Raw genomic sequence first — 72,089 nt, forward strand, 5'->3', positions numbered from 1 at the left:
CTCTCCCCTACTCGACTTGAACAGGCGATCCAAGAGCATATTACATGAGCGTGTCTTTGGAAATACCCTAAACGTGTTCATCTTGTAAAAGCACTCGCTTGCTGCTTCAAGCATCCCCAATTCCGTCAAAACACTGAAAAGGGAATCGAAAACCCCGGCACCTGAACGGCACACAGCCCGAGTGGCCCTCAGTACGTCCAACACATCGCCGGAGTCGGGCAGGGCCTGGCTCATCGCAACAAGAGCTTTGAGGTACTCTTGAGCCTGATGGTACATCCCACCCGCGAAAAGGATGTGAACAATGATGCAGTAACTCTCACTCGTGAGCTGCACCTCCTTCTGCCCTTTAGCCCAGGTGAAAAACTTCAATGCCAAATGCGGCTCCCCTCTCAATTCTACGAGAACCCTATGAACCCTAACCCGAGCTACGCCCGACCCCTGCAAAACCACAACCCGAATTTCCTCCCACCTTTCCTTTTGTATAAATTCACACAGAGTTATCCTACCTACGCTATCCATAAACTTCGAGGGTCTCATATTGGTCGAAAAACAAACCATTGATGGCTTCAATCTCAAAAATGGAAATTCGATCAATTGAACAAGCTTCAGATTTCTATTTACCGAGTGAAAATTTCCTAATAGCGGAAACGAACGTCGGAAACTACTTACGACGAGGAATGATTTTCTGCGCGCGAGGAACCCAGCGGTGCACAGGAACAACATCTTCCTCCTGATCGCCCGATGGACGTCATTCTCTGATGATTTCTTCTGAGCTCCGCGGATTCATACCAAGTGAAAACCCCAACGGGAAGAGAGAAGAAACAACCAAACGATCTTCTTCCCGATCCTCCTCCTTCCCGATCGTTGCTGTTGTCGATTCTCCAAAAACCTTAGTTTTCATGGAGGGGTTTTAGGGTTTTGGGCCTCCGGTAGGAGGAAGATATAGCGGAGGCAGAGTTGGGGGGGAAGGAGTGAAGAATCTGAGGAATTTAAGGGGGAAATTTAACCCCTCGAACCTTTATAGAGGGACGTGAATGGTTCAGGTTTTACCTAAACCAAACGGGTCCAGACCCGTTGAAAATGAAGATGGACCCACCCAAAGTCCTTAACCATATAAATAAGCCCGAGCCGCTCATGACTGGGTTCATGTTCAGCTCGTTAAAACTCCTGGCTCAGCAAGCTCATTATGAACAACAAACTCAACTCTTAGAAGCGTGTTAGATATATTTTATACATATCTTACGTGTATTTGTTTATAATTATATTTCTCTCAGCTCTAAAACAATGTATTTTTTTATAAAACAAGTCAGCTCGAACTCAGCTTGGCTCGCCATAAAAATGAGCCAAGCTTGAACACTTCAAGCTCAGTTCGATCAGCTCGTTTGTGTTTCAGGCTTTCAGTTAGGGATGCAAATGGGTCGGATATGGGCATGCTAGATCTAAATTCAAATTCGTACCTGAAGTGGATGGAACGAGTTCAAATCTTATCTGATGATACAAGGTTGAACTCAATCCGGAAAATACATGTGGCAATATTGGATCTTGAGGCCACTAGAATGTTAACTGAAAATATGTGAAACTTAGGCATTTACAGCCCATTTTTAGCAAATCTGACCCTGCAAATGTGTTTGGCATAGTCTATTTGTTAGGACTCCACTGTCTGATCATGTCTTTTCAACAACCAAAAAACATATTTTTGAATGCTTTAATATTTATAAAAATTTCGAGTTATTGATTTTCAAGCCTTGGTTATGGATCACAGTGCGATGTTACAAGAGCCTATTCCTATAAAACCAAGCATGTAGTTCACATCCTTATAATGAAATTTATGAAGAAAAAAAAAACTCATAAAAATCTCTGTTCACACTCCGGTTCATATATTTTCAGTTAACATATTCTAGGATCCAGTAAGAAAATGTTAAAAAGAAGCCTTTTTTTACATGCAAAAACTGCAAAGGGATGGGATTTATATCTGAATGCAAATCCCACACAAAATATTAACCCGAATCCAAAAATAATTTGATTGAGCAGATTCCAATCTTGCCTAAATGCACATGCAGATCTTATTTTAAGCATTTGTAAAGGTTTCAAAAAAGTTTCTGGAATCGGATCTGACCATTAGGCTCAATCCTGTGAAAATGGGTCGGACTCGGACTTGGATGAACAGTGTCTATATAATTCGAGACAAACTCAGATTCGGATTTGGGCACAAAATGTTAAAGTGGGCATTCAGATATAATTTACTTACCAAAATGGACTCATTCAGTTTGATCCGACCCAAACCTGAACTGCTTACATCCCCAATCAAAGAGGGTTGTCAACGGGTGGGAGCAGGTGAGGTTGACCCACTGAGCGACGTGAGCGGCTCCAGTGATTGGGGCTAAACACATATAATGTGTCCGGCCCAACCACTGGATGCCAACTATTGGTCCCACACTCCCTTTCAAAAGGGTCGAACACATTACAGAACCACCCTTCCTGAATTGAGGAGGCCATCAGGCCTGGCCGATTAGGGCCCAACCCATATTCTGGCCTGAACCCGGCCAGATCCAGTTATAATCAAGCTCAGGTGGGAATTGGACCAGGCCCTTTAGGCCCGGCCTAGTTAATGGGATGAGCTTGTTCGGTTCTATGCATTTTGCACATGAGCTTGGCCCAATTTAAGCCTGATTAGGCAGTTGGGTGAGGCCGGGCTCAGGCCGTGTTTAATCAGACCCGGGCTGCAAAATGCAGCCCGAGCGCGACCTGGAATGGGCTGGGTACTCGACAGCCCATGGGGCACCTAGCTTGATGGCCACCCCTACTCCTGAGGGACTTTTTCTCAACGTCCGCATTGAGGTGCAGGGGGACAAGGCCTACCATGAAGCCATCAATAAGACCATCACAAAGCCATGCCATGCACTGGATGTTGGGTACCAGATCAATCATGCCACTGCATTCTTTTTTTAGCCAAACTAATCCTTGCATCGGGATGGAAACATGGTTACCATGTATTGCCAAAACATTGGATTGGGATCCATGGTATTGCCAACTTCACAAGATGTTTGGGAGCTCATTATAGATTTCAAATAGTTTTGACATTTTCATGAATTGGTGTTGGCTCTCAAACAGGTGTGCTTTTTGGAGTAGGAAATAATCAATAATTTAACATAGTTGTGAGTTGTGAGAGTCAAAACCAAACTAAGATTTGGACTAATTTTGGCCGAGGCCATTCATCTTTGCAAGTCACAAGGAAGAAGATGGTGATGATTATGATGAGGAAGAATAAGAGAAGAACGCGTTGGAGCAGCATCGTGGTTGTGTCCGATTGTTGTGTTGCCAATGACTACCTGCATGAGAGAGTTGAAATGTTGTGTTGGGGATGGAGTTGTGTTGTGAACTCCAGCCCCAATGCATGGTTTTGGCAACACAACTGCTCCCAAACACCTAAGGCTTATGGTGGAAACCACAACACATCTCACATCCCATGAATTCTGCGTTCCCAAACAGACTTATATAGTCATCAGAAGCTTCCAAAAATCCAGGAAGTGTGAAATTGTGTGCTTCTTTGATGCTTCCAAAACTGCGAAAAGTCCACCTCAAATTAAAGAAAAACTTGTCTTTCCTGACATGAAATCAAGCTCTTTTGCACTTTTGTGTTAAAAGAGTTGTACTTCATTTTTTTATAAGAATTATGGTATAATCTCTATATATAAACATAATAGATATTGTTTGGTAAAAAGCTTAGCACATGCAGTTAAATACATCGATGGGTGTTTAAGCTACATTTCTATATCACTTCCTACTTGCTTCTATTGTTGCTTCTTACTTTTTCTTATGCTTCTTAGTTGCTTTATATTTCACATATTAAGTTATTTCTTAGATGCTTCTCACTTCTTGTCTTGTTGTGTGTTGCATCTAATCCTTACTCTGGCAGGGAAAAAAACGTGATTATATGGCTCTGCATTGCATGACAAATGTTGGTGCACAGTTGTAACGACTCAACTTTTGTCATCATGAAGAGAAAACTAAGCACTCCGCTCTATCTACATGCCCTTGAATGTGAGCGTATTGTTTAGTGAATGATGTATATAAACTTGTGTGTGACTGGTAAACAATGGAATGAGCATTCTTGTAGGATCAGTATAACAATACAACATAAATTACAGGATCCATGTATACAGGCTGTAGAAAAATCAAAGTATGAACAGTTCTAAAAGACATACATGCTGAAAGAATGGGACTAGCTCTAATTCACCTAGACGCTGACAGTAATCGGCAAAGATGGAGGTACCCTGTTTTCAGCAGGGATTTCCACAAACTCGGAGAGTATGGCCCTGAACTCATCACCAGTCAATGTCTCCTTCTCAATAAGCACCTCCACAATTTTATCAATAGCCTCACGGTTATTCTGGATATGACTTAGTGCCACTTCATATGCACTATCTGATATCCTTTTAACAGCTGCATCTATATCTTCTGCAAGCTTTTCTGACATTGAATTCCTTGCCATCATTCTCATGATAACATCAGCATTCTGTGCAGAGGTGTCCATCAGAGACCATGGACCAATCTCAGACATCCCAAATGTAGTTACCATCTGTAAAAATCAACCATGTAATAACAATGTAGCCGTTAGCAGGGCCAGAGAAGATAACAAAGATCCAAATTTTGGAGACAACCAGGAATGACCAAGTGTCCCAACTTAAGGAATGAGAGGCCTCCCGAGTTAAGTAGCACTATAACTCCCCAATTCAACTCAGTGCAGGATGAAGTTGAACAGAGAGAGCAGTGCGCCTAATCAATTGGTTGGAGTGTTGAACTAAATAGCATAAAACAATGCTGCGGCTATTATTGACTGAGAATAGTGAAGAGAGATGCTTGAAGGTAGATCAATCTCTCTTTCATGCCATGTCCAGAACAATCTATTATTGATCAAGCAGAAGGAATAACAGAAAAGCAGAAGCTATTTCGAAGGGCTGCATTACCTGCTTGGCCAGACTAGTGATCTGCTGTAAGTCGCCAGCAGCACCTGTTGTCACCTCCGGTTCACCAAAGACTACTTCTTCAGTAGCTCTGCCACCAAGGCCACCAACAATTCTTGCAAAAAGTTGCTGCTTAGATATCAATGTTGGATCATCAGCAGGTATGAACCAAGTAAGCCCTCGAGCTTGACCCCTTGGGATCAGTGTGACCTTCTGTACAGCATCATGTCCTGGAGTCAAAGTTCTACAACAAGAAATATGTATTAGCATGGATAATTGAGACAGCTGACCTAGGCTCCAAATTCATATACTGTATACAATAAGTACAGGAAGAAAACACAATATTAAAAACGACTAGATACCATGGAAATAGCAAAAAATAACATGGAAAAAATGCCTAAAATTCAGAACATGACACATCAACAATCAGAATAGTAGTAACACGATTTTTTAAAGCTAGGAGGTCAAACACCAGAACACAAGAGTCTAAAGCCAACAATTGCACACACGTCCAAGTCACATAAGTTACAAGCCATCGAATTATGCTAACGGATTCACATGTGTGATGCGTTAAAAATAAGTTCTGTTCTATCCTTTTCTTTGTAATGCCTATTCAATGATTCCAATTAACAAATGCAACTTAATTTACTGGTAGAAAAGCAATCAATTGTAGTTTGATATGTTTGTGCTGTAGCTGCTGAATTACATTCATATTCAATGGAAATTTCACCAAGATCCCAATGCATGAATGAGATATCATATGGTCATTGAAAATAAATCCCTATCATGAAGTCAACTGTACATGAAGGAGCCCACATGTTAACTTTATTCATGAACTGAAACATCAGACACATGGAAAATCAACAAGCTAAACATTGAACAAAGTGGACATTGACCAACACCCACTAGGGTCGTAATATGGTTAAATCCTTCTAACTTGTTAGGGAGTTGGGATTGAGGAAGTCCTTGGCATGCAGTATTGAGCAACGAGCTTCACATTTGAGGTTTTCCTTGAAAGATATCCAACTTTGAGTTCAACAAGACTTTTTATAGGGAAAATGTCAAGAAAACAATTTTGGTAACAAATAAAAATAAAAATAAAGAGAAAAGAGAAATAACTAGAGTGAGAAAATGGAAACAAGAAAAACATCCATATCTGTGGGCAAATGGATCATAAGGAAAAGCTAGTTTCTTACCCACAAATTGCATGACCAACTTCATGGTATGCCACCAGGCTTTTGCTTTTCCCATCTGTCATTATTGTCCCTTCCATCCCAGCAACAATCCTATCTATTGAATCATCAATCTCTTTGGACGAAATAGCTGTTTTCCCACGACGACCAGCCAGTATAGCAGCCTCATTCAGAAGGTTTGCAAGGTCTGCTCCACTAAATCCAGGTGTTCTCATGGCTACCACATCAAGAGAAACATCAGGGTCAAACTTTTTGTTGCTAGCATGCACCTTCAATATCTCAGTCCGTCCACGTACATCAGGAACATCAACAGTGACCTACAATAAAAGTAATTTCTACATTCTTATCAATCCTTAAATTCCAGCTAGATGTACGGATTGACACGATATAAACATGCAAAAAATCAAGACACAGAAAAGTAGATCCTAATGAAAGCAGAACATGAGATAGCTGACCTGTCTGTCAAAGCGCCCTGGTCGCAATAGAGCTGAGTCAAGAATATCTGCACGATTAGTTGCAGCAATTACTATAATACCAGTGTTTCCTTCAAAACCATCCATTTCAGTCAAAAGCTGATTAAGTGTCTGCTCCCTCTCATCATTCCCCCCTCCAATCCCTGTCCCTCTCTGCCTACCAACAGCATCAATTTCATCAACAAAGACAATGCATGGAGCATTTTCCTTGGCTTTCTTGAAAAGGTCACGTACTCGTGAAGCACCGACACCTACAAACATCTCTACAAATTCTGATCCAGAAATAGAGTAGAATGGGACACCTGCTTCACCAGCAATTGCCTTGGCCAGTAAAGTTTTCCCAGTTCCTGGGGGACCAATAAGAAGAACACCTTTAGGAATGCGTGCCCCAACAGCTGTGAATCTTTCCGGTTTCTTCAGAAACTCCACCACCTCCATGAAATCCTGCTTTGCTTCATCTACACCAGCAACATCATCAAAGGTAACACCAGTATTTGGTTCCATTTGGAACTTAGCCTTTGACTGGCCAAAACCAAGGGGAAAACCAGGACCTCCAGGCCCACCAATTCCTCCAGAAGAACGCCTTGACAGAAAAAACAACCCCCCTATCAAGATCAAAGGAAATGCCAGGTTCCCAATCAAGTTAAACAGAAGAGAACCTGAATCTTCCTGAGCATTATGAGCTGCAAAGTCAATATTCTTCTCCTTGAGCTTCTGAAGTAGCTCTTGACTTAGCCCAGGCAGCTGCACCCTCACCCGCTGTAGTCGATTACCCAACTCAGGGGAAATTGCCTCGACAATTGCAATAGTTCCATTCTCAAAAAGATCCACTCTTTGCACTCTGTCCTTGTCCAAGTACTCCAAGAATCTTGAATATGACATCCGCGAGGATGACACACCTTGCTCATCAGCTTTGGCACTTTTAGCACCCAAGAAGGCAGACAAACCAACTCCAGCATTTCCAACCAATAATTTCAGAAAATCTCTTTTTCCATTGTGCTGACTCTGCTCCAAAGATGCTCTAGCACAGATTGATCTAGGAATCATACTCAAAGAAGGAAGCCCTGAGGATAGGGGGCATTGTCTACCATAAAATGATTTACAGAGTTTGTTATTGCAAGAAGACAGTTTGATTGAAGCTAGACAAGCTGGTGAGGCAGCCATTGAACTCAAGGATGATCAAGAGTCCCAAGAGCTGCAATGTGACATCCAATGACCTATGATCAACAAACATGAATAGTGAAAAGTAACTTGTAAGCTTCAAATACTGAAAAGAATAAGCGTCATATCAGTTACTGGGTTATAAATAAGCAAAGTGGTGAAAACAATGAAGATAGAATACCTTATGCGAAAAGGATATCCAAAACAGGAAGCAAAAGTGTGAAACATTAAAAACACAGATGCATATCTAAGAACAATCAAACATGGTAGATTGAAACACCACTCACTATATTTGACAAATTATAACTACTTGTTTTATATTATACAGGCTAAGGTTTGATAGGAATTTGCCTCCTCTTCGAAGAATGAACGCATTTAATCGGCATGTGTGTGAGAGATAAGGAGAAATATGCAGCCACTTGAAATTTTATGGAAATAAAATCAGCACTTCTAACCATTCAGTTGGTTCCGTAACCAAACTAAAAAAGCTAATCTTTTCAATACCAATAAACCATCTCTACTAAATGAACCAAAAGGATGTTAAAATATGTTGATCCTTAAATGTACATATATATATTTATATATATATATAAAGATACGTATACATATATATATATGTATACATATCTCTATTTATATATATATAAATATATATATTTTATCTTCCTAAAATACCCTCAAGGGTATTCTTGTAAATTAGCATTTTACGCATATTCCAATTGGAATATGCATTGTAATTTTTGTTTTATTTTTATTTTTTATATTTTTGGATTTCGGACCACATTGGGGGCCTCCCAAAAGTGACGTTGGGAGCCCCCAACGGTCACAAATGTGACCGTTGGGGGCTCTCCAACGTCCCCTTTGGGAGCCCCCAAGGTGGTCCCTTTTCATGCTTATAAATAGGGGATTTCCCCTTTGTATTTTGCATTCTTGAGGGAGCTTATGCTCCATTGTAATGGGGTTTTTACCCCTTCTCCATTATTCTTCAATGATATGCAACTTATGACTTTATGTCATATTTTTCCCTTTTTATGGGTTTTATGTGTTAGCACATTATGTGCTTATGTTGTTTCCCTTTAATGGGTATATTTGCACTCCACGTGCATAAGTATGGGTTCATTATTGAACCCAATGTATTCCAAGTCACTTTCTAACATGGTATCAGAGCGAGGTCACGATGGGGTTGTCCTTTGGTGCAACGGAAAGCGTGTCGCTCAAGAAATGGTGAAGTATTCATTGCTCTTCCTTTTTGCTTTGAAGTTATTCAGTATGTATCCCTTTTCTTAAAATATTATGCATTTGAAAATATGTTTCTTGCATATAGTTTGTTCGTTTAATGGTTATGATAGTTGAATTATGTCTTTTCACATTTCGTGTGCTCATATATTTTAAAATTATCTCCCTCAAATTTGGTGAACTCGTTTGTTGTTCAAATATATAATTTGTGTTTATCGAACTACTCATCGCATATAATAGCAATTTATGTTTTTTTAAAATTACCTTCAATTATGTGAGATTTATAATTCTTACATAACTATCTCATGATTGACCTATAAGTTAATTTTTAAAATTATATATATGATTTCTTGCTAAAGTAATGATCTTTGCTTAAAATTTCTTAACTCTCATATGAACCCTAATTTGATTTGAGTTCCTCTTTTGATTATGAATTTTAGTGCATTTTTTGAAAAATTTGATATAATCCTTATATGAAAATCTCTCACATCTAAAAATCTTTGTTGAATCCTAAATTAGTTCTTGTTAATGATAACTTATAAGAACTCTTAAAAGTTTTTCAATGTTTCTTTTTTGAAAAATTGTTTATGATAAACCATTAGGAAAGATTTTTTAAAAGGAATCTCTCACACTACATAGAGTGCATAGTTCATCTTTTGCATCCTTTTGGTATAAATGATTTCATTTTTCATCTTTATAAACTTGTTGGTTTGCATTTTTCATAAGGGTTCGAAACCTCTTAATAATATCTTTTAAAAATGCCTACATTGACCATAATATGGTTTTCTTTGTCCTCAATTGCAATTGTTAAAGTTTGAGAATTTCAAGCATTGCTCTTTTTATAAAGTGCATACTTGCTCACTTTTGTGTATTTTTGTGTTTTGTGCACATTTGTTTCTCAAATATTTGCGCTTGTATGCATTCCCTCTTTTTTATGAAATACATGCCTTAGTGCATGTTTGTTTACACCTTGGTGTGTATTTGTTCAAGTATTGTATGAGTGCCTTCGTGCACATCTTTTATAAAGCCTTTTGTGCTCACATGTGTATTGTCTCTTCGTAGACATTTTTGCATTATGGAGCCTTTATGCACATTTATTTTTGTGAAAAATATAATGAATTTAGATATTGAGTCTTTTTTAAATCATTGTAAGTGCTTTTAGCACTTTGAATGTTTCCGCATATCTCATCACAATCAAAGGTTTTTTTAAAAAAAAAATTGTTGTATGGGATTTAATCCCAAATTTATAAATTTTCAAGTGTTTTAAATATTCATTCCTTGAGTATTGTGTTAAAGCCTTCTTTGTGAATCATTACGGTTCTTATGATTTCTTTGATTAAAAGCTTGATTGTCTTGATGAATTCTTTATGTTGTTGTGTTTATTGCTTAATAAGTCATTTTTGGTATAAATGACTTGTTTGAAGATTAAGTATAATTTGTATTTATGCAAAATTGTTGTTATAAAGCACATTATTGATTATTGGACCTTTTGATTCAATTTTTTAATCGGTCCTCTTTTCTTTGAAAAATGATTCCTTAAGTGTTTATTGCCTTTTTGTGGCATTTATATTTGTCCATCACATGTTATTTAATGCATCTTTTATTTGGCCTTATTATTGTTATATTAGAGATGTTTGTTGAGGTGAGTTATGGGCACCTCGTGTTATATCATTTTAGTTTGTCCACCTTCCATATTATAGATGGTTGTTGAGGTGAGTTATGGGCACCTTGGGACTCTAAAATGATTTGTTGTATGATCTCTAATTATGAGTGTGTCACTCATTTTTTCTCTTGTGGCCATTGATATTATGGATGCTTCTATGTAAATGTGATGGACATATGGTGTTTTAAAACCTTAAATGTTTTAAGGTATATTAAAAATCAAGGGTTTTGGGATTATTGTCCAACCTTTTCTTGTTTATGAATCTTATGAGTGCATTTGCACATTTATGATTTTGTGTTCTTGTGATTTTGCACAAGTATTCTAAGTGTTCTTGGTGTGTGTATGTTCACACATTTGTTCTCAAGAATTTTATTTTATCGATTATAGTATCTTGTTGAAGATATTTTTTACATGCATGTTATTGTTATGAGAATTCATTTTAAAAGGAGTATTGTTTTATTCGAGGTTTATTTTCATTACAAGTTTATTGCCTCAAAAGTCTTTTCCTTTTATGCCCATTATCTAAGTGTCATCATATGTAGACAAGAATTTTATTACACCTTCGTGTGTTTTTAGCCCTTTGTTGGCTTTTGCTCTCTTGGTCTAGTAGCTGAACACACTTGTCTTGAGTGTTTTTATATGTAGACAAGGCACGTTGATTCACACCATGGTGTGTGATTTTGAGCCTATGTTGGCGTTTGTGTCCTTGTTTTAGTCGCTTAAGATGTATGCCCATGGTTGGCTTGTTTCACTCATTTCAAGTGCTATCATATGTAGACAAGAGATGCATTATGTTTTAGCCCATGGTTGGCTTATTACTCTTGTTCTAGTAGCTGAACATACTTGGTTTTAAGTGTATTTTTTACGTAGACAAGAGATACTTTTTAGTCTATATTGGCATGTATTCTCTTGTTCTTGTCGTAGATGCACTTATTTCAAGTATTATTATATGTAGACAAGAAGTTCTTTTACACACCTTTGTGTGTGTCTTTGGCCTTTAATGGCTTTATGTTTTTGATCTAGTAGCTTATACACTTGATTTATGGGTTTTGGAGGACTAATGAGGAAGATGTTTATAATGGATAAACTATTGTTGAAATTTGCAAAATTTCATTCATGACTTGTGTTTTTCAAGCAAATCATATTTTTGATATGCATATCAAGTTGATTTCTTAGCATTTAATCTATATATTAAGTGCTTATGGTTTTTGCCACCCTTATATGCAAAATGTGTATTAAGTATGTCTTTCATAAATGATTTTAAAACCTTGTGAACTCTTGGGTTTATTTTGCCTAAAGTATGCTTGGAGACTTTGTTTCTCTTGTTTGGCACTTCATTACATGTTTGAAGCATGTTTATTAATGAGTTCTTTGAGTATTAATTCATTTCATGATAAGTATATGCATATGCTCTTTATGGCCTTTTTGGGCCCTCATTCAATAATGTTTATGTATATCATGCCTCTTCGTAGGCTTATTGTGGTGTCCCTTAGTGGACCATTTTGTTATTCCTCATTATGGGATTATATTTGTCCAACGTTGGACCTTATGAATGCATTATGCATTCTTGCAATTTATTTCTGCATAATTTGCTTCCGCTCATTTTGTTTTAAACATGATATATGATTTTGAAACTCTGGTGTCATTTTTGCATAATTTGCATCTCTTCTAACCTGTTCTAGTTAGAAATGTTCCATTTGAATAAAAGTACAAAGATTTGTTTTACTTGTTTTTTGTTGTTATTTCACAGGATCTTGGAGATAGGACAAAGAGAAGTACCCTGGATAGTTCGGGAAATTTGAAGACAATAAGAGGAAGGCCTTTTCAAGTTCCATTGCATCCTTGCCGGAGCCTCTTGGAGTCTTGCCCTTTGTTCAATCTTTTCGTTTCCCCGCAAAGATTGAGGGGGGGTGTTAAAATATGTTGATCCTTAAATGTACATATATATATTTATATATATATATAAAGATACGTATACATATATATATATATGTATACATATCTCTATTTATATATATATAAATATATATATTTTATCTTCCTAAAATACCCTCAAGGGTATTCTTGTAAATTAGCATTTTACGCATATTCCAATTGGAATATGCATTGTAATTTTTGTTTTATTTTTATTTTTTATATTTTTGGATTTCGGACCACATTGGGGGCCTCCCAAAAGTGACGTTGGGAGCCCCCAACGGTCACAAATGTGACCGTTGGGGGCTCTCCAACGTCCCCTTTGGGAGCCCCCAAGGTGGTCCCTTTTCATGCTTATAAATAGGGGATTTCCCCTTTGTATTTTGCATTCTTGAGGGAGCTTATGCTCCATTGTAATGGGGTTTTTACCCCTTCTCCATTATTCTTCAATGATATGCAACTTATGACTTTATGTCATATTTTTCCCTTTTTATGGGTTTTATGTGTTAGCACATTATGTGCTTATGTTGTTTCTCTTTAATGGGTATATTTGCACTCCACGTGCATAAGTATGGGTTCATTATTGAACCCAATGTATTCCAAGTCACTTTCTAACAAAGGATGCATTGAAGAAGAAAAATATGCACGGATGCATAACCAAAGCACCATCCGTGTCACAAGCTTATTTTTTTCAATAAACCAGTGCGGCGCAACAGTCCTTCCTTACCGCCGTAAGCCTACTTATCACTCTGTCACGGGCATAGAATGCTTCGCAAACCTGCGATGCGTCAAGCTGCCCAAGCTGGACAGCCTAACAACCAAAGGACCCGTAATAACACCATTTCATGTGTTGAATCATTTTCATTGGCCCTGCGCACCACCCCGTGTGCAGCTGCCTAGCAAAAGTTGATCAAGCGTATTTCCAAATACGCATTTCATGTAATCCATATCGTTTAGTGCATAGTCGTCCCATACCAGCTATCACTTCCGAAAGAGGCACAAACTTTACCTTAGCCTTGCATGCCATGAAGCGTCTTGCAGCTTCATGCATACGACATATCAAAACCTCACCACTGAAGGAACAAGACCTTGCGGCCCCTAGTCCGAAGACCAGTTGATGATTGAACACCATAGCGAAGAGCACCACCCAGACTCATTCGTCGGCGCCTAGGCATTCACTCGCCTAGCCCCGAGTTACCATACTCGGTTGGAATCACCTAAAGTGATCCTTGAGGGAATTAGCCCTAACCTACACGCACCCCCGTGCGTCCAACCGCTATGCGTGGGAAACATCTTACAAGCCGAGAGGTCCTTAACCAAATCTCCAAAGGCAACATCCTCTGATCCGCTGGCACTGCTTAACCGAACAACGCTTCACATCTGTGACGCCACGCAACGATGCACTAACGACGATACCGATGCCTAACGTATGCCATGCTACCACCGCATGTCACCGATCAAGCGAACGCATACCGTGCGTTCCTACACTCGATGCATTTTTCACTCCATAGAGCTCTGCACTGCACATGCCCATTCCAAAAGATCGGCCCGTGACATTCTCCCTCACCCAAAACCATTGTCATCCTCGACAATGTTGATGCAGGTAAGAACACAGTCTTCACTGATATGTCAGTTTCCCTTTGTACTATCTTTGGTTTACTCTTTTTCTTCAACCTACTCAACTTGTTCTGGATTACATCCACCGTCGTCACAACCTTTAGCACGCCAAGTCGCATACCTTTAACGCATCACCGATCACTTAGACAACAGTCTTCTGCTATATCAACATCGAGCATTCTCTGCTCGTGAGACCCCAGTGCAGTCTCAAACACAAGCAGGTCATCCTCGCCCGCACGACAAACTTGTCATCTTGATGCTCATGGCTGGAGTGCCTTCAAACCCCAGTAAGAGCAGGTCCAAGCCCTTTGTGGTCCTCACAGAGAAAGACGACCACCAATGTGTGTTGCAGGGATATTAACTCCCTTAAGCACCAACTTGCGGTTTTTCACTGGTCCAAACTAGTCTTCAAGTGGGAGATGCCTTCTTACGTATCACCTCAATGTGGTCCTCCAAAGTGTCTTCCTCGGCACTCGTTTTCACAAGGGCACTTTGCCCCAATGCTGCACTTTCCTCCCGAAGTCAGCACATTGTACTCTCTTTCAGAGTCATTAAAATGTTCCTGCAAGAAACAACGAGTCACGAACAACAACTTTTTCTACACGCGTAATCCATTGAAGATCTGTCAACTCAATGGACCAAAGCAATGAGCCTTCTGCTCAACGTGGGCATTCTGCTAACCTACAATCTTGGAAGAGAATCTAGAAGTTTGATTGAGTCTCCCATACCCAAAGGTGAAAATCCATCCAGCCGAATCCAACGTGCATTCTCTACATGCACAAGGCAAACACCATGCTCCACCTGTGAGCCTAACGCACAACTGGTAGGAATCTTTGGCTTATCTACGTTCTCTTAGCCAACTGAACAACAACCTTACACTTCTGCTTATCATTGACAAAATGTCACATATAATCCTGTCAACATCCTGCTTTTGTGCACGATCAACCACACTTCAGCTACGTAAAATTACATAACCAAGATAAACCATCATTGTCATCTTCAGTGTCACACCCAATGAAGAACAAGGTCTCCATGAATCTTTCTGCTCTAATGCCACTTTGTCACGGGATTACTTTTTTCAATAAGCCAGTGCGACGCGACGGTCCTTTCTTACCACTGCAAGCTTATTTATCGCTCTGTCACGGGCATAGAATGTTTCGCAAACCCGCGACGCATCAAGTTGCCCAAGTTGGACATCCTAAGGGCCAAAGGACGCGTAATAACACCATTCCATGTGCTGAATCATTTTCATTGGCCCTGCGCACCACCCCGTGTGTAGTTGCCTAGCAGAAGCTGATCAAGCGCATTTTCAAATGCGCATTCCATGTAGTCCATGCCGCTTAGTGCATAGCCGTCTCATAGCAGCTATCACTTCCGAAAGAGGCATAAACTTTGCCTTAGCCTTGCGTGCCATGAAACGTCTTGCAACTCCATGCGCACGACATAGCAAAACCTCGACACTGAAGGAACAAGACCTTGCGGCCCCTAGTCCGAAGACCAGATGATGATTGAACACCATAGCGAAGAGCACCACCCAGACTCATTCGTCGGCGCCTAGGCATTCACTCGCGTAGCCCCGAGTCACCGTATTCGGTTGGAATCACCTAAAGTGATTCCTGGGGGAATTAGCCCTTAACCCACACGCACCCCCGTGCGTCCAACCGCTAGGGAAACATCTTGCAAGTCGAGAGGTCCTTAACCAAATCTCCAAAGGCAACATCCTCTGATCTGCTAGCACTGTTTAACCGAACAATGCTCCACGTCTGTGTCGCCACACAACGATGCACTAACGACGATATCGATGTCTATCGCATGCCATGCTACCACTGCACGTCACTGATCAAGCGAACGCATACCGTGTGTTCCTACACTCGATGCATTTTTCACTCAGTAGAGCTCCGCACTGTACATGCCCATTCCGAAAGATCGGCCCGAGACAATCAAAGTACTTTAAGAATATTTAGCACTAAAAAAACATAAATTCCTAGCAACAACCAAAGCTTAAAAATGAAGGTCCCATCCTTCCGAGGATAATAACAGCATCCAAAATGAAACGTTTGATTGTGCTTAAGCTAGAAAGAAGGCATAAAGAGGCATCAAACAAAACAAATAGGAACATGGAGAAAAAAAGGTGAAGCTTAACTCATGTCAGTTGCAAATCTGAAACTTGCACAGTCATACGGACGATACTACGTCCTTAGCTCCAATTACAACAAATTCCTTCATCCTACAATGATAGAGCGAGGAGAAACGCAAATCCAACTGCAAATTCTATCTGCTAAATGTAAACAAGATAAAACACCACAAACAGTAGGAGGGGATCAAACTTAAAACGAAGATTAACTCTAGTCCCCAACATAGAGAAGAACTAGCTAATTATCAAGATACAACACCAACAACCGCGATATCTAGACTGTGGCGTTCGTCAACTGGGTTATTAATAAATTGTAAAAATAGCAACCCTCAAAGCTCTCCCACACAACATGAACGAAATGAAAACGTAAAGTGCCAAAATCATGAGTTCTTCATGTTTGGCATCGACCAACTAAATTAATCACTAACAACAATTACCATCTCTTACAAGATTCAATCTTTCACACAGGCAGGGTGTTTTTTATGAGACCATTTACCAGAAAACAGGGATACGTTGGGATTTTACATTATTGAAAATACTACAATATACCAAACCGTCCGAGTTTCCGGATAAGTGGGTATATCCAAACACCCCCCCCCCCCCACCCCACTACACACACCGAGAGAGAGAGAGAGAGAGTACCAGGAGGAACAAGAGGGAGATGGGTAGGCGTTTTTCTTCGTGAAGGAGCAGAGCCTCCTAGAACGATAAGAGGGAGCTCAAAGGACAACCAAACTTCTTATAAGCGTTGCTTTTTTTTCCCTCTTTCCCCTCCAACTTCGTGTTTGGTTCTTCTTCTCGGGCTTGAGTGGCTGAATAACAGCCACACCTGGTCTGGAGGAAAATCTCACGTCCTTGTTATCTGATTTTCCCAACACCCCTTTCCAATTTTTCAGCATTTCAGAATTCCCATTTTGTGTGTTCCATTGCACGGCGAGGTTCTATTTCTGGATGACAATACCGAACCATGACGTGGCCTCTCAGCCCCCTCGTTTAATTTTTTGGCTAGCCGTGCATTCGCTAAACAAGTTCCATCATGCGAAGCTCTACACAATGTAAAATTGAAAAATAATAGAATTAAAAAATTGAATATATTTTTAAATCTTTTACATTAATTAATGTTCAAAAGAACGGTAGTAATTTTGATAATATTGATTTATTTTTTTAGTTTAAAATGTCACATTCACTTTTTTAAGTTAATATATATTTCGGTACTTTTTGAAAGTTTATATATAATTTTTCTTCTCTAAAACAAAATGCTTAGTCTATTCTTAAAAAATAATTAAAGATTTTTAAAATACCATTACTTCTAAGAGTGTTTTAACAATGAGGGCTTCTATAGTGGCATTGTACATGTGGTACACACTTGATTTACATAGATTTAAACTCTAAATGCAAAATCTAACGATTGGATCATCTTTAGCATATTTTATTTATTATTTTCAGTTATTAAAGTTGACTAAAATTTGATTCTTTATACTATTTATACTATTTCTAAACCACCTTTATTTTCATGAATTGTGAGTCATTGATTTTCAGGGTATCATAAATGAAATCTTTATGGTGTATTAAGCATTATAAAACTTTTTAATATAGTAAATAAATCATGTTAAGCACATATATATGGTTAGATTTACCATTTGATGGTTAGATCTATGTAAACATGGGTGTGTACCACCTTGTGGCATCATGGTAAATATATTTTCCCTTTAACCATTTCAATCAATTGAATGCTGCTAAAGTTAATATAAAGACTTGTCTATAAAATAAATAAATAAAGTTTGTATAAAGAGATTAAAGTTAGATTAACCCTTAGCAGATTTTTTTGAGATGATACTTTCCAACTTTACATCACTATATCCCTTTTGTTTTTGTTTTCCTTCATATCTAAGTCAGCCCAACTTGGGAAGAGAGAGAGAGAGAGAGAGAGAGTGTGTGTGTGTGTGTGTGTGTGTGTGGTGTGTGCAACTAGATTTTGTGTTGTTTATTAGGGCACGTGACTTGCTCAAAGTCGTGGAATATGATAGTTGAAAGCAAATCACTCCCTTAGGCCTTAAGTTGAGGTTTTTTGTTTAAATAGCACCATGAATTTCAACTTTTTTTTATATTTACACGGAGAAACCACCCCCATGATCAGAGACCTAGCCACGCTGGCTTTGCACTTACGGTCACTGTCCTGGCATCGTAAAACTCCATGGGCTACCATGAGTTTCAACTTGCCTATCAAATACAATAACAACAGTACCACTGAAACATGCTTAGCCTGTTTGGAACATGGAATTAAAGCGACCGTTGTCATTCATGGCTTTGTCCACACTTTGAATGTGTTGCTTTCATAAATCATTTGTCCCAGTTTATATTATTATCGGTGTATGTCATATACAACTGGTCATTTGGAGCATGTTTGGTAATGTCGAACTCTCGTGTGAATGATAGAATGAATCTCATTGGGGTTGGCTAACCAAACATCAGAAAATGAGTCGCGAGAAATAAATCAACTGCCGTTCGCAAATGCAAATGATAAAAGCATTCCCATTTATGTGGGAATTAGTATGACTCCAAATCACATTCTTTTGATCAAGTAATTGATGTTACAAATGGGGTGTGTTACAAGTTTCTTTCTGAAGAAATGATTTAAGTATATATGAGGAGGCAAACTTTTTATTATCTGTTCTTATATTTAGTTTGTATATCAATAGTCCTACTAATTTATTATATTATTTCTTTTTAAATACTATTTATTATTAAAGCTTAAAAAAGCTATAATTCCCATATCCAAGAACCACAAGCAGGTGCCCAATTTTGCAACAACTTGCTTATTTAATGGATAAGTCAAACCCAAGCTTTACCTAAGGCATGTTAACTAAAAAAATCATGCTTGAGCTTGACTGTGGGCTATTTTTTTCTTATTTTTACTGGGAAAGACCGCCCTAAGATCATAGACCTAGTCGCGCTGGCCCTGCTTGCCGTACTTAGGGTTGTTGTCCCGGCAGTGTAAAACTTTGAGGGCTTACCCCTCACCTCCAGGGAGTTACCACAGTGACCATACTTTGGCTTGGGTAGGGGGTGATGCTCATGGGATTTGAACCTAGACCACATTCCTAACGGCCTAGGCCTCATTCCACTACACCAAACCCCTTGGGGTTTTGACCATGGGCTACTTAAAAGCTTGTTAAAACATAAGTTTTGAACATAGAGTCACTAGAATTTTAGAACTAGAAATATGAGAACTACAGTGTGAACTAGGTATTTTCAACGCTTTTTTTTGCAAATCCAACCGTGTAAATATATTTAACGTGGTGAATTTTCTAGGAAACAACTGTTGGGTTGTGTATTTTTGATGAAATGATTTTTTGGATGCTTGAATATTTATAAGATTATGAATCGTTAATTTTAAAGTCATAAAAAATCCTGTTTATGTTTCTGAATCAAATGATTCAAGACCTGATTCTTATAAAACCAAACTTGTATATCACATCTATATGATTACATTTAAGAGAAAAGAACAAAAAAAAATCATGAAAATCACAATTCATACAGTAGTTCTCATATCCTAGCAACTCTAGAACACATTACAACACAAAATAACTAGTACTTTCACGCAAGCGGTCATAAGTTGATGATGGTCCTAATAATATCAATTCTCTGCTATTGGATTATTAGATGTCAACGGTCGGATGTTGTCCGATATCCAACCCAAATTCGACTTCAATTAACTAGATTCAGTAAATGGAACTGAATATGGTTAATAATTGGAATTTGGTTTAAGATTTTTAAACTGAATCCAATTGGATATTCAATCCCACTGGATATCCAAATCTAAGTGCATGTATTTAACTGGATTATGGTATTACCTTTTATCCCAAATCCAACTCCGATTAGCTAATATCCGATTAGTAGTCAGACTTAAAATGGGCACATCCGACCTCAATCCTAACCAGTTTCATCCCTCCTTGGGTTTGACCTTTTTCATTATACACATTCTTACAATAACATTATGAGCTAATGAGACATTTACAATTAACCTTCTGGTCGGTAAAACCCTTGAAGTCTGACAAGCCATGCTTTTCCCAAACCAGTAAGGTGGAAACTCTGGTAGGCATGCATGGGAATCTTATTGGAATGAGAAGTTGAGAACACTAGGAAACAAGGTTGTTAAATGCGATGAGGCGAAGCGAGGCGTTGAGCCTGCGCTTCGCCTCTGAGGCGTACGCCTCTCACAACTGGAATGGAAGTGAAGCGGTGGGAGGGGAGGCAGTAAGAGAAGGACCACCCGCCCAGCTGGTACGGAAGCGAGGGATATGCCGGTCGTCCGGTGGTCGGAGAAGACTGAGCAGCAGCTGCAGCACAGCAACTCCGGTGGTCGGTGGTCACAACTGGTCGGAGGTTGATGAGGGGCGCATCACAGCAACGCCTCAGTACCTTGAGCGTGTGCCTCGCCTCTGAGGCGTACGCTTCAGGTACTGAGGCGTACGCCTCTCACAACACTGCTAGGAAAACCGACAGTCTTCATGATTTATTCGCATTTCAGCACCTAACTCGCATATTTATCACCCACCTATACCAGAAGTTTTTTTTTTTATGGCGAGAAACCCTCACCGAGAACTGGGTCACTTAATGGGCCTGCCTCTCTGGTGCGGCCACTTACACCCAAGCCCTTATGGAGCCATTCAGTCAAAGGCACCCACACAACAGTGGGAGTCGAACATGGGGCGAAGGGTTCAGCACATTCTCCTGACCCCTTTGCCCCAGGCCCGCTGCCACTTCGGTGACCCGGGCAGGTGCACCTATATCAGAAGTTGCTTCATCCTTTTCGACATTGTACGCAGTTATCAAACCAACTGGTTGGATTTAATTGACAATGTTTCCATGCATGACACCAAGGAGTTGGGATGTGACAGGTGTAGTGTTGAAGATTCATTGAATGGAAAAATGTTAGGTCTTCCTGGATAAAGCTTTTATGAGGTCGCGTTGCAGCCTTACAAGTACGACGTTGCTGTTGAATTTGGGTTGTTGGTTCTGAAGGTCATGAGCGTCACCCCCACTCGGACGATGACTGCTTCTTGATGAGCATTGTGGCCTGCATATAAGGAAGGTGTGTATGGACGTAGCTTGGGCTAGGCAGTTACGCATGGGGGTGGGGAGCAATGCCAATGATCGAATCAGCAGTAGTGAAAAGAGTTTGTCCGAAGCTTAGGTCTGGCACCACACGGGCTCACAGAAAATTTTTGCCCATAATTGTTTTAAAAAAATAATAATAAAAGATATTTGGAAATATTGGATACAAATATAAGAATCATATAATTGTGTTCAGACTCACTATTTGTGGTAATATCATATCAGATACTACACAGAACATATCATTGCTTTATACGGAACTACGATATACAATCGTCCATATCTTTGAAAATAGAATGTGGCTCAAATGGTTAACCTCTCTCTCTCTACCTACTCCACTTGTTCTATGAATTCTATCGTAATGCAAGGCTGCCTAAACCATATCATGTGTCAGTCATCTCTTTGATTCTTAAGAGACAAAAGACATATCCAACTTCAGGCCGATTTCGGTGATGGACGCTCTGTATCGCATTATATCTAAGGTGTTGGCTAACCGGTTGTGCGCTTTCATTGATCAACTTGTCTCTCTGAATCAGGGGGCTTTTATTCCAGGTCAAAATGTGCAAAGGTCTTTTATTTGTGCAACTGAGCTTCTTCACTCTTTACAGTCGACTGAAACAACATACTTCTTGTTAAATTTGGATTTTCACAAGGCTTATGATAGTCTGACATAAAAATTTTTGTTTGAATCTCTAACAAATATGGGGTTCGGCAACCGGTTTATAGCATGGGTTAAGAAGCTGGTCACGAAATCCATGTCGTTGATTTGCATCAACGGACTGAGAGGGGAAGAATTCAAGTTGGCTAGAGGTATGCGACAGAGTTGTCCCCTAGCCCCCATCATTTTTAATATCGCGGCAGAGGGTTTACCTATTCTCATGAAAAGAGTAGACCAAACAGGTTTCTTAAATTCGTTGGGCATTCCTGGTTTTGTTGGTCATACAATTCAATATGCAGATGATACTATAATATTTGGTCATGCGTATGTTAATCAAATGTCTAGGTTATGCTTCATTATTAAAGTATTCGCTGTAATTTCAGGCCTTCGCCTGAACGAGAGTAAGTGCGCTCTGGTCTTACTCAATGCTAACCCTCTCTTCCAATCGACTGCTACAAGGATCTTCAACTACCCGATATCTGACCTTCCTGTTAATTTCTTGAGTCTATCATTGCACTCACTGCAACCGTCGAGAACTTCGTCTTGGATGTCTACTATAGAGTGGGTGCAAGGGAGATTGCAGTCTTGGAAGGCCCAATATTTATCTTTTGCGAGACGATTGACGCTAATTCGTCATGTTTTGGCCAGATTACCAGATTTTTGTATGAGCATGTCCATTATACCGACGACAGTAGAACGGATGATTAACTGTTTGCTTTCGCACTTTCTTTGGTCTGAGAATACGTCTCACGAAAAGTACTCGCTTGTTTCTTGGCAGCAGATCGTTCTCCTGAGGCAGCGAGGCAGCTTGGAGATTCCGGCTCTGAAAAAGATGAGCATCGTTTTAGTCTTAAAGTGGGCCTGGGTCGCTTCCACATCTTCATCTCCTTGGGCTACGTTTGTTAGGCAAAAATATGATAGTCTACCTGACTCCCTTCTTTCGACGCCCAGTTCAGTGTGTCATTCGTCCCTCTGGTTGGAGTTGCGGAAGACACTTCGCTCCTTCAGTGACAGGGATCTTAGGCCTAGCCATAGCCGCCCGTGGCTTCACTGAGCCATGGCGAGCGGAGATAGGTTCTCCATTAAGCAAGTTTACCATTCCTTGTTGTCATCCGGGATGGACTGGTTTTTCACTGATTGTATATGGGGTAAGGGGACTGCTCCAAGGGCAAAAGCTTTGGCATAGCTAGTGGTTCTGGATCGTGTCCAAACCCATATTAATGTCAGGAAACGAGGGTTTCAATTTCCCAGCATGTGTGTTCTTTGCGAGAAGGCAGTAAAGGACACGACTCACCTATTTTGGTTTTGCCTGGTAGTTCTAGACCTATTTTTTTAAACTTGGGGTGCACCGTCTGTTCAAACTCGTTCGAGTTCTGTTATTCGGGACCTCTTGCTTGGTCCCATGATTTTACGAAACAAAAAAAAAATGGAGATTATTGTGGCGGGTATGGTTGTTTTCAGCATGGTGAGTGATATGGACTGAAAGAAATGATATCTTTTTCAGGGGCATCAAATTCGATTTTGGAAGGCTACGTCAGCAGGTTATGTCTGATGTGTATCTGGCTCAAAATTACATAGTAGAGACGGGGGAGGGGGGAGGGGGTGACTGTGCATCTTACTCTTATGTTCCTCTCTCTCTCTCTCTCTCTCTCTCTCTCTCTCTCTCTCTCTCTCTCTCTCTCTCAAATATGAATAGGGCTTATCAGCTCCCTCTTTTAAAAGCAACAAACCATCAGACAACCACATAGATTGACAATATTTTTTCATAGGGATAATTCAGTGGCGTTAGTATACATTGCAAGAAATTTGGTAAGAGAGCCTGGCCAAACAGCCACCACTCTGGTATAAGAATCTAGGTTAAAATATAGAGACCTATTTTAAGTTTCAGATTAAGTTTGAATTCAGTAGTCCACAGCTCAATCGACCCATCTCATTTGCCACTGACCCAATATACCTGAACTTTGGCTTAGGCCTAGATCCAAGTGGATCCATCATCCATGTAATATACAGTGGTTCATGAGAAATGCCAAGTTCATATCATGCTCTGCCAATCAAACACTACAGTTATTAGTTTTCCCTTCCAAGGAACCCATAATTTTGCATTGGTTTGGCCTCCTCTACAGCTTGAGACAGGCAATCAACCACCCCAACATCTGCTCATACAACAATCAGCAACAAAATTGTCTTACAGATTCTGTGCCTATGCCATAGTAAGTGGAAGAATGAAACAACACTGGCACATGGGAAACGAGAATATTTCATATTGTTCATTGGCAACAGTCAGCATCATCGATTTGGAGAACATTCAGAGGGTGTTTGGATAAGTGGACTAGCTGGGATGCATTGCAAAGTATGATTTCCTTTTCCAGCCAAACCATCCCATTTTCTGGGCAATAAACATGCCTTTGTTTGATTCCCGGGACGAGTCCCACACAGGGACTTGCCCTGTGTTTGAATGTGGGGTCAAAACAGTCCTCAGAGGGACCGCTTTGTCCCTTCCCGTTATTTTTGAAGGGGGTGCGACAGACCCACCGTCCTGGACAAACTCGGGTGCATTTGCCACCATCTTTGGTTTACCTGAAATACAGGATATATTGGGATAACTTCAACTAAGAAAATAATCATAAAGACTATCAACAAACCACCTGCAAGTCATAAATTACACCGCATGTTTCAAATATTTTTCATCACTAATCATAACAATTTCATCATAAACTAGCCTACCCACACCTGCTTCAAGCAGGGATAAACAGTACATAAATGGAATTAACAGATGGATAGCTAATCTTTTATGAGATGGGCAATCTTATTAATTACAATAAGATGCCAAAAATTTCGCTGTGGGGCCCAAACTCTGGGATCAGGAATCCTCTGTGGCATGTGTAAGCATGAACAATTGTCGAGAGACCTTCCCAATCTACAATCAAGAGCTTGTATTTGTAAGAAGAAATTTTCAATCTAGAGAGTTCAAACTTTATGCGACTCCTGTGGTATCACCAACTCATCATAGTCATCAACCGTCACCTGCATAACCAAAATTTTATGTTCATCATATAAAGTAGTGATAAAAAGAGTTGTGCTTCTCGCAGGAGTAAAACATGAAAGGATTCAGAAACCTCATGCTTCTCCCCTCCATAAGCATATTCGACAAATAATTGCTTCAGTTCCTCTGGGCAGGGATCACAGAACCCCATGATTCCAGACTTCTTGATACCCTTGTGAAGCTGAACAGATTACAGAAAGAAATTTTTAGGTTTGCAGTATATCCACATCTCAACCAACAGGACTTCATTGAAAACCAACGATATTATAGATACCCTTCCGAAGCTTAACAAATTGGATTATACAACATATCCACATCTCAACCAACGGGATTTCATTGAAAATAAACCAAGGACATTATCAATGATATGACTACAATACCAATTCAGTGAGTAGGAAAAGTGCTGAACAAATACCGAAAATAATATTGTTACATTCAATGAGCACTTGCTCTGTCCAACAAATGAATAACCACTGCTCAAAATAAATTTATTATAAAAAATTTGCTTGGTAGGATAACTCTTCGGAATAGCAGAAATTAGCATTTGTAATTTATCAAATAATATGGTTGCAGTTTATAATTGAGATATTCCATATCAAGTTTTTCTACTGCTTCTCTCACTACAATATTAGCATGCTGCCAATTTGCTCACGATAGCAATTCCGCAGATGTCATTCAATGCTAATTGTATGATATTTCTTAACAAGGACAGTTCAAGATAGAATCTCAAAAAGAGGGTAGGGGTTAAGGAGGGGCCTTCATATAATCTAGCATCTTACTTTCAACATGGTCTCCTTATCCCTACATGTCTTCAATTACCCTTTACTACCCAGTGCAAAATTTATTCATCGAATCAAGATGCCACTGCTAACTCAGCTATCCTACACAACCCAGCGCGTCCCCCAAATCACCGACCGCATATTGGCTGGCCTCACAACCTACTCATCAGGATTACATTCTATCAAGAGCGCTCATTTAACCACCAAAATTTTCAAAATCCTAAGTTCCGCAAAGAAAACCTTAAGAAAAAATCATCAAACCCAAAATGAAGCAAATAAAAGACCCTTATCAAAGCAAACCCTATCTCGGAGACTTATGAACAAAAAAGGTCAAGTGCAGCTTAGATATCAAGCCAGATCCAGCTAGAAAAAAAAACTAATTAAGCAAAAATATGAATTAAGTCAGACCTTGACATACACGCATTTATTTGAATGTGACTGGATCCAAGAGCTTGTGGGTTCGTATAGAAAGATACGAGTAAAACCAGAGTAAATCTAGCTCAATTTAGACACATTTTTGCTAATCCTACTTTCGTGCAGAATGAATTGATGCAAATCAGGTATATGATTCACTTCTCCCTAGGGGTGAAGTTCTTCAAATCTAGCCTAAATCTCACAAGTATCATTTGACATGGATCAAAGAAATGAATCTATTTATATACTTTGGTCTACTTTGTTGAACTGATCGGACACAAGTTAGTTTTGGAGCTAACACTTTTTGGTAGGATTAATTTTTTATCCATAGCAAATCCAATGAGTTTTTATGGTTCTAAAGGCATTTTTCCTTTTACATTTTTCACTACATATAGCATTACCATGCGAAGATGAAACCTGGATTCAACTTTTGCATTTCACAATCCAACTCATATCAGATTCAGACCAATCCCAGTGTCCAAAATACACATGTGGACCTGCATTAGCCAAATACTATACCTGTTTTGTTACTAGTTCTCCACTTCTTGACACCACCTACCACATCAACCTCACCCACAGGTCAGCTTCTAGACATCTTTGATGGAAACCATGGTCACACCCAGGGTTACTGGAAGCACCATAGGACCTGGGGAAGCGTGCTTCCCCAAAGTGCATTTCGGAAGCGCGAAACGTGCTGGGAAGCACCAAAATTAATTGGGAAGTGTGCTTCCCATTTAGGGGAAGCATTTTTTTGTTTTTTCCTTGTTTTTTCTTCTTTTCATGTTTCACTTCCCTATCGCTTCCTAGGTCGCTTCCAGTTCACTTCTTTTCTCGCTTCCGAGACAATTCCTGGTTCGCTTCTAAGTTGTCCCACACTTCCCGCTTCCTAACATTTTGGAAGTGTCTCGCTTCCCGCATCCGCTTCCCGAATCGCTTCCGGCTCCTGCTTCCCCAAATGGCAACTCTGGACCCACCCACCCACACATGCACACACACGCACATGCTGATTACACAATTCTTTTCTAATCCTTACTTGACTTTGGATTTAACTTCAGTTGGCTACACAAATTTCTTGCAACTTAAGCAGAGCATGTCTCAATTCAGCCTTACCAAGTTTGCCTTCACGGAGGATTGGTTACACGACCAACTTCACACTTGGTTGGAAGATCAGGACTAAACTATTATTTGCAATGTTCACAACCTTATTATAGCATGATGAATAGGTTCTGTTTCGCTGGATCATGGAGGAAACGGGTGATCAGGGGCGGGGTGTGAAAAAGAGAGGCGGAAAGTGGTAACAGGGTAGATAAGTCATGGGTTTCCCCTATGATTTTGGATGAGAACATGATTTAAAAGTAAACAGTTTATTTTTAAGTTGACAAACTATGGGCTTCTTCTATGACTTTGGATCAGAACCCAGTCTAAATAATAGTAATAAATGTTGAAGGCGTAGTTGTTGTTGTTGTTGTTGTTGAACTATCGCATTTAGGAGATAATACAGATAATATGTCACCCGCACACCATGGTATTTGGGCACTAATGACCTGCAATACATGAAAAATGACCCTATGTACAATGCCTAAAACCATGTGCCTATGATGTCCACTGGCAACATGAAATCTATGCAGTCTCTTTTTTCCCTTCTCAAATAAGAGCCCACAATGCACAATAAATAAAAGCATTGGTTTTTTACATACTAAAATATGAAAAGCAACAACAGAATTCTGTAACTGAAAAAGAAAAAAAAAAGGAATCAGAAGACAACCATGACAAGATCAAATCGCACCATCGCAGAAACTTTCTCATAAATTATATGCACATTTAGAATGCTGTGAAAAAAAAACAATATACAGGTTTCATGGAAAATTAAATAAGACAAAGAACATACCTTAAGGTACCCAGAATCATTTATAAGAAAATTTAGAGGTATTGTCACATCCAACACCTGTGGAACAAGTTCATCATTCTCTTCAGTTATGTTCCCATTCCTTTTCTTATAAGCTTTAAGATTTCCATAAACTGATCTTGTAATAACAAGGCCCCCGGCTTCTAATTGTTTATTTTTCTTCCTATTGGCAACATTTGTTAGCAATAGTTGGGCCTTCTCAGCTGCTGCCCTTGCCTCTTGCACCTGTATATTACGAACTTCCATTTAGAACAAGCTTACTATTAGGTAGATGTGTATAGGCAGGCAAGGAAGATAACAAATATAATTATCTTCAATTTTAGGAATTTTGTCTTTTAACTTACAAGAACGCTGTTTATGAAAGTAGACCCATTTTTAATGAAGGATTAATTGACTGCCAGAGTATGTAACAATGTATCATAGATAGGTCATATTAGGGGTGTATATATGCACCGACCACCCAGAAAACCAGGACAAGAAACTATGGTGTACGATAAAATATCCAATTTGTCTCAATTTTCTGGATAAGTGGCAGCGTACAAAGTCCAACGATCCATAACATCAACAAAGGTTTATTTTAAAAAAAAAAAAGAATTGAAATCTGTAGCTTTCAACACAGCTAGAATTTGCTTACTGATATATGATTTTGCCAACTTAGTTCAATCTATAAACATGTCTTGCTTTCCAATTGTTTCTGAAAAAATGATGCCATGGTCCCTTACCAAGCAAACACACTAGAGCTCTAACTAAATGGATTATTAAAAACTATATAAAGAGAAAGCAAAGCAAAAAGAAAAATCAACTGAAAATAATGTGCAATCGTGCAAGTCATTTCTGGAGTGGAGCTGAAAAACAATGATGGTGAAGTCGCTGAGAATTTTCCCTTCAAGCTAAACCTAAAATCTTGGGCACCAAGAGGCAATATGACAGGGACTAAATCGATCCTTACTTTCAGGATATCTAATAATAAAAAGTGTTAATGAGTCAACAAGCTAAAGAAGGTAACCAAGAAGTGTTAGAGTTGCATCTGGAACCAAATAAAGTACTACCCATTTAGCTTTCGGATGATGATTGAGACAATAGGCAATTTGTCCATGTAATGAAGACATCCATTCATTATGAGTTGCAAGAAACCTTAGAAGCATATAGAACATTGGAAATATAGTTTGACCATGCATTATATAAAGAATGATGATCAGCATAGGCTATCACATGTTTTTTTTACTATTTCAAGGAGCCAAGGATACTAAAGTTGATTGGTTCATTGATCATGTGAAGGACGCAATGTTGTTTCATTCATAGTTGGCAAACTCACCAAAGCCCCAGTCATGCATCAAACAGATCAATGAGTCAAGAAAAGTTGTTTTGGACATAAACTCGATTAAAAACCAGTAGTTCACCCATGTCTTAGTCTGACTCGGTTTGTTAGTCCACGCAGGTCATGTTTTAACTATATATTTCATGAAAAATATTCAACACCCCCCACCCCCCGTTCAACCAAAAAAAAAGAAAAAGAAAACAAGGTTAGGATTATGAATATATAATTCAGACAAAATAGTGCAACAGCATATACTTTTACCACACAATAATAAAAGCAATACATGCTTTCAATTTAGAGTGGAAAATAATACATATAAAAAAGATATTTATGTTAATGGAGCTAATGTATATAATTTATATTTTAAAAATAAAATATAATAGGACCTGACTCAGTGAGCCAACCGAGTTGACTCCCTGAGTCACGAGTTGGATCCCAAACGGTTTTCGCCCAAGTTACCAGGCTGGCCAACCATGGTTCCAATTAGGTGGGTTCACTGGACTGCAAGAATGGCAGGCAATCGAAGACAATAAGTGGTAAGAGTTACTAGAAGAGTTATAATAAGATTTCAGAAAATATTTGTACATGCATTTTGAAATATACGGCATCCTTGGTGGATGGAGATGAAAACCCCCTCATGACTCCATGGACCGAGCAAACAAAAGAATCAAGGGATGTTCAGATCATGTTGTATCAGAAAACATCCCGAAACTAAAGCAACAATAGGCAAAATATCTGGCATGATAGACCTCTACACAATCAAGTTGTATACCGAGCTGGAAGTATATTGTAGCTGGAAGTATATTGTAGAAGATCGCCCTTAAAACATTCTTCCATTAAAATCCCAAGATGTGCTCATGCATCAAGATAAATGAGGAAGTATTAAAGATATAATCGGTCCACTAAGAACAAATTTAGCAGTTGGCGAAAAGAAAGAATACAGCATATATGTTGTTTGGTATTGATACCCCCGATATGAACACTGGTTGCCAAGTCCCTGGCCTAATATGGCTTATTTTCTCTCAGTTTTCACAACCACTGATTGTTGCAAAGGGTAACTGACTATTTTTAAACTAGTTCTCAATCATTTTCTTCCATATGCTTTAAATATTTGGGAAAAAAAAAAGGAACCACTAGTGCATAGAAAGCCACATCCTGTGGTCTTCATCTAATAACAATCAATGTCTACAAAAGCACCATCTGTATGAAGTATGACAACCCTATGTCACATGGATAAGACTGTAGATACAAAGATACACCCTTTTTTCATGAAGATTTCCATTAATGCCTAGTACATAAGAGGACATTGTACGGAAGCAAAGATGGAGTGTGTCTGGCTGAGTATTGCAGGTAGTAGATAAGTGCAATAAGTGACTCTTTACACAATCAGTTGAGGAGCAACTACCACGATGATCATCTTGTCCTGCAGTTGTCTGTTGAGCAAGTGGTTAATGAGGATGCATGACCATTTATAGAATCAGAAAAGAAAAAAACACGAATGTGGTTGCACACACTCGCACAATGTTTAAGTTCAAAACTGAACTAAGAAGAAAAGTATATTGACATAACAAAATAAATAGTACAACACTGCTACATTTACATAATCTTAGTTCCAAATTCAAGTCATAAATGAAAATGGAATTATTCAAGAGAGAACATTACAACTTTAGAGTCGAACTACAAAGGTAAAGCACAGGAATACCTGAGCAGATGTTCTCTGTCTCTTCTCTTGGGTCTTCAGTCTCTCCCTTTTGAGGTAGTAAGGTTTTACAACAAAAGTCTGCCCATAATTAGGAAGAGAAGCCAAGAATCAGCAACAGAATAGATAAATGTTTGTCATACATCAAGATGAAATATGAAATTTTTTATTACATGATCTCATCAGACAGGCAAAAAGATACACTAGATTTTTTTTTGGAAGGAACAAGCCTTTTTTCAGAAACAAAACACATGGTCAAACATTTCCTATTAAATTTCCTTAAGAAAGTCACAACTAGGTTAATGCATCCCTGCCATGTATGGAATCAGTTTGCAGATTCAGCAATTAAGAAACCAACCCCCCTCATGCCATTATTTTAATCAAGTTGCCGCTTCCCCTCTATGTACTGGTGTATACTGAGAGTTGATATTTTGGATTCAGGCAACCATTCAAATTATAATATCATCACTGTCAGTCTCACTTAGGACTGCATAATCCTTTATTTTAGCTCCAAAATTGCAACAAAGAGGCATCATAGAGAAATCTTCATGCCATAATGGCCACAGTGTAGAACATTTTCATAGTTGCAATTTGATTCAGGGGAAAAAAATCTGCTACCTAACCAAAAAAAAGTAAGCAACCATTTCTAAAGTTGGAAAAAAGCAAAATTAGTAGAGAAAGGCAGGTAAACGTGATTAAGTGCATCCAACAGCCTAGCAAATTGTTTTAGAGCATTAAAAGAACCACAGCCCCAACAACAGGATGGCAGCAACATATGCAGAAACAAGTTTGCTCACTAAACTTTGCATCATCAGGAGAGCTAGAATCTCATCATATTTCTGATAGCCTTTGCCAAATACCAAAAGGGAAAAAAAAAAGGAAAGAGAGATTGTCTTGTGCAATCTGCAATGGATGACTTTTGACATAACCAATTTTAATCTGTGGTACAAAAATGGGAAGCAGTTGTCTGGAATATAATAGATTTCAACTATATATGGACAATTCATGAAGGTTCTGCTGAATGAACTTCCAGTATCTTTTGTGATGAAGTATTTTGTTTTAACTTTTAATCCGTTTATGTGTTCCATACGAACTTGCTTTGTATTCATTGAATGTCAATTATTGCTTATATTTGCAGCCGTTGTGATTATGGATATGTGCACATCTTGTGGCATTCTGTTAAGTTGTACATATAGGTATATATGTTTAGCTATATATACTTGTATATGTGCATGTATATATATATATATATGTGTGTGTGTGTGTGTGTGTGTACATTTTTTTTAAATGGTTGTAATAGGTAATACCCATTAGAGGTATTTTTGTCATTTTACATTTATGTAATAGGCTGTGCCCATTAGGGGCACATCAGTCTTTTTGTATTTTCTTTTTTTCCTTTTCTTTTGTAATTCCCTTCTTATGTAGGGACCTTATGGTCAAATAACCATAAAGTTGTTGGGACTCCCCAACGGCTATCAATATAGCCATTGGGAGCTCCCAACGACTATATGGGGCTCACTTGGTCACTTTTGAGATGTACATAAAATGGGACTTCTCCAATTGTCTAAAGGCCATTAGAAGTGCATTTCCATCGTTTTTCACCCAAAGAAGTGGATTAAGGTAAAAAAAGTGCATTTTCACCATTTTTCTACTCAAGAAAATGGGTTAAGGTAAAAAATCTTTATTATGAGTAAAATTACAAAGCTACTTTTCAAAAAAAAAATGGCCTTAGGGGCACTACCACCCTACAACCCTAGCCAACTTACCACAACAATTAAAGATATATATCAAGGTAGAAATCAGGCTCTAACAAAGATGGCATAAGATGATCTGGCATGGCAATGGCGTACTCAAGAAATGAGTGAAAACCGATTAAAAATTGAGTGCAACTATTGTCATACTATTTATGTAATATGAAAGTATTTACAAGATATTTAATGTTTTGCATTGTTCTTGTGGGATATGCATGCAATATTATCTATGATTCTATATTAGTTGATGTTTGGTGATGTCTTATGTGACTCATAGAGACATAAATGCTTCATATGTGATTTTATGGTTGTATTTTGTGCAATTTATCATTGTTTCATGTGTTTCATGTGATATGAGTTTTTAGAATTTTTGCTGTTTTTTTATTTTCTTGAATTTTTTAGAATTTTTTATTAAAATTTTACAATATGTTTACGATACGATACGTTGTTACTTTGGAACCGACCGATATGGGTAACAATATGATACTTACAACCTTGATTATAAATGTCAAAAAATGTTTTCATGTATGTCTTCAAATTCATGTCGTTTTATTTTGAGGGTTGTGACATTTCTATGGATGTATATTGCATACTTTTAAATTATCCTTTGTGTCAAGTTCGTTGTAGTCTCATTTGATAATATATTATTATAAGTTTTTTTTATATATATATGCATGATAATATTTTCATGCATGAGCACTTTATAAGATTTCGGTATGCTCTCGTTATACATGACATGTTATATTTACCTTGGTTAGATTTGTAATGCATGCTCTTGTATTGTATCTTGAGCATTAGATCTATAGGATTGTATTGCTCTTTGGATATTATAATACAACAACAACAACAACTACACCATCATCCCAAAACAATTGGTGTCGGCGATATGAACCAAAAAAGAAAATCATTCTGGGTCCTCCACATGAATCCTTCTCCTCCAATCATTTATATCCAATGCCATGTCCTCGGTGAGGTTCAAAGCATTCATATCCTTTCCTATCATCTCCATCCAAGTCTTCTTAGGCCTACCTTTAACTAATATATTTTGCCATTTCTCCATCCTTCTAATTGAAGCATCATTAGGCCTTCGCCGAATATGCCCAAACCACCGTAAACGATTTTCTCTCATCTTATTTTCAATGGATGCAACGCCTACCTTCTTATGTATCTCCTCGTTTCGAATCTTATCTTTTATTGTATTTCCACACATCCATCGAAGCATACGCATCTCAGCTACACTCATTTTTTGAATATGATGTCTCTTTGCAGCCCAGCATTCCGTACCATATAGTAAAGCAGGCCTAATTGTCGTCCTATAAAACTTTCCCTTCACCCGCAATGGCATTCTACGATCGCACAACACTCCAATTGCACTTTTTCATTTCATCCACCCAACTTTTATCCTATGGTTTACATCTCCATCAATTTCTCCATCCTTTTGAATGATAGATCCCAAATATTTGAAATAGTCATCCACCGATATTTCTTGCCCGCCAAGCTTCGCTACACTCTCAGCATTACTGCGTTGCTTACTAAACTGGCATTCCATATATTCTGTCTTACTCTTACTCAACGTAAAACCTCTTGCTTCCAATGTCTGTCTCCATAATTCTAACTTAGCATTAACCCCAGCTCTAAACTCATCAATCAAAACAATATCATCAGCAAACAACATACACCACGGCACATTTTCTTGAATTGTTTTCGTAAGCGCAAATAGGAAAGAGCTTAATGTAGATCCTTGTTATAACCCAACCGTTATAGGAAAATTGTTTGTCACCCCTCCACAAGTGCGGACATTGGTTACTACTCCTTCGTACATATCTTTAATTATACTAATGTACTTGAGAGAAACACCTTTCTTCATCATTGTCCACCAGAGAACATCCCTAGGTACTCTATCGTATGCCTTCTCTAAACCAATAAAAATCATATGCAAATCTTTGAATATTATAATGCTTTTCTTTATACATGTTTTGTTATCTTGGCCCTTTAGTGGCCCTTATGATTGTGCAACTTTGTGGGTTGTGTTCCAGCCTCTTGGGAGGTGTTTATTGTGAATGCAGTTATTGTACTTGAATACTTGAATGATTTGCTCCTTGTGCACTTTGTATTTCTTAGTCTCATGGCTTTTTAATAAACATTATCTTACATGTTTTTGCATGGAATTTAAGTATTACGCTTTTTGCATACTTGATATTAATAAAATATTAATTTGTGAATTATGAGTCTTCTTAGGGTATGCCCTTTGTGAGCGTTGTAAGTGTGTCCTTCATGGTTCACCTTTATACTTGTCCATTTTGTATCTATTGATGCACATGCTTGTTTGTAATTGAAGACTCATTGGTGCACATTTTATCTTGTCACATGATTGCATGTAGTGCATGTTTTTTTACTAAAACTTATTTGAGGATTCAAACTCTTGTTACTTCTCTTGATTTGAAACTATTGTCAAATCGATTCTTGTTTCCTTGGAATGTGTCTTTCAAGGTTTTCCTATTTGCCTATGTGTTTGGCTTAGTTCATCACTTTTCTATTAGATACATCCATTATTATTATTCGGCTATTTTGAGGTGAGTTATGTGCACCTCAATGTTGTGGAACCAGAGATGATTGTTGGGGTGAGTTACGTGGGAACCCCTATTTTTTGTTGGTTTAGAATCTTTAGATTGTTGGTTTATGAGTATTGTGTTGACACTTGTTTTATCTCTAACTGACACTTGTTTTACCTCTGGTTCTTTGAGTGACTTGTATCACTCAGTTGGTTATTTGGCCCTTGTTGTTTATTGGATGCTTGTATCGATCTTTATTAGTGATGGCTCTATTGTTATTTGCTTATGACTACTTATGGATTAAATCTCATATTATTGCAAAATTTATTGCTTTGATTCGAATATTATTTTCAATGTCTTACTTATTGACATCGGTTTGTCTTCATTACAGTGTTTTTTGCCTATCTTGTTTTCTCCACTCTTTCCTCTTAATTGAATATTTTTTCTTTAGATAAGAGATTTTGTTTTACCAGTGGTGAGTTATGTGAACCGGTTAAAACTGATATTGTTTAGAGTTTTACAATCATTTGTAAGGTGAGGGATGTGCACCACTTGTGCTTATAGCTGATATTTATTGGCAGTTTAGATGTTCAGTATTGTTGGTGCATGGTCACTGGTTTGGTTATTGATCACATTTGTGGGCAGTTTAGATGTTCAGTATTGTTGGTGCATGGTCACTGGTTTGGTTATTGATCACATTTGTGTTTGATCTCTTGTCCTTTGGGTTGACATGCTCAAATTTTGAGGATATTGAGTTGGAGGTCAAAGAGGTTATTGCTTGTGGTGAGCAAACTGGGGTTGAGATTTGCAAATATCATTTCTTTTGTAATGATTCATTGTACGTGGGATTTTAAAAAAAAAATCCATGTGTTTTCTAATCTTTTTCGTTGCTCATTTTCCCTTGTATGAAAAAACGTTATCCACTAAAAAAATTTCATGCATTTTGTGTGCATTCTCTCCTTAATAAAATTATTATTTTTATGTGTATCCTCTTGATCATTTGTGGCTTTAATGCTTGAACCCATATTTGGGTTGTGTGAGTGACTCTTTTGCCTCTTGTACATAAACCTTAATTGGGTTATTGATGCAGGGCAGGACCCGATTGGATCCATCGTGCCACCCGATCCGCCACAAAGGGCAGATGAAGGACCCCGCGCATATGACTCACTTGCAGGGACGAAGCTACGACGCAAGGAGGTACCCCTGCGCACCTACGTCAGGCGTGGTGGAGCTCGCACGCCCCAGAACCAACTGCAGATCGAGACTGACCCGGATCGTGGGTCGGATCCAAAACCTGGACCCACGACCCGGGTCCAGTAAGCAGCCTTTAAAAAGCCCTGCCTAGGGTTGCGTGAAGGCAGAGATTACTGAAAAGCTCCAGCCGTCTTTCTTTCCTGCAGTTTTTCCTATTCTTTTACTTGCTTGCTGTTCTCTTTTACATTTTTCCCTGTTTATTGCATTTTCCTATTGCTTATTGAACATTTCTGAGTTTAATAAAGAGGTTCAGCCACACCGATTCACGGTGGGCCATTATTTTCTCTCCTCCTCCAACGTGGACTGCATCAAAGTGGTATCAGAGCGGGCGTTCCACCTTCATCAGCGGTATGGCTCTTGAGGAGGGAACCGATCCGGTACAAGGCGAAGTGCGTGAGGAGGCGAGCAGCGAAGATCCAATGCTGCGTGTCATGGAGGTGTTGACGAAAATACAGGAGAATGTGTTGCGCGTGACCCGGGATGTTGCAGGCCTATTGAAAAGGCTGGATGGGATGGATAATCGTTTGACAGCACTCGAGTCGCACAAGGGGCCGTGCGCAGTACCAGATGCAGACTTCGCTGATGGCGTGTCTGCAAATCTGAACCCCCAGGGGGCTGAATCATCCCAGCCGATACCCCTACAACGAGGACCGGCCTTCCCAGCAGTTCCATCATCCATGTATGGTCCGGACGTCTCTCGACAACACCAGGGGATCCCGGCGAACAACGATGCCCTGGTAAGAGCACCCCACTCCCGACAACGGGTGACTGCGCCTGTTTCACAGGTGGACCCGAGCCTGCAGGGCCCCAGCGGTACGCTGGGTCCACCTGCAGGCCAGGGTGCGTGGCCAGGCACAACAGCAATTGCACTGAGGGTCAGCCCGAGCCTGCAGGGCCCCAGTGTTGCGCTGGGTCCACCTGCGGGCCCGGGATCGTGGCAGGGCCTCGCTCGGGCTGTGTCGCAGAGTGAGCTGAGTCGGCAGGGGCCCAGCGTCACGCTGGACCCTGCTGCTGGCCAGGTCCTATCAGCCCAGCTTGGGAGAGACGTACATCTCTTCCCCGACCCCACACGGGGAGGCTCTGTAGCCGCATCCCTGCGAGCTGGAGTTGGCGAACCTTTGTTGATTGGGCCAGATCCAAGAGGACCCAATCCAGTTTGTAATGCAACGGGACCCAGGCCTGTTTTGCTAGGACCAACCATTGGGTCTCAGGGAACGGGTTTGGGTCTAGATACCCCTTACCCAGCCTACCTAGTTGGTTCCGGTTCGCGGGCAGCCCCGAGCCAGAACCAACCCATTAGTTCCGACCCTCAACATATACCCCAGACCGACCCTAACCCCTATCGGACCCGGACGGAGCTCCAGTTTGGATTTGAGCCGGGTCAAAACCAGACCCATAATGCTATGGATCGGGGATCGAGTTCAAACCAAGCTTCTTATCCCCACAACTCGAACCTCGATCCAACCCATTCATATCTGAGTCCGACGAGTAGTGTAGGAGCGGGCCCGATCCATATCCCATCGGGCGAACCAACCCATCCATATAACTACAAGGCACCATACCCATACCCATACCCAAACCCAAACCCACCTGTTTACCCAACCCTGACCCAGAACCCAACTCAACCTCTAGCCCAACACCATACTCCTAACCCACAACCATATTATACCAATTCTACCCGCCAGGAACCAGAAACTCACCCGAACCCTCCCCCCTACATTGGCCTTCCCGTCATTCCAGTACCACAATACCAGCCGCAGATGGTGCCCGCCCCCGGGCAAACCAGACCGAGGCAATGTCAGCAGAAACCGACGCGCCCTGACCGCCGACCCCCCATAGGGAGAGTTCGACAGCACCAACATCCCGACGAGCAATACCGCCCTACGGACAATGAGGCAGCATGGGACGACGACCTTTTCTGGAACGAGCATCCTGCCGGAATGGTGGAGCCGCGACAACAGAGAGCACCAGACCACTCCTCCACTTATGGCGTGAAACTGGATCTTCCAGAGTTTGCGGGACGATTCGACGCGGAGCAGTTTTTCGACTGGTCTTATGCAGTGCAGTTCTTCTTCGATTATCACACAGTTGCTGAACATCGTCGTGTCTCGTTAGCTTCTACGCAATTGAGAGGCCTAGCACAGACATGGTGTCCCTATTTTGTCTAATGTTTTCCTAAGCATTCTATATCAATAAAAGATTATTATTTTTATGTTTTTTGTGTTCTTTTGTATGTGTTTATTAGTGCCTCTTGTGATCTTATGTATTTGTCATTGATTGGATTGTTTGTTGTCCATTTGAGGACTCATGTTTGTTTGTATTTAGGCTCTTTGTAGCCATTGTATGCACTTTGTGCTTGTGTAGTGCCTTAGTGCGTTGTATTATCCTTTAGTGGATTTATATTTGTGCTTGTGCACATTGTACTCTTGCTTTCAGCTTGTTTCATTAATTATTACACATTCAACACAGGCATAGTAGTCTAGATCCATGTGATTTGGCACCTAATGGTTCACTAAGTACCACTGTGCTGGTCCAGCTATGCAGAAGAGCATCACGTGGGTGCAAGGTCAATGATGAACAGACCATGATATGAGATATAGGGTATATGACATAAGAATGTTCCCATAGAAGCAGGGATTATAATATGTTCTACACATTATCTTCATAAATATGGATAATTATCCCAAACATGTTTTATATCAGAAGAATACCATCAAGTTTGACTCAAGTAAGAATTAGTAACAAAAGCAAACACAACAGCAACAGCACAAAATCACTGGAAAATACAATTAGTGTGCATTGATATTGCCTACTGTTTAATGGACAAATCCAATTACATATTTAACTGATCTCGATAAAAAAACTGCAGAAGACCAGATAAAAGCAAATGCGACAGTTATGCTATGCACAGTGCATCTAAAGTAAAATATTCTAACATATTAATACTTGAAGTTACTGAAGTTGCTTGCAGATAATACCTAAATAGTTTTCCAACATGCTTTGAGGTAACTATCTCATATTGATTAAGTTTGTGTATAGATGCATTCAACAGAGGAAATGCTTATAGCAGCAAATACAATTAAAAACATATTAAGAGCAAAGGTTGCCAATTAAAGCTATCTCCCAGGATAAAGCCATGTTCACCAACAAATTAAGGCAATAAAACATAGAAAAAGTATTGTAAACTTAAAAGCAAACATAAAATATTTGGTTCAACCTTCAGCAAAAAATATAGCGAGGTTGGAGCTATCAATGCTCCTGTGGCAAGAAATGGATTCAACTGGCTTGACAGCAATACCTGATCACATGCCAGCATTAAGTCAACATACAATCATCAGTCAACATATTAAATGTAATGGCTGAAAATCACTAATCACAATTAACTACACCTTTATATCAGGTTTCTAGACATTTACGAGCCATTAACCAACCTTAACTCAGCCTAGAAACCACATGTTCTCGCTTGATCATGATCCAGCCTTGATTTAGTCTCTGTGATATCGCTTGATCATGATCCAGTCTTGATTTAGTATGGTTATGCATAAAATAGGTCAAACAACAAGGTTTATCTCAGGCTCAAGCAGAGCAGACAAATTTGGGATTTCAATCACAGCCATGGTTTAGAATCGTTCTCCTATTGGTCTTTCAAGCCCAAAATCCTTTTTATTGATTTGCACACCTCATGTACTATAAGAGTGTCAGAGGAACATTATCAAGCCTTGACATTTACTATTTGAGATTCACATACCATAATATTTCATTTTTTATGATACAGTTACTCTTAATTGGTTGCATGATTACATTATGCATATCCTTTCACTTAATTACATTATTTCCTTCAACGGGGTCACAAATGTATTTACTTCACTGGTCTCCACATGTCCAAACTTTCCAAAAGTTCCATGTTGCATTGCTTGTAAACATCTCATACTATGCCCACAGTGTGTCTTAAACTCCTAATAACCAAACTAAGTTTTAGTGTCAATATGTCTACATAGCAGTTTCCTTAACAAAATGCAAATTTATGAAATTCTTTACAACTTTCTTCATCATAACAAATCTTAATAAGATGTTCTGTCTGGCTCATACAAGAAGTGTTGTATGTGATAATTTACTAAAACAATTCACCAAAGTTACTTTCGCAGATATTTTGACCAACTTATCATCAGTTCTTTGCTCACAGAGATTGGAATTCAAAATGCAGAACAAGAACTGACAACCAAAAAACTTTAGATCGACTTCAGCAATTAAAATGGTAATGCCTCGGAAACCCAACGTAGATGAACATTTTGGTCATTCCAAAAGAACTCACTTTTAGGCAAAGCCAGAAGCAACAAATTTTGGCTGGTTACGAGCCTGTGAGAATAACCTAGGCCTAGAGTATCATCAAACCAGAGAGAGCACTCAGTTCTTTCATATCATCAGCAGCCCAGTCAAAGTTTTTGATGACCCAGAAAGGCATTACGTACAGGACCAACTGATATTTCAATTATAAGATAATTCCCAGATATGAAAATAGTAGAAGTTAATCAGATTATTCAACATGTTTAAGGGAGTCTTTTGACACTAAAAAAAACACCTAATCGAACAACTCAAAATTTTAACATAAATGTCAAACAATATGATATAAATTTAAAATGTTGACATATGTCAAACTATATGATATAAATTCAAAATGTTGATCTAGGCTACTTCACGAGGCTCTTAGCATTGTCTATATCATAATTCACTAGAATTTTATCCCTAAAATTTTTACATAGGATTATCATGAAATCACCTATCATACCTAAGTTACCTTTTCACTGGAAAAACTCATATTGCAACCTGTCCAGAACCAGGATAGAAATAAAGTGTAGAAGGAGTGGCTCATCCAACTAAAATTGTTGTTAAAGAACATTTTTCCTGTTCAGCTTTCAGCAACTTGACTTTGTTGTTTTGGTTCAAACAAAAATGACTTAAGATTGCACAAAACTCTGAATTGAAAGTCACCAAGCAAGCATTTCACCAAATACGGTCACGCTTCAAAATCCACAGGCTAACATATGATTCAGCTCTCTATGTAGTCGCATACAGTTGCTAACTTTCATTTCTCTTTGATGAACAAACATGATATCATTCCAGCTATGTCACATGGGTGCGGGTGCGGGTGCGGGGATGCGGCACTTCCAAAAAACCCGGGTGCGGGGGTGCGGGGGTGCGGTAAAAATATAAAAAAAAATTATATATATATAGTCCTTCGGATCCTGGGTGCGACACCCTAACATCCGTGTTTTACCAACCAAAGGCCAGTCAATTTGGGGTTAATGATGGGAGGGGGTTTCCTCCTGATCCAATTAGCTTAAAATCCGATACTTAAGGGTTTTGATCGGATTTTGGATTCGGGTATGAATGCAAAACTAAATACCGAACGCCAATCCGATCATTAATTGGATCCGATTCTGGCTACCGAACCCGATTAATCGGTTTCGGATGTCGGGGGCGGAATGTTCTATACGTGTATGTACTACGGTACCCACCCAAAACACCACCCACCGCCAACTGGGGATAGCCGGTGGGCATCTGTTTTAGGGTTACGGGTTGAGCCGGTCAGGCAGTATAAATACAAAGCCTTGGGAAGATAGTAAACCCCTCTCTCTCTCTCTCCCACGTATCTCTCTCTTATATCGAACCAACAAAACCCTCTCTCTCTCTCGTATATATAAACGATTGTCTTCCCTCGCTCTCCCTCTATAAAACCCATCGAATTCAAATTTTTCCCTCCTCGATCTCGAACTATCCCACGAATTTCCCGTCGTCGGACGGATCTTTTTCACCAGAATCGTTCGTCGATGAGGAGAAATTGGGGATCCTTATTTCTTGGGTTTTCTTTGGGTGCGATCGGCGGTTGATGAGCGGAGAGTGGATGATCTGAGGTCGGGGAAGATGTCCGATCAGGAAGTAGAAGGTAGCCAGCCGGTCGATCTCTCTAAGCATCCCTCTGGCATAGTACCGACCCTACAGTAAGTTCTTGGTTCCCGATCCGTGAGTTTTTTTTCTATTGTTTTTTGTGTCGTATCGACGGATTGGTCGTCGATGGAGCTCTTTTTTGTTTCTTCTCTTTCTTGGGTTTGGGCAATCCATTTGGTGAATGTTTTCTCTTTCTTTTTTGTTGGGAACTTGGGGTGTGGGTCTCGATTTTTTTTTTGTTCATTAGGGTTTTCTTTGATGAATGTGGTGGTGTCTGTGCACAAGAAGGCGCGTGATTGTTTTGTGGGGAAGGATCTTTTATCTGAAAATTGGACCAAAATGACCCTGGGTGCGGTCAACGCACCCAGGGTCGGGTTGACCGCACCCGGTGCCGCACCTGCACCCGCGTCGCGTCGCGTCGCGTCGACGCGGGTGCGGCACCCTGCTAGCCGAATCCCTGTGACATAGCATTCCAGACATTTTTCAAGCTTAGTGTTAAAGGAAAGCATAAGGTAGTTTGCAGTTTGACATTTATTCTGTTTAACCTTTCCTAGAAACATTCATTTGTAAAACATTCGCGGCATATGTGCATAATTACATGTATCAGTATCTAAGTTTTCATGTGAATAAGTGGTTAATGGCCACATTGACAACCATGAAAGCAATAATATTCTCCAAAGTCAATAACATGACCATAACAAAAAAGATCCAAATTGTTGGATCGGCATCCAAATAGTTAATCATTAACAAAAAACATAAGAAAGATAATGTGATGGCTGCTTGGGATTAAAAAGCATAGCTACCGTGCAGCATGCAACTTACAGGAATTATGAGCTTCTGTCCTCCACGATGAAGTTCAAATCTCCACAATATTCCCTGAGCAAACTCACAAAATAAAAGACTTCACATTTTTTTAAGTAACAGATAATCATGCTCTAGCAAAAAAGAGGAGAGAGAGAGGACAAAGCAAAGCTCCAAACATTATGAAATAAAAAGATAGAACAAACAGAATGAAAAAAGTTCTCTGAATCATTCAATGCGGTTGAAATAACTGAACTGAGAGCTGTTCAATCCAAGAACAAAAACTCAATACAATACACGATTGTCTCAAAGGAACTCTTTCCTTCTTTTTTATTGCCTGAATGTTCAGGAGCTAAGACCATTCCACTGCTCCTTTATGCCATCCATAAACTGAACCAACAACATCAAAGCTTCTATAAATATGGATTCCCCAATACGTTGCAACCCATGGCTGACATCAGAAACAACAAAAACAGTAGCAAACATGTCATAGTCTCATAGAGGATTTGGACTTGTATTCAACCATCCTCAATTGTTTCTGTACCCAATTATTAACCATAGTCACAGATATAGACAATATTTTGAAAATATCCTGATAATATAGCTGTAAATGTGTAAACAAATTTTAAAGAAAAAATATAGCAATATTTTGAAAATATCAGATATTTATATATATCACGATAACATCATGATGTTATCAGTTACTTTGTTTTTTAACCTATTTGGTATATATTAAATATATTATTCATATTTCTTTTATAACTTTTTACCTATTTCTTTTATTATATGTGTATTTTATTATCTAAACATGTTATTTTCTTTCTTAATTTATGTTATTTTTATATTTGTAAAAAAATTAAACACCGAGTTTTTCCCAATGTTATCAGTATCGATGTGTATCGGCTATATCGGCCAATATGCATCGTATCGGCAGAAAATCGATACGCTGCAAGCCTGAATCGTCTATTTTTAATAAATGTAAAAATACCAAAATTAATTTTTAAATATTATTTTTAAATTATTTTAAGTGTCACGTTATGATTGACAAGTAATATTTTATTAATATTTTTGGGATGATACAGAACGATTCACTTGAGTATCAGTATCGGCTGATACAGCTGAATCGGTGGCCAAACGATTCAGGCTGATACCGATACTGACAACATTGGTTTTTCCCCAGATTTTTCAGAGTTTTGTCAACTAAACCTATATTATCACGAGAAATTGCCGAGACTGATATTTGTGACTGTGTTCTTCAGTAGAGAGCTACACAGGTCCTTCACTAACTGGGGCTAAAACCCGGAAAGCCTTCTTTTTCATGCTTTGCAGCTGTTCTTTTGAAATTCAGTTTCTAAGCTCGTTACCCCAGCCTGACACGACACGATATTCAAGTTTTAGTTGTGATTTTGAAACATTTAAGTTTTTTGGCTTTTCTTATTTTTATGATTTTTTACATTTTTATTTTAGATAATTATATGTTTTGTGAGTCTCTAGGCAATGCAGCCAAACCAATATTTGTTTAGAACTTTAGATGGATTTCAATGTTAGAAAAGAAACTATATTTTAATTGTTTAGCTTCATTTATGAATTGTGCATTTTTTTAGTTTTAGTTGCTTAACTTCATAAATTGTGCTGAGTTGCATTTTTATTATTTTTAAGAATCTATTGAAATTTCTTATTTTTATGATTTTTTTGTTCTTTTCCCCATCTAGTTCTGTTCTGCCTAGGCACCGACCAGGTCTTTTAGCGGACTCTCGCTTAGGCATCAACTAGAGCCTTTGACTACTTAGGTGTTCATGTTTGCCAATGTGTGAACGCAAGAGGAAACATGGACAAGGGCACTGTCACTAGCACTAACAATAGAAGGAAGTGTGCCATACATGCATTGAGTGAACATGCATAAGAACACCCTAGCTAGTATTACCAATAGAAGGGAGAGGCAGCATATCATGAAGCCTGCTCAAGTCTAGCTGAACAACATTATACTGATTGCAAGAAATGATAAATGTTTGACAATCATTGCAACACAAAGAAACGACAATGCATTTGAAAAATGAGCAGACTACAAATTAGATTTTTTTGTGCAAATGTCACTGCAGATCCCAACATATGACGTGCACAATTTGAGCTGTATGCATAACTTAGAAATTACAGTTGTAAAACTGACCATGGGAAACAGAATCAGCATTTTGAGTAATACATGATTGTAATAATAACTACCTGAATGCCTATTGTGTAGAACAACCGCACAGTGCTGAAATCAGATATTTTTCTGCCACCACCAACTTCAAACTCAAGAGCCGTACTGCAAAGCAGATGCACTTATTGTTACAATCAAGCAACCGCACAATTATTAGAAAGCAGGCATTCCCACGTATAGTTTTGTAACACCCTATTAGTCAAGCATGCATTCCCATGCATAGCTCTCTCTCTCTCTCTCTCTCTCTCTCTCTCTCTCTCTCTCTCTCTCTCTCTCTCTCTCATTGAAAAAAAAAACCTCTATGCAACTTTTCAGGCTAAGTTTCCAAACATACAGACAACGCATGTACCCATAAAAGATGCACAAACAAAAATGGAAAAACCAGAGTTACCGGAAGCGCCTAGATAAGTGGGGAAGCGCACTTCGGAAGCACGAAACGTCGCGCTTCCGAAATGCGCGGGGAAGCGCCACTTTTTAATTGGAAGCGCGCTTCCCATAAATCACGCTTCCCCCTCGCTTCCCCCATTTTTTCAAATTTTTTGTATTTTTTATTTATTTATTTTATTTTTTCGCTTCCAGTTCGCTTCCTAGGTCGCTTCCGAGACGATTCCCGGTTCGGTCCTAAGTGGTCCCACGCTTCCCGCTTCCTAAAGTTTTAAAAGTGCCTCGCTTCCCGCTCCCGCTTCCTCAACTGGCAACCATGGGAAAAACATATTGCCTAATCACCCCGCATACCATCCTAACCTGCTTTCTAAACTTGCATTAGCCTTGAATCAACAAAAAGGACAGCACCAGAGAGCTGCTGCCCCAGCCAGCATGGTGCATGGACAACACTGGCTTGCCTGAAAATCATCACCACTGTATTTGGAACTATATATGCTAACCAAACTGATACAACACTGGCTTTCCTGAAAACCATCACCACTGTATTTGAGACTATATGTGCAAACAAAACCATCACGGTATGGAATTGTGAACATCTCAAATTGCATACAACCATGCAATACACGATACGAACTCCAAACAAAGGGGGATCATCTGAGGAATAAATACATCACTGCAAAAAGGAAATGTAATTTGGTAACTCACCTCTTCACACCAATGTGAGGGCACCGGTTCAATTCTAGGCTTCTAGCTATACGTGTCTGGAGGACTGGACTGGTGGGGCGGTTCATCCACAAATGAAACAAATGGTAGATTTTACGGATATGGTGTGACAAATTATATTTGGCTCATATGGATAGAAAAGAACATGCTATTTTAAAGTAGGCTTCAAAATAAGGACCCATCTTTTTGAGAAAGTAGGCAATGAGATACTTAAAGTTATTAAAGTTAATCTCATGGTAATATGAATATAAAATGTCCTTTTTATCCTTGAATTGGAAAATGTTTTTACCCTTGTGTTAGTATACAAGGGAAGCACTTTACTGTAGGCAATTTATCGTTAACCTGAGCTAATGAGACTCAGGCCCCTATTTGTCCATTTTTTTAACTACCACACGTCATTTTTGAAAATATGGGCCTATTTTTGGGATATAGGATAAATATATGGATCTCTATTTAGACGCAATAGAACAAGAAAAGCATCAAAATTTGCAGACAAGGATCCAGACTTGAAAGGCACGATTTTGCTTGGCCTAGAGATTGATTTTTATCCTTTTTTTCCACATGTTACACTGGTTTTAATAGTGGTGTCCCACCACATGTTGCTTGGCCTAACCCTTTTTGTAGTTGCAATTGTAAATCTTTGTTGTAATCATTGTAACTTTATATAAGTATGCTGCACAAGGAATGTCATTTGAACTATGACAATAGCACTTGAGAAAATAAAGAACAAAGAATGATTACATAAGCATACATTTAAACCATGACAAATATAACTTGAAAAACAAACAATAGAAAAATGGTTGGACATGCATATGCATATGACCATGTGCCAATAGAAAAAAATTTGTCCACGAAAAATGCAACAGCACGGATTTTTGCACAAAGAAAGAAATAAGCAATGCACAATTTCAGAGGGGAGAAATACATAAAAGGCAGACATCATCATTCATGGCCAAACATCTAATAAACAAATAGTCCTTGGACAAACACATGCACTCAAGCCTGTGTAGCGCATACCTTCCAATTCTACCAGCAATGCGGCCATGAGACTTTGAGGAGAAATGGCGAGTATAATGTGTTGTTGCTCCAAATGAACCCAATCCAAACTACAGCAGGATTCAACAACGTTCAGCATAGAGGGCCATTATCATAAAATTGCTAATGCGAAGAATGCTGAAGCATAACTATCAATGAAAACCATGAGAAACACAGTTCCTTTACTTTGCAGAGATTTCCTCTTGGACAAATTAACTGAAGCAAAATATCCAAAATAACACATGCTGACATAAACGCTAAAAATTCCAAATATCTCTACGTGACCATTATCATCACCATGATCCTTGAAACTTCACTACCTAAGGAGGGATCTAACTGAGCTGGGCTTCATCAAGCTGGGTCTACACTCTAGACTCAGAGACTGTAGCAGATGCCAACCTTTGGCCTCAAACAACTGTTTCAGGACAAACCAAGCTCAATCATTCCATTTACACCTCTAGCTACACCTTATAATATTTCTGTCATTTTACAGTTGCGAGTTTCATTTACAAGCTATGCTAGAAATTAAAAACAAGCTCTGGTAAACCATTCTCAGCATTCTTACTCCCAGGAAATGCACACACCCAACATAAGAATGAAAAAGTTCATAGAGTACCAAAAGGCCAACCATATTTTGGCAAATTTCAAGGAATCAATTTGGTCATCGTAGGGATTACAAAGAGTGGCCCCTTTCCCCAGCCATACACCACCAACAACAACTAACATAGCAGTGATGCTACACAAGAAACTCACCATGCAGACGTGCACGCATATACATGGTACATGAAATGCCTAAGGTCCCATACAATTATTTACTCCCAGATCTCAAATCTTGATTCACGTATATTCTATGTAGTCAAAAGCGCCGACTAGGCACCTAGTCGGGCTAGGCATCAGGAAACCTAAGAATCGGTCAGATTCATAGGTTTCCCAAATTAGGGTACCGTTTTGCTGACTAGGCGCCTAGTCGGCATCTAACCTGCCCTCGCCTAGGCATGAGGGCAGTATTTTTTTTAATACGATAACACAGGGAAAGGGTTATAAACCTCTCTCTCTCTCTCTCTCTCTCTCTCTCTCTCTCTCTCTCTCTCTCTCTCTCTCTCTCTCTCTCCAAGTGCACCTTCTCCACAGCATACAACAAGACCACATCAGAGCGGATGAGCCTTGAGTTGTTGACTGTGCCTTCAAATTACCATGAGAAAGCACACCTATACAGTAAGCAACTGTGATGTTATAAGATTCAACAAGTACAACCAGCAATATAACACATGATTAGATGCAGTCTTTTTTATTAAAAATAAAACTATAAGATCTTAAGCAAAACCCACTCACATACTAAATCTCCAGAACTAGTCAACAGAGGTACCTTAAGCTCCCCAGCAGCTGAATTTTTCTCATCCTTCTTTTGCCACCCAACAGCAATACTATTTTCAGTACCCAAGACAAGTTGTATCTGAAAAATAAAAGGAACACCGTAATATGAAAAAGGACCATAACAAATGCCTAACATGTACAATATGTTAGGTTGCTTAACTCAAACTTCAAATAAGAAGTTCATAGAAATCATTTGTTTGTATCAGGCAATCAACAAACAAACGACACATTGTATACAAAGATTCAAAACAAATAAATAAACAAAGACCAATTAGCTGGATCATGCATACGATTCTACTAGCACACTGAAAACACTAAAAGATGATTGTGTAAATGCACAGTGTTAATTATCTCTATATAGAATCACCATAATTCAAATACCATGCTCCTTATTTTGTGCTAAAAAACATTCTATCTTCTTACATTTAGATTGTTTTTTTCGCAACTTGTAAGCAAGTCTTCTAAGGCATGTTTGGATGCCCTGAATCTGGTGTGGAGCAGAGACTAGATCCTCCACTCAATGCACTCGTGAAAACCAAGGATGCAACATCTCCAAGCCTACAAAATACATGTTTTACAGACCCAATGGAGGGAAGGGTTGTTCAGGCCAGAGATCCATGGTTTTAAGATCCTGGGATCTCAAATCCCCCAGGATCTTAGATTGCCTCAGATCTGAGATCCGTAAACCCTTTAGGGTGTTAAAGAGATGGGATCTCAGATTCTCTAATCTGGGTTGGCATGGGGCGACACTGATGTAGCGTGGATCCCATCCCAAGATCTGAGCCCTAGGACAGGGGAACGGGGTTGGCTGGTTCTCCGATCAGAGGATATGAGATCCTCAATTCTCAGATCTGATCCCTCCGATCTGAAAACCGAAGCATTCAAATGACCCCTTATAGAGTTGCAACAGGGAATAGCTTTAGGGAACCTGAAAAACGATGCAGCTGCTGCTACAACTTCAAATTGCACCTTTCAGGTGAACCCCTCCTTTTTGCAGACAATCTTCACGCATCAAATTCAAGGAAATTATAAGAAAATGATCCAAAGAGAAACATGAAAATTCTTACATTTCCATTTGCTGTTTCAGAAAGCTGGCGAGTCCATGCGTTGGAGAGATTGATGGAGCCATCTCTCAAGGAAAGTGTTAACCCAGTTGTAGCAGTTGAATGAGGAGATACATGACTATAAAAGAAAATGTCAAAAAATTAGGTTTGTACAATATTGAGCTTAAAGGAAGAAAATATGCAACTGTTATATGGGTAGAAAATGCACAACAAACTTATGATCACCATGAGAAGTCGGCACTCCAATTAGGAAGGAAAAATAAAGTATAAAGTTTTCCATTTGGCTATGCAGATATGCAAGCAAAACTTACGAGTATCATACCGAGAAGTCTGTACTCCAATAAGTGCCCGTAAACCAGCAGAAGCTAAGAACTCTATGGAAGAAACTGAAGATAACTGGTGCCGAAGCAAAACCGTCGCAGCACCTCCACCAGAATTTCCAGTAACAGCAAGGTTTCCACCAATTACAACAGTATTTTTCTTGGACATCTGTGATTGAACTTCAGAAGACATTTGCATCCTGACAAGAATTCAATAAGCACTGTTGTTTCATTAAGAACCATCATGAAGGACAAAGTCAATCAGACCATTTAATAAGGGACAATTGAAAAAATAAAGTGAATCACTTTATAGTTCCAATGCCACAATATAGAGCTAGTACAAGAAATATATGATTACACTTGAATATAATGAATGTTCAATAAAAAATGACACAGCTGGGCAGAGATTTGCAACAAACTGCAACCAATGTTTTAAACAGAATGGAAAATTTTTGACAAATTTAGTATCAATACAACCAACTGGACTGAAAAACCTAGGACAAGGCCAAGCTCAAAAAAGGAATTGAAGAAAGCATAAGAATGCCTCAGGCATACAAAAGCTTCATAGAGTCAAGTTATAACTCAAGAACAGTAAAAGCTCACTGGACTGCCTTCATGTGTTAATTCCACAACAAACAGTGGAAAGAACACCCCAACAAAACTTTCCATTTCAAAATCTGAATGGAGTACTCCAAAAGGTGAGCTATATATAAATGGAGAATTCTAAGAGGCAAACTAGATTGTACCCTCTCATGATGCCGCCACCACTCAAAAATTGTGGCAAAGACAAAGTGGCGAGAAGAGAACCAACAGGCCGAACATGAGCATAGACCTTTTCTTCTTCTTGACGTCGACGCAATCTTTCTAACTCCTCCTTAACTTCTTCTGGTTTGTTAAGCTTTGCACCAAGCTCTAGGCCAGAATTTAGTCCTTCAAAACCATATATGTCATATATTTGTCTTTTGTGCCCATCGGTCAAAATCTCATATGCATCACGAATTCTTTGGAAGTTTTCGGTGGCTATGTCCTTCATCTGTAATAAAGCAGTGGTGTCCAAATATATCAATAGGATTCCATCTAAAATAAAAATAAATATTAGAGACCAAACTTCCATTTCACCCACTTGTCATCCACCTTGCTTAGCCCTTTGCTAAGGGATTGTTGTATAATGAGTACATATTTCCCATTGAAAATTCGTGGATATCGTCAACTTGATCAACTAATTTTAAAACATAAGATTTTCCTATTTTAACAGGCTGTTCAAAAGGACCTCCCATAAAACTATTGCCACACATGTAGAGCAACAAGTTTAACTAACATCCAAAATGGAAGGAACAATAATAAGATGGGGAAGGCTCAATGGCAAGCAAACATGTTGATCATAAATTTAATCTATAATATCTCATGTTGAGAGGATGAAATTCCATGGTTTTGTCGGTTGTTCATTTGAACTTTTGAACAAACATTTTCAATTTTAAGATTTTTGACTGGAAATCTGGTAATAACAAGAACATCACTAACAGCAATAACAATTGTAATGGGCATTTTTTTTTCAGCGTCCACAAAAAAGAAATGTCTAAAAAGCAAGCAGTGTCTAATCTTGCTGCTTATAATGTTGACATCATAGAAAAGTAGCAAGCTAATGATAGGATACTTACATACTTTCTATTATTTCTATCATAAGCATGGGTTGCACTTTGCTGACTAAATTGCATGTCCAAATCTGACTAACAACTTTTTCTTTATTCCGCTTTCTACTGTACAATGTTATGTTCAAACAGTAAACTCAACAAGAAAAAATTACAATGTACATAAAGCGATGGTGTCCAAATGCTATGCCATTAATTATCAAACCATTCCTATAGAGTATAGACAATACATGTTTGTCCGCATTCCACTTTCCTGATTTTTTCTTTATATTCATTATCTCAAATTCTCAATGATGATGATAGTGATGATGAAGATGATGAAGATACGATTAAATAGCAGGTTTCTTGAACTCCATCTGGATGCACCCACTTGTACAGAAAACCAGGATAAAAGTAGAAAATTGCACTATGAAATAGGATTCAACACCCAACTTATGAAAGTCTTCCGGATAAATGGTGCAACAACAGGCATTACTGGATTGAGAGTGTGCAAGTATTTCTTGCCTAGTTACTTACAGAGAACACACAGCAGAGAACAATTTGAGTTTCTTCCAATACATCATTCTAAAACAATTCTATAAAGAACAATACTCGTTCACCAACTTATCCTGATAAGCCGTATAAGGGGGTGTTTGGCCGTCATCGACTTATCCAGAAATAGAAAGATAAGCTACAAATTTGCGCTGTGAAACGGAACGCGTTTTCTATACTCATACTGGATAAGTTGGTGCACCCAAACGACTATTTGGGAGTCGTTCAGATCCAGAAAACCCGATTAATTCAAACGGGCATGCTACAAAACGATAACGAAACCTATCGCGACGACACCAAATCCTCCAAACCACCATCAAGACAACAATAGATTGATAGATAGATTTGAGAGGGAGAGCGAGGATAGACCTGAGGGTCTTGGTGCTTGTCGGGGTGGTAAATTTGCGCCCATTGGCGATACGACTTCCTGATCTCTTCATCAGAGGCCTCCGTCGACAGGTGCAGCAGCGCATATAGCTCCCTCTGGGGCGCCTGCTTCTCCTCCTTCATCCCTTCTCTCTCTCTCTCTCTGCTTCCCCTTCTCCTTACCTCGCCTGGTTCAAACGCAGGACCAGAGGTGATTAAGTCGGTGGAAATAGGAATGAGGGTTTTAGGAGTTACTTGCGTTCGTGCTTGATATCTTGACAATTAGATGAATTTGAAAATCAAGCCATTCGGTATTGTTTCGACACGTTTCTGTAATTTTGAAAAGTCCCACGTGTGCATGTTCCTAGTTTTTATACCCAGATCTTCAATTAGGTCTGGTTCTGGTCAACGGTTAGGGTTTGACTAATTCTGAATGAGACCTGGGTTCAAAACAAATGACACGGACTTGACTACTTATTGGCATCGGACTCTTAAAGGTGCGTTTGGATGCCTCAGATCTCATATCCATATCCGAGGATCTGAACCGGCATAGGGCTGGCTGATGTGGCATGAACCCTACACCAGATATCCAACGCACTCAAATAGGGGTTCTCAAATCTTCTCGTTTTAGGGAACTGTGATCCCTGAAATAAGGCTGTTTGGGAAAATGTTACCGGAGGATTTGTAGCACAAACGAAGACGGTTATCTGATGTGACATAATCTCAAGGATTTGGTTGTTAAGATGAACCCCTCTTAGAAATAAGAAGTATTTGTGATTGCGGGATTCACCAAGATTAGGGTGAGTCCCCTAAAAATTGGATTTTCAAACGTGTCACAACATTTTACCACAATAAATGCTTGATATGCCTCTTACCTATATATTTGGTCTCTCTCAAATGCTGCATATGTTGGGTTCACCTGCGTTTTCAATCTGAAAAGCGATATGTAACTTTGAAACTTTGTTATCTGCATCTGATTTTATGTACAGATGATCAATAACTCTAATTTGTGAGTTCATATATATATATATATATACTCAGCTCACATGATGTTCACACCATTCGTGGTTCACATAGTTCTGTTTTTTTTTTATCTGGTTTTCTGATAATCAGAAAATATTTGAAGGTTTTGTCTTTTGAGAGATTTATTCAATGAAGATGAGCATGTTTTTGTTGACAACAATCATGAAGATGTACGTAAAATGTAGGTCAGCAGATAATGCACACAATGTATGAAAAGGATGTGGTTGTTCATTGCTAGGTCCACACATAATGGATAGTTTAATGAGCATTATTTTTCATCATTATGTTCATGCTTAGGGTAGCTTTGCATAGGTATTCAAAAGTCATTGGTTTTCATATTTAAGATGTTTTTATACTGGTGGTATATGCATGAATACATAACATCTAAAACAAAGATATTAGAGATTAGAAAACGTGCTACATAATATATGCATATGTAAGCATCAATGCAGTCATTGGGATTAAATCATATGGATTGGATTGCTTGGTTTTCTGTTGATTTGGATACTAGCATGTTGAGCAACTTCAAGATCAATTCCATGATTATGGTCTGCTGATGTATTTTTTATTGTTTTTTTCTTATTTTGTCGTAAATAAGGGCTTAAGGGAGGCAGCTATCATTTGGTTTGATGGGAAGTGAGAATAATGGTGGTTAAATAGAAAGCTTCCAACATCAAAAGAAAAGGTTATATAAATATAGTCATAAATGAATCTATATATGCACTGAGCTGAACAATTTCATAGACGTTGCAAAATGGCATTGACTTACTTGAGAAATTACATTAATTATTCTGAAAATTACCAAGCAAAATGATTTTTTTCTAGTGTAGATCGGTCAAGTAGACAACCACCATCTCTAGGAGAAATTCATTGCTTGGATAACATAATTAAGAAACAAACATAAAAGGCCAAGAAAACATTTATATCATTTGACCATGCCCAAATCCCATTCAGTAGCTATTGCAATATTTCATGTTTAATGATCATAATACCTTGTTATCCCTAACAAGAAAAGGCACTCAAAGATTTCATACCAACAACTGCTTGAGATAGCTTACTGGAGCATACATTGCTAGACAAAGACTAGTAACTCAATAATTGTGATAAGAATTTGATTTAATAAAGTATATTCAAGGTACCTTCCTATGTTTGCCAGTTTTAAAAAAGAAAATGATTGTGTTGTATGGGTAATTTGATCTGGTTCTCTAAAAACCCTATAATTTATGATATTCTCCTGATGTTCAAAATTATAAATATTCGTTATTGTTAGGATCCTTTTACCCTTAACGACCGTGAATTTAGGCATTTTTGTGATAAAATTGTATTGTTCGTCGGCTATGTCTAACACTCATTTAAATCCAAAATCTTGAGTTTTTTTTTTAAATCTCACGAATTTGCATACATTTATTTGTGAAATCTTGACGAAATTAAAACACCAAAATCACAAATATTATATTATTTCATATATAAGAAAAAATTATGCATAAAAATATTTGTGAAACACCTCTCATAAATAACATATTATAACACCCTGATCTGGGACCTCGAGAGTCCAAGTCTAGTTAGTTTACTTTTCAAAGGGAAAGTATACAGAGTTCACATAGAAAAAACATGGCTATTTTTTTTCTAATAAACTCAATTTTTTTAACAAAGTTCATCATTCATAACTTACAAAAACAATAACTACATGAGTGTTCAATAGCCAAAAAAAAACTAACAAATAATATATTGCATAATTGGAGTAGTTGATCACGTCCTGCCTGTGTCAGAATATTTATAAGCAATAAATGATTTTAACTTACAATTGAGTGAACTCTAAACCCATATTCTGAGTTTAGTTTTCGACACATCGCACAAGGTTTATATGGTTTAAATTCTCTCATTAACTCTTTCAATCAAACACTCACTCACAACAGACTATAGCACTAGGTCGGCTATACCGGTCATAGTCATCTATAGTTGTAGCAACCCGCATAGAACACTCAAATTCTACATTGTTGGCCAGACTATAAATCATACACTCTCAATAATTCCTAGATCAACAGGCACTCCAGTGAAACAACAAGAGAGACCCCACAGGTACTTAGTTAGGAGGTCAGGTTGAAACTCGGCATGGTTTATGCTATATCTTAACAATAATGACTTTCAACTATCCATGGTTATCTAGAGTCTCATACTGTGTGAATATAACCTTAATTCATATTTTAAATTCATTGTATTGAACCTTACTCTCAAACTCATATTTAACTTATTCTCCCATGAGTGCAATCATAAAATAATCACGACGAATCTCATTCTCAATCTCAAAATGGCATTAGGGTTCATACTTCAAATCATACTAAGCATACAATGAAGTAGAGTCTTTACGTCATTAAATTACTAATGACTCATTCTCCTTGGTGGTTGTACTCTGACCATGAACTACCTACTTTGACCACGAACCAGGTAGTTATTTCCACAAGTCACCACTTTTAGGACTTAAGAGGTTAAGCATGTTAATCTTAATATAAATTTTAAATGGCATTATCATATTTAAAGGACTAAAAGCTAATCACAATATCAACACAATGCATGTTATTCACAAATTATAATATACATATGTTATCATAAAATACTCTCTTTCTAATATGTATTATATATCAAGACTATCATCTACATATAGTCATTTTATTGTAATAATTCATGCATAGTTATTCTATACACATCATGTTTACACTCGAGAGCTACATTTCTAGACATAGTAATATATAACAACAATCATAACATACAATGGAATATGATTTATTCACAATAAGATTACTTATAATATCCTTTACCTCAAATATAAATATTATATTCTTATCACAATCGAGTCTCAAATAGCTCTAACATTATAATTTGACCATCACACAAGCATGTTTATATTAATGTACATGTCCTCATTATATTTTGATAAAATTACCAAAATACTTCTTCTAAATTGACTCGTTAGACCTCAAATTATATATCCCTAATTTAACTAGAATCATAGAATAAGAAGATTCTCCTCTATGATACGAATCTAACACACTAAACCTCACTTAATTCTGAGTTCAAAGTGCAAAGTTATGCCCATTTTGCTTAAACAAGCATTGGGTACACACAAGGGTAATTTAGTTATTTCAAATCTTATGATTTGACCTGACTCATCCTAGGTCAAAACAAGTTTGGTTTGAGTTTAAAATACTAGGTTTACTGAACCTAGTCTTATGATTCAAAAAATTCTTAAAAAATAAGAAATATCATATATTTGTCATAGTTTCATAAAAATTTAAGATATTTGTGATATCTAGAGATTCACAAATAATTTTATGCAAGAGTGTGCAATATATGAGAAAATGTCAGCTATTTACAAAATTAGTGGTAAGTGTTTCATACATAAATTTATGTGATTTTAGAATATATATATATATATATATATATATATGAAACAATATGTTATTTGCAAAAACCTCTAAAAAATAACATATATTAGAGGTGTTTCACAAATATAATTATGCACAATATTTTACTAAACACAAAAGAGTAAGATATTTGCAATTTTGGTTTTAATTTAACAAAGATTTTGCAAATAAATTTATGCAAGTTCATGAGGTCTAAATTCATATAAAAAAACCTGTTATTCTAGATTTAAGTAGGTGTTGGATATAGACGATGGGCGGTACAATTTTATCGTAAAAAGGTCTAAATTAATAGTTGCGAAGGATAAAGGTATCCTAACGATGTCAAATATTTGGCATTTTAGACATCAAGAGAATATCATAAATTATAGGGTTTTTATGGGATTGCATCAAGTTACCCATACAATACAGTCATTTTTTGAATTTAAAATATGCATGTTGTATCAAACAAATAATTTGTTTTTACTGCAGAAAAATATCCCCTTATATACTATAAATAAATGGATACTTCATGAAAATGGTTGTATTCTTGTAAACAAAGCCAAATGAGTGTGACCTTGTATGCCTTTGATGGTAATCACGTTCACATTTTAACTAAGTCCCTAAGAACATAGCAATCTTTATAGACCTAGAGTTAGCATGATTTTCAATGCATATTGTCACAAGTGCATTCGAAAAAGTATTAATTGCCTGAACACAAAAGGTATGGCTTCTTATTTTTTTGCTCTATTTTTATAGATTTGTACTTTGGTAATTTTCAAGGTTACAAGTTCTGATGACAACAATTGAAGGTTTTAATTTGCTGCCCTCTACTACATGTTATAACAAGCTAGCTTGGAAGCATAATTCACAAGACGATTTGCTAATAATGTATTTCTATCTTTGTCGGCATATATGAAGTGCTAATAGATAATTGGAGAGATGAGAATAAATGAATACTAAATTAGATATATATTTTTAATGATAGACTTTTTGAATAAAGTTATTATACTTCATTGTAATGGACTTCTATTTTTATGTTCGTAATTTAAAAAATATTTTAGAATACTTGAGATTATAGTGGATTTAATTAATATTTATGTTTAATTTAAATATTACTTGTTTCTTAAAATAAATTAAATGTCAATAATGCTATTAAATATGATTTTAGTATTTTCTATACTATTTGCAACTCAAATACCATGCTATAGATCCCTATACATGGTGAGGAAACAAAAGTATTTGAAAGTTTGAATCCTTAAATGAGTTGTTTATGCTTCCAAACAAAAAAGGGAGTGTAACACCCCCAAAATGTTTATCTCAAAAAATATATTTTTTTTAAATAGTTTTAGAAATTGTAGCAAAATTTGAACAAGATAAAAGCTTTGGCTTATTACGGATCTATCGTATCCTTTTCAAATAAACTTTAAATTTAAAAATAAACATTTGTAATTGATAAATGTCCATTATAAACTTTAAATTGAATAATATTAGAGTATTTCAAATTAAATAATATTAGAGTTTTTGAACACTTGTGAATGCTCGCAATCCAAAACACAATAGAGTTTTTGAACACTTGAAAAAGAATTGGCTTGGTTCCCACCGCAACCTCCGGCCATCACGTGGTCCTCTATTCACTATCTGAAAAACATTTAATAACAATAGAGTTAGACTAATAAGTCATCAGTAGGGAAGTGTTATTCAATACATATAAATTAAAACATGCATGCAAAAGATTATTCCATTACTCAAACGTCCAAACATCATTTAATATACTAAGAATACATATGATGCAATGCTTTACAAGAGTTTTAATCATTCATACTTACATAACTTTTTCAATAAAAAACAATCACTTAACCATAAACATTTAAACATGCATGAACAGTTAATAATGCATGCACTTACCATTGCAAAATTCAAACTGAACGCATGAGTGACTTTTTATCTTTAATTAGGTTTTCTTTTTAAATATTGTATGACATATCTAACTAAATGCACAATAGATTTAGGTTTCAGTTCTTAGCCCCGTGAGTACTAACACAGGCTTAAACTTGGATCAAAGCCATGATATATGGGTATTTTTATTCAATTGTGGCTTTGGCCTAGCTAGGTATCTTTCATCAGTTCTACAAAAGACAAACGAGCATATCGAGAGAACACTCACAACACCATCATTCTAATGCAATAGTTTTTCACTCATGAGTTTTTATTCTTTATGTTGTAGTCTAAAGTAGAGGGTTTTTCTATCTTTATGGTTGGAGAAGAGCAAACTTCCGTGCTCAAAATAGTGTCCATGAAACCAAAAGTATCGCTTGCCCTCTCCTTACAAGTATCATGTTTTATTGTCACATGGTTAAACTTTTTAAATTCATTAATTTCATGCAACACACACTTATGAATCTGATTTAAGGATTCAGCCTCTTCCGAGCCCATAGATGCACATTCTTAAAAATGCATATTTCAAGCATCATTGCACAATTCTTTTTGTTCATTTTTTGCCTAAGTATACATTTGTCGTTAGGCAATGATCACAATAATTAAATGCATCCAAACATTTACATTATCATGCATATTTCATTCATTTTCAGATCAATGTTCATAAATAATTAAACATTTATATTCAATCACAATTTAGACTCTTTCATTGAGTTCATTAGCGAGTGGCAACAAAGGACAATTAGTGCATAAGTACTTCATTCAGTTCTTGCCCCATATTAGACACTTAATTTTTGCATAAAAATTATTTTAACAGTTCATATGTAGCATTGTATAAATCACAAAAGAATACTCGAATGCATTAGAAACATCGCATGTATTGATAACCAAGCCTTTAGCTGGTTCAGGATCCGCCGAACCTCAAATCTTTCTTACGGTTATAACTGTCATAAAAAAATAAACATTCTATAAACAAAGATGAAATTTAGGTAAGTTATAAAAAAATTTATCAGCCTTTCAATGCCATAAATTGTTCAATTTTTTTTTGTATGAGGGAGATATGATGTAACGCCTCAAATAATTAACTCAAAAATTTTGGAATAAATTTTTTTTTAAAAACCACAGCGGAAATGTTTTATTAATTCCTCAGTCAATTTATTTGAGCGGGTTACAAGTGATAGCACATACTCAATAACATTAAGTGAATTAAACTCTTGCCTCTACAAGTCATAAATTACAAACTTAATAAATTTATTAAAGTCAGAGTTCCTCAAGACATCTGCAAAACATATGGTCTCATGGCACTATCCGCAACGATGACCACAATCGCCCCTCTTTATCTTTTGCCTGAAAATATTAATTCAGAAGGGGTCAAACTACTCCGTCTGAGTAAGAAGCATACTATCTAGATGAGTGCGCTCAATGTCATGTGTACAAGTATATGTGTTGTACATTTATATAAAAAATAACAAATATTTAAACCAGTGTTGAATGTACAACTCACTAAATTCAAGCATTTCATGATCCATTACATAAAAGAAAGATATCAATGAACGACACATCATATGAATGAATCACATTTAGATTATCACATTTTTGCATGTAAAGGAAAACATTTCTAAGCTATGCATCACATGAGTGAATCACAATCATATTCTAACAATTGCAACATCAAGCATTGTGCGAATACTTAAAGACTTTTAGAAGTGTACTAACTTTTTATTTTCTCTTGTTAATTACCTGTGGGTACGCACAGGCATTCAACATCGTAGCGGACCGAGACCACACGTGGGTTTGTTATGCTTTTCCAATTAATATCTCGTATGACTAACCATACAGATATCCAAAGGGGATGGTCTGTGACCGAGAGAGTACTCCCCAATGGCTAGAACTAGACTTAGGATGTACCCTGTAACTTCTGTAGAAGACTTGGATCTACCACCTAGGACGCATTGGTAGTCCTGACCTCCTAACTCCGAGGACTGGAGACCGAGTGAGACGCCTCGCTCTCACAAAACAAAATTGTCCCACAAAGCTTGTACCATCTACCCTCTATAAGGTAGACCATGGGTTTGGTAACATACATCGTCTTTCAGGTATACCCAGAACCCTGAGAAACTGGTAACATATACCGTTGTCAGGTATACCCAGAATCCCGAGAAAACCAGTAACATATATCATCTTTCAGGTATACCCAGAATTCCGTATTTAAGTTATATGTGTATATATTATATTTTGTTTATTTTCTAGTGTGAGTCATTGCACCATAAAGTATTTCCAAAAATCTCAACCCACACTCAAGGTGATCTCAGTTTATGCACATCTTTCAACTTAGCGTGCAATAGGCACCAATGTAGTTTTTCAGAATTATGATTTGAACCTGAGCCAAGTACTTGTATGTGCATTATCTTAGCTTTTATTTATGAGCTAGGGTGTATATATCGTACCCCACTGGTTATACTACCACATGGCATATCCCAATTTTAACATTTCATAAGTGCTTGTATGGCACTATAAGAATTCCGTGAAGCTGCAAGCTCAGTTTTAAGCTATAACTTGATCATGTCATGTCATATGCCATTTATTTAGCTAATTGTTGCAAAACAAGCATATAAAAATCGATAGTGGACATGAAAATAATCATTTGCATGCAAACACCATACAATCAATTCGTATCATAAGTGCCCACATGGCACCATAAGAGTTTTGTATTCATAGCTTCAATATTGTACCACCATGCTAGTGTAGTTTTCCTCAATTGAGCCGTTATAACAAATATATGTGTTTAACAATAGGCCACATACAAAACTATATGCAATATGAATACATCATTGCTATCTCACTCATTTGCCATATTCGTCAATACATAACATTTTTTCCTTAAGTAGATAATAAAATCATTAGGTTGTTTAAACATGTGCACTCTAGTGAGGTGTGCCATAACCAAAGTATCTCTACCTTAGTGAGTTTCAGACCTACTGTGAGTATGTGCATCGTAGTGAACTTCCAATGTAATACATATATCATTTCAAGGGAAAGTAACAAGTGAATTTGCCATTTTTCTATGTTTCACAAACTCAAAAATGAGAAAAATATTCGTTTTAGGGAATGAATGGTGAAATATGCAACTTTTGCAAAAGTGTATATGTGTAAACGATGATAGCCAAAACCATCCAAATTTCTATATATCTTTAAATTGTCGGATAAAATGAGAATATGTATAAAATTGATTTTTTACGAATTCAAGCATTTACCATTTAAAAGGTTGCATCAAACCTTGGTCTCTCTAAAAAGAATTTAATATATACGTACATATACCTATACTCTTGCGACTGCAGTTGGGTTGCAATGAGCCATTGACATGTAGCAATTCTGTTGTAGCTACAACTAGGCATAGGAAGGTCTCTAAAAGCCTTGTAGCTACATCAACGAAGACTATACCGAACCACCCAAATTCGAGGCAAAACAGCCCCAGTCGACCAGTCGCAATTTTTTTTCCAGTCAATCTGGATGTAACCAACCATTTTCCAGTTATACATTTGTATCTTTATGTTTGAGCATGTAACCCGCTGCAGCTGTAACAAAGTGCACCATCAGGGAGGTGCACCCAGCCAGTTTCTTCACTATGAGTAGGGAGTGTCGACTATGGCATTGAAAAACCAAACATTTATAGGTAAATCTTTACTTTCTTTTTTTCTTTTTTTATATTGAAAGGCACACGGGGGTTAGACGGTCCCCCACCTGTTATTAACTGTACCACTGGGTTTTTAAACCTGCAACATCTCACCATAAGGAGACCTACACTGACAATACCTACCAATCTTGTGCATACACGATGCGCTTGCAGTGCCTACCATCAGCAACACCCACATAGTGTTCAGTCAATGTTGCCGCTGTTTAGCACAACAACACGAGTGCGTTGTGAGCGACAGGGTGCGACAGTGGCTGTGTCATGGTACATGTAGCTGACTGGGTGTTGACAAGCCCAGTCGATCATCCATAACTATTTTATTTTAGTTTATAGTTTTATTTTCTAACCCCACATATTTAAAAACACATAAGCAAAACTAATGTTGTTGATTTTTATTAGGACTTATAATATATTCAAAACATAAATCAAACCTTAATTTTTTTTTTAAATCAAGCTGGCTTACTAGATTAACACGGCATATAGGTTCTAATTTACCAAATTTTGTCATGATGCTTTTCATAAACAATTACTTAAATCACAAATTTTAAATCTTTGACACATGTGTCATTTTTTTTTTAGAAAATACATTGGCCTAACTTGCTTATTGCAAATAGGCATTTGAAACCAATTCACAATTAGCCCCCAGTCACAAATTATGACATTTTTTTCTGTTTCTATATAAACCCATTTCAGAAATCGATTATGCTAACAACAAATAATCGGATGTTTACACCTTTTCTGTGTGACCCAACCAACACCGGTTGGACCATTTCATCGAAAATCCAGATTCTGAAAAACTCGTCTTACACTCTCAATAACAAAAATGTTTCAAGTAAATCTAGTTTCTCTTTTCTTTTCTTTTTTCTTTGGCATTCACATAGGTTAGAGTACCTACTAGACCTCACATTTGCCATGCCTAAATCACACAGCTGGATATATGTATTTCCATACATATATACAGATTGTTTGCCGAATACATGTGCTCCATGTCACAGGGCATACACATAAAGATAGAATGCCCTTACCTCTTGATGGATCATAAACCAAAAAAATGGAATCGTGTGGTCAGATGATGGATCAATTTGGTGGCCAATTTCTTCAAAAATGTTGCTGCTACACCTTGAACAATCCCCTTTCCAATGTGTGAAAGAAGGAAGAGAAGAAAAGAGGAGGGTTTGAGAGAGAGATTAGAGAGGAGAGGATGAGAAGAGGAAACGTAGAATGAAGAAGGAACGACTTGCTCCCCTACCCGGTTTTGAAAAACACTTCTTAATTTCCTTTTATTTTTTTCTTGAAACCCCCCTTGCCATTATTCTTTGTAACTTCCATTTTTTAATTCGTGGGTATGAGAGGGGGGGTTGGATCCTCCTTCCAAAGAAAGAAAACACGTTTTTCTATTTCTTTCTCTTTGTGTTTTTCCTTAGCATTTATGAGATAACCCATTAAAGGAAAATCTTTTCAAAACCCCTTATTTTTCTTTTAAATTTGTTTCTTAATAGCTTTATTAGGTTTCCCTATTTGTAACTTTCGGTCAGCCCCTTTTTTAAAACGTGTGTTGCCATAAATTTTGCATTCATGAGGAGTTACAAAAAAAAAATCATTGATTATAAAGTATTTCCGCAAAAATCCTAGTGCATAGGGGGATTTAAACTTGAGACCTCCTCCCAAAGGGACAACAAACCTCACCAGTGTACTACATTCTATTTCATTGCAATTCATATCTTACTTAATTTACTTAAACCCTTATAGACGTTAGGCATTTTTGACAAAAAGACACATCCGCTTGCGAAAATCCATGTATGTGGTCAATGAGATATGAACTCGGGTTGCCTCATAACTAATCAATACCTCTTGCCATAACACCACTTTATCTTTTGTTGTATTACTGGTCTTTATTAATTCATTTATTCACGAATTGATTTTTGACAAATCTCAAATATGAGTTGGATCAAAAATATATTTTAGATCTTCTAAACTTTCTAACTAGATTTTCGGATCTTGATTGAATTTTGACCATATTTGGATTCATTAAGATTCAATTGGATTCTAATTGGGTTTTGGATCCTTGTAGCATCCGAATCCATTTATCGTATCTGAATTCAAATACTAGATCCATTTGATCATGTTTGGATTCAAGATCCATTTGGATCAAATCCATATCACGTTACCGTATTTATTTTGAAGAATTTTAATCATTTATTTATTTTAATAATTATTAAAATTTTGCAGGTTTTAAATATGACCAGTTTAGTACACACTTGTATTTTTTTATTCTGACATAATTCAGTGCTCAGTTTGAGAACAAAGCTCAAAATTTCACAGTTTGTACGAAATTTTGTTAACTTATTAACAGAATAAACCGTTTGTAAAAACTCCTTCGAACGAAAGAGATACAAACGATTTACCAGCCGGGTGTTAGACAAAAAATATGAAATAGCGGGTAATATGCATTCAAGTGAGCAAAAATAAGCCACCCAAATTCATATTTTCAAAAAAAATTAACAACAAAGCATCCAATATATCTTAAAAAATATTAATACATGATATTAACATATTCCATCACAGATAAATCCCATTTTCGCAGTTGTTACGTGAGAAAATCAATCCGTCTTCCAAAATACTATTTCCTCAAAAAATATTTTTGGTGTTTTCTCATTCTCAAGCATAGAGTTATATTTTTTTTATGCCTAAATAACAAAAGCTTAATTAACAATATACAACATGAATGAGAACATTAAATCAAGCAATCTAACTAAATTTTTTACAAGAAAATAATATATATTACCCTATTGTATTTTGAAAACGGTTTTTATTTTTGAAAACCCATAACACACGATATAAACTAAATGAGAAAGGAGCATACAAATTTATTATTTATATTATTTTATTCATTGAAAATATCCTCAAAATTCATAGGTATTACATCCAAATTCAATTTAAATTCTAAACTCAATTTTGATGAAGATTTAAATTATTATATAATTTAAACTTGAATTGACATTCAACTAAATATTAAATTTAAATTCGAATCAAACCCAAATCCAATTATAATATTCGAGACATAGTTATTAAATTTAAATTCAAATCCGATCCGAATTCAAATTCTCAAATCAAAATCCAAATTTGATAAAACTACAGAAATTGAAATCGAAATTCAAATACACACTTAATTTGAATCTTGACTAATATTGAAACTTAAATTAACTTCCAATTAAGTTCAACTTAAATCCAGATTAAATCCGATTAAAAATCAAAACTCTGATTTAGAATAAATTTTGTGTCTAAAATTAATTTTGAATTCAAATTGAAGATCGAATTGAGATTAAATATCACCTTAGTTTCAATAATATTTTGACACTAAATTTGCCTTTATTTCTCATAAAAATATAAAAAATCATAAGTTTTGCATCATTCTCTACTTAAAAAAAATTTATCAAAATTTAACTAGGGTTATTTATTGACTAGATTCTAGATGTTTTATTTTTATCATTTATTTATTTAATAACTATGGAAAATTTATGGGTATTACAGGGAGTCCCCAACTCCTTTGAAATGCATTTTCCTGCAAATCCAATAGTCGTACATTCCCCCAACTCTTTGCAACTCCCTTAAATACAAGTTTTTAAACAGAGACTAAAGGGAGATGGAGAGAGAACCTAGACTAGATGCACCAAAAGTTACCAACTATAAAGGAATTATCAAATAGTCAACCATTTTTTGATATTTACACGAAGAAACCGCTCTGAGAATGAGAAACCTAGTCATGCTGGCTCTGCATTCCATACTTACGATCGATGTCCTGACAAAGGAAAACTCCATGAGTTTACCTAAGGTTGGGCAACAGGTTGACCGGTCCAATGGGCCAAGTTGACCCGGCCCACCATGGGCAGGGTTTGGGTCAAGTTTTTAGGCCTTGGCCCATTAGCATCCATGCTAAAACTTAGTCTGTTATATACATGGGTTGGGCTTGGGATGATCCACGGGCTAAGGGGCTAGTCCGACGAGTTTGTGTTATTTATTTAATTTTTTAGTAATGTAAATATTTAAAAAATAAGTAGTTGCATAGTAACTTGATAACTCTTATTGTTTACTTAATTAGTTGCATTGTTTTTTTAAAAACTACAACGATAATTAGTTGGGTACATGTGAAATTGTTAATTATTAGTATTTACCAAATTAGTTGCATAAATTTTATGAGAAATAGAAAGATAGTTTTATTAAAATGCTGGTTTATTTAAGAATTAGTTTTTTGCCAAATTTTTTCCATCTATTTATCACCTTCACCATGCAAACTGCAACTCCTCCTCCATCAATTTTGGTTATGGTTTCATAGTTTTAGTGAAAGATGGTAAATTCATTGTGGTTTATAATTCTAATTATAATAATTATAATTATTTTTAAATAATTTTATTTTGTTTTTTTCAGATTATGCTGTAGATTGGATTAAACCATAACAGTGTACTGAAGAAACCATGTTGTGTTGCATAGGATGGATAGAATTCAAGATCATGCTTTATGTTATTTTGGAAGATTGATGTTGATTTATTGGTTCAAATGTTATGCCATCGACTAAATATTTTGCTATGAGCCTTTCATTTGGATACTTTGAAAATTATTTGATATAGAATTATGAAATTTATGTTTTTATTCAATTTATTCTTTTTATGTTCTAAGAATTAATTTATGAACTTTGTTCAAAAATAACCTACAAGTGGGTTGGGGCTGAGTTGAACTGTCTCGCTAAGCATTGGCTCAATGGGTCGGGCCATAGGTAGCACTTCAAACCCAAGGTCATTAAGAATTGTGTCAAAGCCTGACCCATTAGTAAATGGGTTGGACCATCTCAGGTTCAGACCACACTTAAAACCTAACGAGCGGACCCGATGCCCACCCCTAATTGTACATATAATTGATTTGATTGTAGCAAATATATTTTATTTGTATAATGTTCAACATATATGGATCACTTTACTTAGTAATTTGTTGAGTATAGATTTGTCCATAAGAACTAAAATACAACTATGAAGCATGAATTTTTCATGTCATACCATGTCCCTCTGAATTGGGATCTAGGCTAACATGCCACCCTAACACAGACTAACAAATATGTCAATCGTGTGGCATGCTAGCTAGCTTAAATGGGCGCCATGGGTGTGCCCAAATTCATATGTGGCAATCCCACCAAGATCTATTGTTAGTTGAGGGACGGATAAACTATTTAAGTGGGTTATTTAGATAGGTAATTTCCATTTTGTATCCCATTATGACATGCTAACAGAGGTTTGATTAACCCATCTTCATTAAAAAACATTATAATTAAAATAATATTAATAATAATATAGTATGCATCATGATGGTTTCACTACAAGAAATCTGTGGATTAGCGATGGGCGTAATTTGTCGTTAATCCATCATAAATCCGTCGCTGAACAGTTTAGCAACGAATAACTTTCATCATAATTTCCTAGTCGCTAATTAGCAACGAAAAATATATGTCGCTACTTCCATCGCAAATTTGCGATGAATTAGCGAATGACATGAATCGTCGCAAGGCCGTCGTTAATCCGCAAAAATTTGGTTTTGTGACAGATACACATCCGTCGCTAATTTTATCGCTATTGTAGCAACGAAATTGCGATGAATTATAATCCATCGCAAAACATCGATCGATTTAGTTTTTTGACAGATAAATATCCGTTGCTAAATTAGAGGCCAATACTAATTAGCGACGGATATTATCCGTTGCTAATCCATCGCAAAAAATAAAAAAAAAATTAAAAAAAATTGTTTGAAATATAAATATCGAAAAAAAAATCTGATTGTACAATTTATATATCATGTGTATAAAAAATAAAATACACATAAAAAATATATATACAAAGCAACTGAAACAAATTTAACACAAGATACAAGGTAAAAAAATATATCGATCCACTATAATCCTCGCCAAATTCTAATTATTTATAAGTGAACATTCACAAATAGTTTCTTTTGAAACAACAAGAAGGTGCAACAAATTCAACACATAAATCTAATAATCGCCAAGATTTTGAGTATCATCTTCTTCATTGTCTCGATCTGCCCCTTCATCCATGCCTCCATCAGCTCCTCTACGCAGATTATCTCCAGCATCCTACAAGAAAAAAGAAAGGTTAGTATTGATAAACAAAATATAATGAAATAAATTATATGCAATGCACCTAATCTAAGGCAATCAAAGTAACATGAATGAATTACACATAGACTAACTAGCAATAAAGTGAAGGACATTAACAGAATTCAAATATGTGTTTTAAGGCTCACAAAAAAAATCATAGTGATTCAATCATGCAGATATGTGTTCTAAGGTTATCAAAAAAATATCATAGTGATTCAAGCATGCATATATGCGTTATAAGGCTGTCAAATAAATATCTTTTGTATCACAATCATGCTTATATGTGTTCTAATGTTGTCAAAAAACTCTCATAGTGATTCAATTATGCAAATATGTGTTCTAAGGTTGTCAAAAAACTTTCATAGTGATTCAATCATGCATATATGTGTTATAAAGCAGTCAAACAATTTTATAGTGATGAAATCATGCTTATATATGTATTCTAAGGTTGTCAAAAAAATTTATAGTGATGAAATCATGCTTATATATGTGTTCTAAGGTTGTCAAAAACTTTCATAGTGATTCAATCATGCATACATGTGTTATAAGGCAGTAAAAAAACTTTCATAGTGATGGAATCATGCTTATATGTGTTCTAATGTTGTAAAAAAACTTTCATAGTGATTCAATCATGCATATATGTGTTATAAGGCAGTCAAAAACTTTTATAGTGATGAAATCATGCTTATATGTGTTCTAATGTTGTAAAAAAACTCTCATAGTGCTTCAATCAAGCATATATGTGTTCTAAGGTTGTCAAAAAACTTTCATAGTGATTCAAGCACGCATATATGTGTTATAAGGCAGTAAAAAACTCTCATAGTGATAAAATCATGCTTATATGTGTTTTAATGTTGTAGAAAAACTGTCATAGTGCTTCAATTGATCATATATGTGTTCTAAGGTTGTCAAAAAACTCTTATAGTGATTCAAGCTTGCATATATGTGTTTTAAGGTTGTCAAAAAACTTTTTTAGTGATGAAATCGTGCGCATATGTATTCGAAGGTTGTCAAGAAACTTTCATAGTGATGAAATCATGCTTATATATGTGTTTTAAGGTTATAAAAAAACTTTCACTGTGATTCAATCATGCATATATGTGTTATAAGGCAGTCAAAAAACTTTCATAGTGATGAAATCATGCTTATATGTGTTCTAATATTGTCAAAAAACTCTCATAGTGCTTCAATCAAGCATATATGTGTTCCAATGTTGTCAAAAAACTCTCATAGTGATTCAAGCATGCATATATGTGTTCTAAGGTTGTCAAAAAACTTTCATAGTGATGAAATCATGCTTATATGTGTTCTAATATTGTCAAAAAACTCTCATAGTGATTCAATCATGCATATATGTGTTCAAAGGTTGTCAAAAAACTTTCATAGTGATTCAATAATGCATATATGTGTTATAAGACAGTAAAAAAACTTTTATAGTGATGAAATCATACTCATATGCGATGAAATCATGTATATACTAGCTTAAAATCTAACAACATGAAACAAATGACATGAAACTTTCATACCTGACAGGCTCATGCAGACGAAGTTTCCTTGTCCCCAAAAAAGTTGCACAACTCATTATGGACAACGTCAGAAATTGCTTCATGTAAATAGTCATGCATTGTGTCCTTAACAAGTTGGCAAACACCATATCAAGAATTAGCAGAGTCAATCAGACGCTGAGAGTTGATGCTGGCGGGAGAACTCTGAGAGCCCTGACTGGAGGAGGCAACGATTGGTGTGGTGTTCATATTACTCCTAAACCCGAACACACAACCTTTTTTTGGTTCACCAGTTGTACTCACCCATGTCGCAGGATCAAAAGGCGAATGCTGAGTGGAGTCATCGCCATATCGCTCTACCATCTGTTGTTCGTATGACTCCTACAAAATAATGATTATAATATGAATTAATAATTAAGAATTACAATGTTCATGATAATTTGTCTATTACAATATTTATTAATACAATAAATATATACCATTGTCGCTCTCGCCTTCTTTGATACGAACTCTTTCATGCTTTTACGTTTATGTATTTCAATAAATACATCCTTGTAAGGCACAATGCCTCCTTTTTCTGCTTCTTGCGAGGTTGAATGTTAAAAAAATTATTTAAAAAGTATGCAACAATACTTATAAATTTGACAATATATATATATATATATATATATATATATATATATATTGATGAGTTACTATTTTCTTCAGGTGGCTTTCAAAAGTTTTAGATTCACCTGTGTGTAGATGGGCATCTTCGCTCGATTTTGTGCAGCTTTTGCTGAGCAGTTTCAAAATTCATGCCCTGCCCACTTGTCGCACATTGCATCCCAAAAAACTTGATCTGATAGTAGGAGGGCCATGACCCTTCCACTACAGTGGATCATCTATCCCACCACATATATTTATTGCTGCAGTCTTCATATTGTGTAGCATGTCTGCAAATCAACTAGCAGCCACCTTCTGCAACACTCGCCTTGCGTCCTGCTCCTCCATCGCAGTCGCGAAGCGATTCAAAGCCTACAAATAATTTCAGAAAGTTAGTAGACATGACTATAACAAAAAAATAAATATGAAACACATTAGCTATAATAAACGATTATATATCATAAATGATGACCACAATCTGTCCAACACCTC

The 72,089-nt window shown here is 37.3% G+C and overlaps 2 protein-coding genes across 6 annotated transcripts; both read right to left on the reverse strand.

Annotated features, from left to right (window-relative positions):
- Positions 1-4,083: 4,083 nt before the first annotated feature.
- LOC149821686 (ATP-dependent zinc metalloprotease FTSH 2, chloroplastic-like) lies at positions 4,084-17,350 on the reverse strand. Of its 5 annotated transcripts, none has more exons than XM_089981636.1 (6): positions 16,998-17,273; positions 16,365-16,499; positions 6,613-7,847; positions 6,161-6,474; positions 4,968-5,208; positions 4,084-4,579 (listed from the first exon to the last, which is right to left on the reverse strand). In XM_089981636.1, the coding sequence occupies exons 3-6, from the start codon at positions 7,792-7,794 to the stop codon at positions 4,238-4,240; spliced, it is 2,079 nt and encodes a 692-aa protein (XP_089837762.1). In that variant the 5' UTR covers positions 7,795-7,847; positions 16,365-16,499; positions 16,998-17,273; the 3' UTR covers positions 4,084-4,237. The 5 variants fall into 5 exon arrangements, with proteins under 5 accessions (XP_089837762.1, XP_089837763.1, XP_089837761.1 ...); XM_089981637.1 differs by having other exon boundaries at positions 6,613-7,825; positions 16,365-16,496; positions 16,998-17,195; XM_089981635.1 differs by having other exon boundaries at positions 16,365-16,496; positions 16,998-17,195.
- Positions 17,351-24,755: 7,405 nt separating this feature from the next.
- OWL1 (DNAJ heat shock N-terminal domain-containing protein) lies at positions 24,756-53,436 on the reverse strand. The gene is made up of 13 exons (XM_089981641.1): positions 53,244-53,436; positions 51,441-51,727; positions 50,697-50,894; positions 50,378-50,492; positions 49,303-49,389; positions 47,919-48,007; positions 45,815-45,899; positions 43,616-43,669; positions 40,065-40,145; positions 31,294-31,371; positions 28,256-28,498; positions 25,248-25,355; positions 24,756-25,155 (listed from the first exon to the last, which is right to left on the reverse strand). The coding sequence occupies exons 1-13, from the start codon at positions 53,382-53,384 to the stop codon at positions 25,099-25,101; spliced, it is 1,623 nt and encodes a 540-aa protein (XP_089837767.1). The 5' UTR covers positions 53,385-53,436; the 3' UTR covers positions 24,756-25,098.
- Between the last annotated feature and the right edge of the window lie 18,653 nt (positions 53,437-72,089).

The sequence above is a fragment of the Nuphar pumila genome, chromosome 11 (assembly GCF_984573655.1).
Source record: "Nuphar pumila chromosome 11, dmNupPumi1.hap1.1, whole genome shotgun sequence".
In the NCBI taxonomy this organism is placed as follows: Eukaryota; Viridiplantae; Streptophyta; class Magnoliopsida; order Nymphaeales; family Nymphaeaceae; genus Nuphar; species Nuphar pumila.

Excerpts from the sequence above, each read along its gene's own strand:
- LOC149821686 (XM_089981638.1), bottom strand. The coding sequence starts at position 7,794 with ATGGCTGCCTCACCAGCTTGTCTAGCTTCAATCAAACTGTCTTCTTGC. Across the intron at positions 6,475-6,612 it reads CAGGGCGCTTTGACAGACAG|GTCACTGTTGATGTTCCTGA; the intron begins GTCAGCTATCTC and ends CTTTTATTGTAG. Across the intron at positions 4,580-4,967 it reads TCACTAGTCTGGCCAAGCAG|ATGGTAACTACATTTGGGAT; the intron begins GTAATGCAGCCC and ends TGATTTTTACAG.
- OWL1 (XM_089981641.1), bottom strand. The coding sequence starts at position 53,384 with ATGAAGGAGGAGAAGCAGGCGCCCCAGAGGGAGCTATATGCGCTGCTG. Across the intron at positions 45,900-47,918 it reads ATTGCTGGTAGAATTGGAAG|TACGGCTCTTGAGTTTGAAG; the intron begins GTATGCGCTACA and ends TCTGCTTTGCAG. Across the intron at positions 28,499-31,293 it reads GACAGAGAACATCTGCTCAG|GTGCAAGAGGCAAGGGCAGC; the intron begins GTATTCCTGTGC and ends CGTAATATACAG.